The 72,089-nt window shown below is 39.8% G+C and overlaps 1 protein-coding gene across 1 annotated transcript; it reads left to right on the top strand.

Annotated features, from left to right (window-relative positions):
* SMC3 (structural maintenance of chromosomes 3) lies at window positions 26,655–65,133 on the top strand. The gene is made up of 29 exons (XM_018041507.1): window positions 26,655–26,810; window positions 27,789–27,864; window positions 34,608–34,646; window positions 36,115–36,182; window positions 40,259–40,330; window positions 41,207–41,286; window positions 41,552–41,630; window positions 42,769–42,886; window positions 43,883–44,058; window positions 44,580–44,660; window positions 44,886–45,050; window positions 45,389–45,510; window positions 46,592–46,805; window positions 52,174–52,277; window positions 52,458–52,557; window positions 53,179–53,339; window positions 53,668–53,809; window positions 55,683–55,833; window positions 57,584–57,736; window positions 58,984–59,135; window positions 59,909–60,067; window positions 60,680–60,787; window positions 61,298–61,406; window positions 62,033–62,280; window positions 62,370–62,582; window positions 62,862–63,053; window positions 63,200–63,377; window positions 63,982–64,088; window positions 64,725–65,133. The coding sequence occupies exons 1-29, from the start codon at window positions 26,796–26,798 to the stop codon at window positions 64,794–64,796; spliced, it is 3,654 nt and encodes a 1,217-aa protein (XP_017896996.1). The 5' UTR covers window positions 26,655–26,795; the 3' UTR covers window positions 64,797–65,133.

Below are 72,089 nucleotides of genomic sequence, written 5' to 3'. Positions count from 1 at the left end.
CTGGGAGTCAGGGCACTCCATACTCACTCCAGCTCTGTGGCGACAGCTTAGTTCATGTCCCAGGGCTTGGAGTTTCTCAATACCTAAGGGAAGGGGGTTGAATTAGATCAGCTTGAAGGCTCCTTCAAGTATCAACATCCTGTGAGTCTATGACTTTGTGGCCTTGCTGATAGAGAGCTAATAATTACCTAAACTGGCAGGACATCTAAGATTTATTTACTTTAATAATATTTATCAAAACCCAGAGCTTAACCGCTCACTTTATACTCATATATCTTCTGTGGCTTCCTATTTATCCCAAAGGTTATCTTTTCATACTGCCCTTTGGGCTTATGAAATCTCCACTGTGTTCACTACATATTATTAAGTGAACAAAAATCAGGTTATACAACTGTATGTATATCATTTCCTTTTTAAAGTATGTTCATACTTGTATATATAATATCTATGGTATATAATAAAGTATATAAGTATGATTTATATAAATATTATATGTGCTTATATTTATAAGTCACATTTATGTAATCTGAACAGATATGCATCAAAACATTAGAATGACTTTTTCTGGATGGTGAAATAACCAGTGATTTTCATATTCTTTTTTCTTGATATATTTTTGTCCTTTTTCAATTTCTGTCCAATGGAATTGCTTATATTTTTAATTCTTACTGCTTACAAACACAGTAGTTCACAAACCAATAAGTTATATCTCTTTTGGACTCAGAATCCCTTGCTCCTTTAACTGTCTCTGTTTTCTCCCAGGTTTGCTGTATGTCTTTCTGTTTTAAATAATGAGAAAGGAAGGGTACATTTAAATAATGAGGAGGAGGGTACATGACATATGAGAGCAAGTCATCTAACATCTGGGGAATTAGCCATTTCCAGCCCCAGATTTTGGCTCTCCTCACTCATCCCCAATGCCCAGTCACTCTCTCTCCTTTTGTGTCAATATGTTGGGGACTGACATGTTCCTCAACAGGTCTTCCATTTTAGTTTCTCCCTCTACAATCACTCTTGAGCACTTCCAGCACTAATTTGCTCACTCACTCATTCATTCATTCACTCATCATAAATCATGCATGAATCAGAAAAACCGAATAAGCATGTGGTTTAGAGTTGAGGGCTGGGGTCTGAGTCTGAACCTGCCCGAGATAAACCAGGATCATGTGAAAAGCAGTTGGACAGCTGTAAAGACTGGACCAGTGGGAACTGTTATCACTCAGGCCCTGTGCTGACCCCCACAGGGAAAATGAAGGGGAGCGTCTGTCCTCAAGAAGCTAAGAGTTGTCTGAGAGAGTCCAGGTGTAAACGCAAAGGGGAGGGGAGGGCAAGTAGGGATGCAGAGATCATGTCCATAGACATGGCAATGAATGACTGGATTCTGCAGAGCAGGAAGAAGCATGAGTCAAGAATCACCATGGGGCTTGGGGATGGTGTGACTGAGAAAACAGTGTGCCATTAACGTATTTATCAATCCATCTACTCATTCATTCCACAAATACACGCTGAGCATCTGACAGCACCCTGGTACTGTCATAGCCGCTAGAAATGAAAGAGCAAACAAAATAGATAACAAGCCCCCAACCACTCCATTCTGCTTATATTCCATGAACAGCAGAGAAGGAGGAAGAAAACAAGTACATAAACAAGATCATTTTCAAAGGTGATAAGTGTTATGAAGAAAATAACACTCGGTGGTGCCTGGAGAATCCCAGGGACGAGGGAGCCTAGTGGGCTGCCGTCTATGGGGTCGCACAGAGTCGGACACGACTGAAGCGACTTAGCAGCAGCAGCGGCAGTGTATCAGAGAGCAACCAGGGGAGGTGACATTTTTCTTGTGTGTCATCAGCTGAAATAGAATTTGGGGTCTGGACTGAGGAGGGAGATGGTGAATTTCATGGTGGGGCTGCTGACTCAGAGATGCTAAGATTCACCTCCTGGTGAAAATGTTTTACCTCTTATTCAGCTTTGCATTTTATTATCCTCTGGCTCAGAAACTCAGTGGGTTCCGACTGTACTCTGGATAAAATTCTAATTCTTCAGCTGGACATTCAAGGGCCTTCACAGTCTCCCCCAGCCTGCCTGTCTGCCTGCCCACATCCTCTTATAAACCTTGCATTTGGCTTCAATGGGCTCTTCACTATCTCCACTTAGGCTGGGTCCCTTTGTAGCTCCGTACTTGGATCCTGGCAGTCTCCCAAGTTCTCTAGGCCACTACTATCCTGCTCTTCTTGGGGATCTGAGCTTTTCTCTGCCTCCCTGCTCTATGAGATTGTTAAATGTCTCATAAACGAAGACCCTACTCTCCTGTAAGAATGCAGTCTCCTTAAGAGCGGGGCTGGCCCCTTCATGACCCTCTCTCCATTGGATTTGCTGTGTACATCTGCTCAGAAACACATTAAGCAGCATTACAGATCAATTATCTTCCTGTATAAAATAAGAAAAGACAGAATGAGAAGAGTCCAGAAAACCAAAGAGTTTCCCACCCAAATTCACAGAGCCAGGAGATGACAGAATTTGGCCATGGTCAAGGGTTCAGAAGCAATCAACAAAGAAATGATTCAGTTTGCTAGAAGAATCAGAAGTGGGAATTGTGTATCTAGGGATGGACCTGCTCGGCGTTGCATGCTCTGAGCCAGAGAGCTCTGGGATTCCTCTCATTCCTTGAGGGGCAGTCCACACAAGGGGCAGAATCTGGATTCAGGTCCAGAGGAATCCATAGCCCCTCTCTCCAAGGAAATCAATCCTGAATATTCATTGGAAGGACTGATGCTGTAGCTGAAGCTCCAATACTTTGGTCACCTGATGCGAAGAGCCGACTCATTAGAAAAGCCTCTGATGCTGGGAAGGATTAAAGGCAGGAGGAGAAGGGAGTGAGAGAGGACGAGACGGTTGGATGGCATCACTAACTCAATGGACATGCGTTTGAGCAAGCCCCGGGAGATGGGAAGGACAGGGAAGCTTGGCATGCTGCAGTCCATGTGGTCGCAAAGAGTCAGACACGACTGATCCACTGAACAACAGCAGCCAAGGCTTCCTTCCTCAGTTTCCTTGGCTTCATCATAATTTCCTCCGTTTAAGCTGGGGTGGGAGGCGGAATGGAGCAGTCAGTTTACCTATCTGAAATGCAGCGTCATGGGGGATGAGCTGCCTCTGCCCTTCCTACCTCCCCTTCAGCATCATTTGATACTGATGCCCAACTTCTCTGCTTTGAGGCTGTGACGTCAGGGTGTTGGAAGTTTAGGAGAGAGACACATGATTGTCATGACGGATGTTTGGGATGAAAGTCAATACCATAAACACAGATTCATCGTGACACTCCTTCTGGTGCATCTTTCATCTGGGGAATCTCAAAGCCCTGGATAAATGGTAATTAATATTCACAGCAGCTTCCAGGGGAGGATGTGGTCTGTCTGCTAAACGCCAGAGGGCCATTATTTCCGTACCCCTCCCCAACCCTCCCAGCTTGCTCCCAGCTGCTGCCTGCCCCAAGGTGACAGTGCCAGGTGGATAGGATGCCCAAGTCTTAGACCCCTTCGGGGCATTTCTCTGCCTAGAAGGCTCCAGGGGCAGAAAGAGAGTCCCAACTCACCTCCTGCCCTCACCCCTACCCTGCTTTCCCAGAGGATGACTAAGCGTAAACCAGGGCAGGAGTGGGAGCATTTCCTGCCTCCACTGGCAGGCTGGGGCCAAACAACTAGTTAGTTGACTCAGCAGGAACCACATGGCTCCAAAAATACAACCACCTCTGTGTAGATACGCCTCACGCGCCCTTGGCCCTTTGGACACCATCACCTGCTCATCCTTCCTCCTCCCCCTACCCCAGGGGAGCTACTCCAAGTGGTGTTTGCCTTCCCTCTGATTCTAGAGGAACCATATGCTCATCACAGAACACCTGGAAAACATAGAAAAATATAATAGGGAGAATTATTTTAGTCATCCCACAATTCCTCAGCTCCCCAAATAACCGCAGTTGAAGTCATATGTTTCCTTTCTGTTTTTTCTACATTTGGCGGGGGTGGGTATTTAAAAATTAATACATGATCATGGCAAATATGTATATAATATTATATGCTGCATATATATTACTTTACACATGTAAAATAAGACAGAATGTTATAAAGTGAAAAGTCCTCTCCAACTTTCTCTTCCTACCCAAGGGGAAAACACTGTTAAGAGTTTCTTGGGTATCATTCCAGAAATTGCTATTGCACGTCCCAGCATGCATCTGCACACTCATTTTACATGGCTGAGGTCATACAGTATGAATAATTTAGCCTTATATGCACTTCACATGAACATGTGAGCATTTTCTATCCTGTTAAAAATTAACGGTTAAACGACTTTTTATTGATTGCCTGACATTTTATCTTTCTAGTGTTCCATAGTTTATTTAACCTTTTTCCTATCATTGGGCATGTACTCAGGTGAGGGACAGCGGGGGAAGGAAATGAGCCAGAATGAAATATTGCGAGAAGAAAGCAAATTTGGAGAGTCTGAGGGCCTACTATGTGTCACCCACTTTTCCTATCTGCCCAATCACTCAGTGTGAGAGTTTAAGCACTGTTTCTGTCCTGCAGGTGAGGGGCCTCCCTGATAGCTCAGTTGGTAAAGAATTCACCTGCAATGCAGGAGACCTCGGTTCGATTCCTGCATTGGGAAGATCCCCTATATGCTACCCACTCCAATATTCTTGGACTTCTCTGGTAGCTCAAATGGTGAGAATGTGCCTGCAATGCAGGAGACCTGGGTTTAATTCTTGGGTTGAGAAGATCCCTGGAGGAGAGCATGGCAACCCACTCCAGTATTCCTGCCTGGAGAATCCTCATGAACAGAGGAGCCTGGTGGGCCCCAGTCCATGGGGTCCCAAAGAGTCAAACATGACTGAGCGACAAAGAACAGCACACATCCTGCAGATGAGGAAGCTGAGGTTCAGAGCAGTTAAAAAAGAATCTTTTTATATGTAGGAGGACCAGGTTTTGATGTTTTGTTCTTTTGGCCACACTGAATGGCATGTAGGATCCTAGTTCCCCGACCAGGGATTGAACCTAATCCTCTGCATTGGAAGGACAGAGTCTTAACTACTGGCCTGCCAGGGAAGTCCCAAGAGTCTTGTTTTGAAACAAAATTTGTCAGCTCCAAAGTCCATGGCTGTTCTATCTCACCAAGATGCCTTGGAAAAGTCCAGGGTTTAAGATTTCCCACCACTTAGCATGAGAATGGGGAAAGCCATTCATGCACTTATTTTCTCATTCACTCCAACAACAGTGATGCACCAGGCGAGAGGAATTCAGTGTGGGAAAGACTCTGTCCCTGCCCTCTAGAAGTCCACACTTGCATGGGGGTGGACGTGTAAACAAGTTATCAACCTGGCGTGGGAGAGGAGGATGTAAGGTGCCATGAGAGTCAAACTCCTCTCCCACCAAAGGTCAAAGGAGGCCTCCAGGCTGAGGACACTGGATGCTGAGTCAGTCCTCCGGCACTGGCCAGGAAGTGCCAGTGAGGCCTGAGACGCCTCTGCTTCCTCTCCTGCCCAGGCCCACGCACCCTAGTCACTGGAACCTGGAGTTGGCTCCACTCTTTTGTATCAGGCTTCCTGCCCTTTAGTTGATCAGCTTGCCAGGCTCCCAGGGCAATAGAGTGGGCGGGGGGCTGCCAATTGCTGAGAAAAACTTCAAGCTGGTGTTTCCGGTTTGTTTTCTAGGAGTTCAGGAAATGTTTATCACACTCTAGGGAAGCTTGGAGTATTAGTGACAAAAGGTTTGGTTAAGGGCTTGGGCTCTGGATGAACAGGTCAGGATTGGGGTCCTGCTTCCATCATTTGCTCTGAGACTGCAGGAAAATCACCAAAACCAGTCAGAACTCTTAGTAACAAGCCACAGAGATGGACCCAATGATCTTAAAAAATAAAAGAAAAAAGGAATCCAATGCAGTAGAATGGGCAGGGATTCAAAAGGGGCAGACTTGGGAAAGGAGCAGAAATTAAGGGCACTTTCAAGGCCCGGAGCAGCAGAAGGCACAAAATCACCCCTTGGCCCGGAAGTACTTAGTCAGGACACTGATGCCATTGCAGCCAGCTATCACAGCAGAGTTCTAACACTCTAGCGCTCTGGGTCCAGGGCCCAAGCCTCAGGTCACATGCCCACACCCGTTACCAGAAAACTGGAAGCAGGAGGATTTGCTCTTGGACCTCAGTGATAGGAGGTTCCTTCCTCCAAGTTAACATATAAAGGCAAGTCCTGCACACAGACCAGGGGGGCTTTGGAGACTGGATTGCCCAAAACTCAACATTGTGGACATGCCCTAACATCTCAGAGCTTTTGTAAAATAGACACATTAATAATGTTCACCTCACAGGATTGTTATGAGGATTTTTTAAAAAAACAGGTGAAGTACTTGCTTAATCCAGATACCCAGTAAATGCTCGGTAGATGTTTGTTTACTATTATTGCTGTTGCTATTGTTTATTATTATTACTATTATAATCCACTTTCTCTCTTTTAAAGTAAAACATGGACAGTTTTCACTATAAAGTAATATATGCCATAGATAGAAAGATTAAAAAATACTGAAAAGTTGAAAGAAGAAAATGAAATTAGCCACCACCCACGGAAAACCACCGTCCATAATTTGGTGTTTCCTGCCACCCTGTTTTCTGCGTATTGGTTTGGGTTCTTTCTTCCCTATTTTCCTTTCGAACGCTGTGATCACCCTGTAGGTATAGTTGTGTATCCTACTTTATAGCCTCTGCATTTCCTTATGTTATTATAGACTCTTTGCAATCATCATTCTTAGGAGCTGTGAAATATCCTGTGGAGTGGATAGGCTCATTCCCCAAGTATTGTTTCCATTTTTTAGAGGGGTGGAGGGGACATGCATTTACAAATTATGAGTGCTTTTTTCAGAAACTGTTTCTAATTCTGGAATGCTTCTTTGGAGTATCAACTGATACTTAATTGACATCAATTAAGCAATTTGTCCCAAGAAACTTTCAAGACACCATTTCCTAAAATTCCCACACATCTGATGCAGGTCACCGGACAAAACCCTACAGGACCTGTACCACCTCACTGAATTTTGACAGGGCATTTTCACTGCCACCAAGAGTATGAGCACCACAACCCCACAGTCACCTGGAAAGGGGTTGGCCTGCCCACTGCTTTCTCACGTTCCCAATATGCTCAACCACTGATTAGACTGGGGTGGTTCATCCTGCCTGTGAAATTACCTGCCATTAGTGCAGTGGGAAGTGCCTCCACTCCGCCTTTTGGCAGCTTGGGACTCACGGCGATTTTCTTACATCTTCTGGAAAAAAGATAATTCTAGATAAGTTCAGTTAGACCGTGTTTATTCTCTTTTCCTGGAGACTTTCCTATTCTCGTCTTCACCTTACATTCCCCACCTACACACACACCCCAACTCTGCCCAGCCCCCACCAGTCTCCAGGCACCTGTGGGTCCCATGCTGGGTTCCAGGAAGTGGCTCTCATCTAAGGAGGGCAAGGGGATCACACGAACGACCCAGTTCTCCAACCAGGGGTGACTAAAATGCCAGAGACGCTGATTGTTTGAACTTCCTGGGCAGGGCCCGGCATCTGCCGGTAGTGGGGCTTTGGAAGCAACAATAATTAATATTTTGCCGAGTGTGATTCTGATCGTCCGGCCAAGGAGAGTGTCCCACCCAGAGCTGAGAGCCCCGTGGGAACTGCCCCAGCTGCATTCCTGGGCAGTGATTGCGCAAATGGGCACCCTCGCCCCACCTGGGAGGGCTCCGAGGGTGCGGCGGCGGGCAGAGGATGCGCCCCAACCTACCCTGGCTCTGCCCTGGCCACCGGTGTGGGAGTGAAGTGACTAGAAAGGGTGACTGAGGAGGGCAAAGGGAAATGAAATCGTCCTTTCCCCTCCCAGCTACACCTCCTGCCCTTCTGAAATACCATTAGAACCTAGAAGTAGCAGGGGGCTCAGAGGTCTCCTTTCCCAACTTCCTCCTGTCACGTGGCTGGGAGCTGAGGTCCAAGCAGAAGTGAAGTGCTAGCTCTACTTGAATTGTCTGTGAGAAATGGCTGAATGAGAGTGGCAGGAGATTTCAGAAACACTATCCGTGACATTGTTTATTGCATGCGATTTCAGTGACTCAGAAAGGCTCTCAGGCCCCCTAAACTCTCCTCCTACTCCCTCCCCAGCACCTGAAATGCCCCATCACTTCGTCTACTTTCAGACTTTGATGCCAATTAAAAGTTAAGCTTCCCCTAGTGGGGGTCCCTTCCCATGTCAGTAAGTGGTACTTTCTATTCCCTTTCTGAGAGCAGGTGATGGAGGGAGGGTAGGAGGGCATAAAACCTCACTGTGGCAGAAGTCCTCAGATCACTTTCCAAATGTGGTGTTTTTTCAGTTTTTAATTCACTCGAGATGGGGCAATTTCTGGTCACCTTCGCAACCATGCTGTGAGATGGGAGAACAGTTAACTGTTACTTCCACTCATCAGATGAGGAAATGGAGGTTCTAAGAGGTCCAGTAACTTGCCCAAGGACATGTAGTTAGTAAGTACCCAAGCAGGGTTGAAATCTTGACACTTAGCTGCTCCCCAAAGCCAGGATAAAGGTGTGATGTTAGTGTTTTTGTTGACTGGTTTGTAGAAAAGTGTGAAACAAGTCATAGGGCTCAAGATTTGAGAGGGCTTGAAGTAATACAATGGAGAATGCCTGCCTTCTCTCATTTGAGTCTTATGACAGCCCCAGGCAAGCATCATCCCATTTTCCAGAGGAAAAACCGGAGGCTCAGAGATTTAATATTAATAAATTAATTCAGCTGTAAGTACCTCCAGGGAAATGAACTGGGTCACATCCCCCTTTTTAGGTCTGAGCTTTATCAATGAATGTTTGTTGAGTGTTTGCAGAAGGAATCCTAACACAGCCTATATATTTTACGGATGAGAAAACAGATCTGCAGCATAAAGGAATATGCCTGGGTCACATAGTGAGTGGCAGAGCCTGGACCTCTGAGCTTTCGATCCCCGCTCCAGTGTCCTTTCTACTTCGTCCATCCATTCATCCATTCATACATCCAACTGTGAAAAATGAGCCGACGCACCCCCAGGAACTGTGCTGGGCTCTGAGGATACTAACAAACAGGACAGGGAACAGTGCGAGGAGAGCTGTGTACTTGCTTTGAGTCCTAAAACCTAAGGGAAGGGTGGAGTGCCAAAAAGATAATATTTTAATGCAATGTTTTTCAAAAATCACATGCTAAACTATGGCCCATAGGCCTGCAGTCTATTTTTGTGAATCAAGTTTTGTTAAGATTAAATCTCAGCCTCTGTTTTGAGGAGCCCACAGTTTGATCAGAGGAGAGTAGCCCACATGAAGTATTTATTTAATTCTCTGTGAGTGTCCTCAGAAAGCCAGCCAGGGGGTGTGGGGGAGAGTCGGGCAGGAAAGGAAATGTGCAGAGGTGCAGCTGAATGAGAGCTGGGGTTATGGAGGGAGACGAAGCAGGGTTCTCCGGTGCAGGAGAGACAGGTTGAGGAGGCAGGGAAGGAGTGGTGGGTGAGCAGGTCTCAGAGATTAGGGAGAGGAGAGAGCAATGCAGGGTGCACTGGGCTGAGAAGGGTCCTCAAAGGATCCGAGGCTGGAGAACTACCCTCAGGCTGACACGAGAACACGAGAGTAAGACCCAAACCAGAGCGGGCAGCATGCCTGGGTGCTAAGTCGCTTCAGTGGTGTCTGACTCTGTTGCGACCCCATGGACTGCAGCCTGCCGGGCTCCTCTGTCCGTAGGATTCTCCAGGCAAGAATACTAGAGTGGGTTGCCACGCCCTGTACCAGAGGACCTTCCAGACCCAAGGATCGAACCCATGTCTCTCATGTCTAACCTGCATTGGCAGGCAGGTTCTTTACCACTAGCGCCTCCTGGGAAATCCAGAGGGGTCAGATCTTCCCTCAGAAATACGTCACAACACAATGAATGTGTTTGGCCAGTTGTCCCTGGATGTGCCTAGGATATTTGCCCCCCTCTATTCTGGGTCCCCCACCCTGGGACTCTCCCAAGGGCGGAAGACGCCCACAAGCTGCTGCTGCCTCAGGAGAGCTTCTCAGAGCCAAGGAACACCTTGGAAGAAAGGGAACTTCCGAGGAATTCTTCTCGTTTGCTGAGAATGTTATAAATGCACACCTAAAGACATTCCATGTGGGAACCTCCCTGGGGGTCCACTGGTTAAGACTTCATCTTCCAATGCAGAGAGTGTGGGTTCCATCCCTTGTCTGGGAGCTGAGATCCCACATGCTTTGCAGCAAAAAAAAACAAAACAGAAAACAGAAGCAATATTGTAACAAATTCAATAAAGACTTTTAAAATGGTGCACATCCTAAAAGATATTCCATGTGAATCAATCAGAAGAGAGTCTGGCATAAAATAAATACTCAAAAAAGTGATGGCTACTACTTTATGTTTAAGAGTATTTAAAATAGTTTTTAAAGTTACAATTTGTAAGACCCATGGTTGAAGGACATTGTCCTTCATATGCTTGTCCTTTTGTATATGTTTACATTGGTTGTTGATGATTGCAAGATGTATCTGCTAAATCAGACTGTCAGCTAATAGTTGAGAGGGCAAGGTTTTTTGGGAAGGAGTAGAATCCTGGGGAAGATTTAATCAAAGATGACTTCCTGGAGGAGGTGCTGAGCAAAGAGTTTTAAAGGAATTGATGAGAGGATGGATGGAAGCATGATAAATGACATGGAATCTGAAAGCTGGAACAATTTTGCCTACCTTCTCTGAGACTTAATTGATATCATATACATTAAATGAATGGCATGTAACAGGAACCCAGTTACTGGTAGATGATGAAGAAGAAGGGATGCAGGGGGCAGGGGGCAAGAGAGAAAGAGGGAAAGGGGCCAAGAAGCAGGAGACCTCGGTTCCAGACATAGGTGTGCCTCTGGTTAGCAATGTGAGACTTTGGAAACATCACTACCTTCTTAATACCTCAGATTTCTTTTCTTCCAAATGGATTATTCAAGTTAAGATGTCCACTTCTAGAAGTCCCTGATTATAATAAATACAAAATTAGAATAGCTATTGTTTATTACTGCCTACCATATACCAATCACTTTTTAAAATAATAAACATAACATCTTATTTGATTTTCACAACAAAGCTGTTCAGTTCAGTCGCTCGGTCGTGTCCAACTCTTTGTGACCCCACGGACTGCAGCACACCAGGCCTCCCTGTCCATCACCAACTCCCGGAGTTTACACAAACTCATGTCTATTGAGTTGGTGATGCCATCCAACCATCTCATCCTCTGTCGTCCCCTTCTCCTCCTGCCTTCAATCTTTCCCAGCATCAGGGTCTTTTCAAATGAGTCAGTTCTGCGCATCAGGTGGCCAAAGTATTAGAGCTTCAGTTTCAGCATCAGTCCTTCCAATAAATATTCAGGACTGATCTCCTTTAGAATGGACTGGTTGGATCTCCTTGCAGTCCAAGGACAAAGCTGTTAGTGGTAACAAGTAGCAAAGCTTAGTGGACTCCATTAGTATTCCCATTATTTTGTTAAGGAAATGGAGGCTCAGAGAAGTCAAGTAACCTGTACCAATGGTAGCTTTAGTAAATAGGGTCTCTGACTCCAGGAAGGCAGAGAGATGCTGCCTCCTGGAAGCCATCCCCTCTACAGAGAAACTTTTCCCCACATGGCGGGGATTGGTGCTGGCTGGCTCACTGGAGATGACAATGCTACAGGAAGGAGCCTGCTGTCCTACCAGGTTTCACCGCCCGGTTTCTGTGGCAGCCCCAGCCCATACCTTGAACCCCCACCCCCACCCACCCACACCCCCACCTCAGCACAGTGACTTTCCCCCAAAGCTGTGTCACTCCCAACAGACGACAGTCAGGAAAAAGCTCCGTGGTTGAATCACAGTGACCACTTCCTGTTTCATTCAGGGTCCTCTGTGCTCCAGAGCCCTCACTCTGCCATGCCCTGTTTAGTAATAAGAGCCACGGTATGCATGACCACTCCCCCCTCCCCGCTGCTAGGGAGACTTAGTCAGCTTTCCTGTGCCCTTAGCCTACCAGGCTGAGGGGCGCAAGCTCTCAGCTTCAGCCCTGTTCCACACCCCTGCTGCGGAGAGCCCAGTGGGACCCTGGTTGTCCTGGGGCTGGGTAAGGAGGCAAACCAGGACCCCATCCCTCCAGACGGGTGATGTAAGACTGACGGGGACAGGTGGGTGGATGTTCAAGCCTCAGCCATGAAGTAAGGAGTAGTCACTGACCCCGTGGGCACCTCGTGGGCACCCACTCAAGGCATACTGCTGTCTCTAAGCACAGGGTTCAGGACTCTGTGTGGAAAGACAAACACAGATGGGGTTGTGTGTCTCGGGGGAAACCCCAGTCCTCTCCCAGTTGCTCAGAACAGGCTTCCTGGAGGTTGACAAACTGCAAGGAAGGTTGAGTGTGAGAGCGGAAGAAGTCATCAGATATTTGAGAGGCTGACTGGTGGGGGACACTTCCTCTGGGTAAAGGAATCCAGGAACATTGTTTAAGATCTTTTGAAGTCGTAAGCCTCTAAAGGTGTTTCTTGCCCACCCTCCCCTCAAAGGTAATACAAAATTAAGCATCTAATTCCTAAAAACAAGTATAAAGAAGTCCAATAAAGTTCTGAGTTTTCTCATGAACCACTTTAGTGCTTTTTTTCCTTCTCTTTTTAAAAATAGTTATCACATATCAGTGTCCCTTGAAATTGTTTTTATGCTTTCAGATGCCTCCACCTTGCTGTTCCAACAGCCCTGATGGTCAGCCTGTTGGATAATCCTGCCCTGGGGACAGTGGATGGGTGTCACTGGGCCATGCGTGCTGTCTAGTAGAGGGAAGAGCTTTCTCACCGTGTGTGTTGTATGACCACTGAGTGGGCTGCCCAGGAAAGGAGTGCCTGGTCCTTGGTGTGTTCCCACCCACACGAGGTCAGAAGTCCCCATGACGAGGATGGGTTGTGTGGGAGAGGGAGTCTGGAAGGGGTACTCTAAGCTCCCTCCCAGTCCAGTGATGCTAGGGCGGGAATTCCAAGCACCTTGGAAAGAAAGCATTCATGAGACTTGCTCCAGGCTAGTGGTCAACCCAAATGTGGGTTGGCCTCTGGGGTTCTATTGGGGACTTTGAGGAGAAGAATTTCTCTTCCCACAAGGAAGGCAAGCTTAAACTTGCCTTGGAAGTTTTGGCACCAACCCTGCAGGAGCATCTGGAAAACCAACCACTGCCACAGATGGTGCTAGTGGTGGGTGTGCCAGGACCAAATGGGCGGGACTATGGGGCATCTGGGCCACCAATCCAAGCTCTCTCTATTTAATGCTTTTTAGGCAAATGCTGCCCCGAGTCCTTCTGATTCATAAGAACTCCTTGAAAGTCACAGCTGCTTTATTGGGTCCTTGTACGCCTGGCACCAAGGCTTCCCTGGTGGCTCAGATGGTAAAGAATCTGCCTGCAACGGGGGAGACCCGCCTTCGAGCTCTGGGTCAGGAAATTCCCCTGGAGAAGGGCAACCCACTCCAGTATTCTTGCCTGGAGAATCCCATGGACAGAGGAGTCCGGCCGGCTGCAGTCCATAGGGTGGCAAAGAGTTGGACACAACTGAACAACTTTCACTTTCACTACACGCCTGGTACCAGCTTCCAGTTAAATTAATTGAATGACTAGAGTCAGGAGAAATGGGATGGCATAGTTCTTTTAGACTGTACATAAATGCACATTCTACAGACAATAAATAAAATGCCTCCTGATTGTTTAGTGACTTTGCAAAAGATACTCAGAAAACTTGTCATGGCATTTGTCCCTGGAAGGGGAGTCCAAGGGATGAGGTCTGGGGGTGGGAGGGAGACTCTTGGTCACTTAATATTTTTATTTTTCTCATGTACAATTACTAGTAACATAAACTAACAAAAAACGCTGGCTTAAAAATTTTCCAAAGTGCTTTCAGCAGCCACAGCAGGTGGTTTAAGAGGTGGAAAGAGGTACTAGATGTTGTAGGTGTGAGACCCTCCCTAGAAGGGGCTCTTGACCTTTTACTCAACTTTATTGACTTTCAATTTATAATTTTCACAACACTGAAATGTTTCTTGTCCAGGATAGAGCTCATTAAACACACTGGGTTAAAAGTGGGTAGGGCACTTTTGTGGTGAGGGCAGCCCACAGAACAAGGGTACCTCAGTCAACAGCCACCAAAATGACCAGGAGTTACTGGCAAAAGATTACATTGTAGTAAAAAAAAATTGGGGGCCACATCCCATGGCATGTGGGACCTTAGTTCCCCAACCAGTAATGGAACCTACCCGCTGCAGTGGAAGCACTGAGTCTTAACCGCTGAACTGCCAGGTAAGTCCCTGTAGTCTCTGTTTAAAGTGACTCATAATACTTCCTTGTTAAAATCAGTTATTCCAGACAAGCTGTGCCTTGAGAGTAAACTGGTGAACCCAGCTAAATTCTAAATTCTCAGAAGGCTTTCTTAAAGTCTACAGAGTTTATTTCACTGCACCAAGAAGTTTTCACTGACACTGTCCATGAAAAAGAGGGGATTTCCACCTCAAGGACCAATGCTGGCCACAGAGCCCTTCCTTGACCTCCAGCTTACTTCAAGGTGAAAATCTGCATTTCCTTCTATCATCTGTGTAAATAAGCACTGGACACCTTGACCTTGGAGAATTGCTCAAACTCTCTGGGACGTAGTTGTATGACATCCAATTAGAAATTAAAATTCCTACACTACATTCTGTGTTCTTATTGTGATGCTATCAGCATGGATCTATATGTTTTTAAAATGCATAGAACTGTGTACTAGCAGAATCTACTGTACAATAATTTTAAAACAAATAAGAAAACTTAATCCTATGCTTTAAGTAAGACACTCCTTATATGGCATTCTTTTTATCTGTTTATTCCTGGCAAGGTCTAGTTGTTATTTGTCGAATGAATGAATATTGGAAAGAGTAGAATATTGATGGCAGGCAGGCACTCAATAGTTGTCTGTTCCCGTCACCTTCCCTTAAGCCATTTCAGATAACAGGACACAGTGCAGGTCTCCAGAAAATACTAATGCCTTGAACGTTTCTCAGCCACTTGGGCAATGTTTGACCCAAGAGGAGAGGAGAGGCAGCTGCTAGCACAGAGAGTGACCTGGGTGGTTCCCTGTGGCCATGGGTACATTCTCTATCGACAAAGTGACTTCTTCCTGCCAAGCATGTGGCAGAATAGAATAGAATTCAAAATAGAATCAGTTTAGGCACATCCCTTTCCTTGAGCTACTTACATGATGGAAACTGAGTATTTATCTCAATGCCCTGGGTTAACACATGCTGGGGAGTTGCCCAGTTAAGAACTTCACTTACTTTACATGGTTTCAACCTCACAACATCTTCCGAGTGAGGAAGTGAGAGCTCAGACACAAAGATAATGTCTAAAGTTGCACAGCTACTACAGGGTCCAGCCTGAGTTCCAACTGAGGCTTGTCTGATTCTTAATCCAGGCTCTTACCCACACGCTATACTGCCTCCAGCAGTTGCAGACAGCCTTTGGAATGAGAACATTCTATGCCCCTACATAATCGAAACAAGCCTAAGGTAGGCGTAGGGTGAGTTCCTTAATGTGTGGGCCCCTCTTCCTTTGGATTTCAAAGGCTCACTTCAGTGAAGTTCTGTTAAAGTCAAAAGGTGACATCCTGTATGGCAAAACCAATACAGTATTGTAAAGTAAAATAAAGTAAAAATAAAAATTAAAAAAAAAAAAGGTGACATCCTTCCACGGACAGTTGGCCAAGTCTGAGTCCAGCTCTGGCACCTCAAGGGCTTGTTGTTAAGGCAGCTCTGGATCACTCTGTGGTTCTATAGTTATCCCCTCTTTGTCTTTCTTGTTCTTCCGCCTTTTCAAAACAATATTTGAGAAATGGCAGCTCTAAGTGGCCCACTTGTTACTGACTGAAGTAGATGCTGACCTGAAATAAAAACAGTTCCCAGGACCTTCAAGGCCCCAAATAGAAAGAGCTATATTCGCTAAACACTTTGATTGCAGAAGCTGATTCACAGCTGTACCCAGAGCCTTACGGTGCCAGGAACAAGGTGGTACTCAGCAAATGTTGAAGGAACTAATAAGGAAAAGTGAAAGTGAAAGTTGCTCAGTCGTGTTCAACTCTTTGCAACCCCATGGACTGTATAGTCCATGGAATTCTCCAGGCCAGAATACTGGAGTGGTAGCCTTTCCCTTCTCCATGGGATCTTCCAAACCCGGGGATTGAACCTAGGTCTCCCACGTTGCAGGCAGATTCTTTACCAGGTGAGCCACAAAGGAAGCCCAATTATCAAAAGAATTCCCTAAAGAAGTCAGCTAGAAAACTGGGATAGAAAGATGGGCCAAGATTTGTAGTGACGATTGGAATAAAAGTACAGGAGTGTATACCCATATACCTCAAAGCAACGGTTCAGCAACCCCTGTGATGAGGGGAGACACCGCCGTGTCTGTCCACTTCTCCTCCACATCTTGTGAACTAGAGCTGTCAGTGTAGACACTTCTGGCCCACACAGGCTTCTGACCTGAGGAATGAATCAAACTCTCTCTCTCTCGGTAAAATACACATAGTATAAAACAACATACGACATCTTCCAATCTGTCCCTTTAGCCTTGAGTTGTCCCATTTTTACCTACTATCTTGGGTTTTGGGCTTCCCTGGTAGCTCAGCTGGTAAAGAATCCACCTGCAATGCAGGAGACCCCGGTTCAATTCCTGGGTCGGGAAGTTCCCCTGGAGAAGGGATAGGCTACCCACTCCAGTATTCTTGGGCTTCCCTGGTGGCCTAGATGGTAAAGAATCTGCCTGCAATGTGGGAGACTTGGGTTCAATCCCTGGGTTGGGAAGATCCTTAGAGTAGGGCATGGCAACCCACTCCAGTATTCTTACCTGGAGAATCCCCACAGACTGAGGAGCCTGGAGGGTTACAGTCGATGGGGTCACAAAGAGTTGGACATGACTGAGCAGCTAAGCACACACACACGTATCTTGGGTTTTAGCTATAAATACAAAGACACTGGGCTTCAAACTCTTCATTAAGTCTTACTGTGGTATAGTACAGTATTGGTACCAATAAATGTTCTCTGGGTAATTGATCTTGCTCTGCTTTATTTTTTTGCTATACTTCAGTCTTGTAGTTTAAGAGCAATTTTGGCTTTTTGACACACCCACTTCCCCGGTGGCTCAGATGGTAAAAGCATCTGCTTACAATGCGGGAGACCTGGGTTCGATCCCTGGGTTGGAAAGATCCACTGGAGAAGGAAATGGCAACCCACTCCAGTATCCTTGCCTGGAAAATCCCATGGACAGAGGAGCCTGGCAGGCTACAGTCCACGGGGTCGTGAAGAGTCGGACATGACTAAGCGACTTCACTTCACTTCACTTCAACAATTATATGCTAAATGCCGGTCTGGATGAAGCACAAGCTGGAATCAAGATTGCTGGGAGGTTATCTCAATAACCTCAGATATGCAGATGACACCACCTTTATGGCAGAAAGCTAAAAAGAATTAAAGAGCCTCTTGATGAAAGTGAAAGAGGAGAGTGAAAAAGTTGGCTTAAAACTCAACATTCAAAAAACTAAGATCATGGCATCTGGTTGCGTCACTTCATGGCAAATAGATGCGGAAACAATGGAAACAGTGACAGACTTTATTTTCTTGGGCTCCAAAATCACTGCAGATGGTGACTGCAGCCATGAAATTAAAAGATGCTTGCTCCTTGGAAGAAAAGCTATGACTAACCTAGACAGCATATTAAAAAGCAGAGACATTACTTTGCTAACAAAGGTCCACCTAGTCAAAGCTATGGTTTTTCCTGTAGTCATGTATGGATGTGAGAGTTGGACCATAAAGAAAGCTGAGCACTGAAGAATTGATGCTTTTGAACTGTGATGTTGGAGAAGACTCTTGCGAGTCCCTTGGACTGCAAGGAGATCCAACTAGTCCATCCTAAAGGAAATCGGTCCTGAACATTCATTGGAAGGACTGATACTGAAGCTGAAGCGCCAATACTTTGGCCACCTGATGCAAAGAACTGACTCCTTAGAAAAGACCCTGACGCTGGGCAAGATTGAAGGCAAGAGAAGGGGATGACAGAGGATGAGATGGTTGGATGGCATCACCAACTCGATGAACAGAAGTTTGAGTAAGCTCCAGGAGTTGGTGATGGACAGGGAAGCCTGGCTGTGCTGCAGTCCATGGGGTCTCAAAAGAGTTGGACACAACTGAGTTACAGAACTGAACTGAATAATTATAAGTACTTCTTGTCTGCCCTCTAGTGGGAATGGTGAAGAAGTGAAGCTCAGAACAATGTACATCTTTCCTGCTGGAAAAAAGTGGTCCTTCTTTTCCCTAACTCACTGGACTTCACATTACTCAGATTGTAATCAATCCTACACACCACCAAATGTGTAAAAGAGATAAACAACAAGGATTTAGATAAGCACAGGGAACTATATTCAATATCTTGTACAGCCAATAATGGAAAAGAATCTGAAAAAAATATATGTATATATTTATAACTGACCGATCCCTGGGTCAGGAAGATCCTCTGGAGTAGGAGATGGCAATCTGCTCCATGTTTTCATGGACAGAGGAGTCTGGCAGGCTATAGTTCTGGCTGAGAAACCAAGCATGTAACTGAATCACTTTGCTGTATGTCTGAGACTAACTCAATACTGTAAATCACCAATACTTTGGTAAAAAAAAAATAATAGTGGGATGAATGATTCTGACTCGGCCAAAGTCCTGCATCTTGATGGCATCAGTAGTAATCAAATCAAAGATGAGCTCATGGACTGACATAGTCCAATCAGAGTGGACCCCAGAATGTTTTCTGGAAATGCTAGGATAAAGATGCTCACTATCTTTCACTGAATTTCAGCATAGAGAGATGCTACTCCAGGAGCTGATGACATCATCTTTCAAGCCTAAAAAGGGAACTGCCAAGAATGGAGACAACGTCAAGGCAACACAGCTGAGAAATGTAAAGAGAAAACTAAATTTTGGAAACATGGTTTGGGCCCTGAGTCAAGTCATATCTGAAGCTGATGTCTTTGAATTGCTTGATTTACAAGAGCCAATAAATACTTTTCCATGCTTAAGCCAAAAAAGAAAAACAAAATTGTGATCTATCCAAAGTTAGTAGTTTATCCTCATGTTATATATGAATTTGATACGTAGAATGGTGCTTCTCAAACCAAATGTGGTGAAGGGCCAGTTTTTATATTTTCTTGATGTGTTGAGAATCATTCCATTTGTAAAATTCAATAAAAATGAACTGCTAAATAAATCACATTAAAAACCAAAGACATACAAAATAACAACCTAATTGTTGTTATTGGTTTCAATAGACAATATTATATTTCAATAAACATAACCAGAACAAACATAACATAGGGAAAAAGTAAAATAATTGCAAAATCTGTGTGTGTTGTTCATTGAATGTACATGTTATAAGTGATGAATAGAGAAGACTGCTTTTATACTAATAATATTTTTGTCATTCTTCAGTCATAACTAAACAAAAATTATAAGTAAAATATAATGTTATTTTACTTACAAAATTATAAGTAAAACATAAATGAATATTATTCATATCAATATTGTTTTTAGTGGACAAATATGCTTATAAGGGCTTGTTAAGTCTAGCTAAGCAGGCAGAATGGAATATAATGCTACTCACAAGATATAATGACTGTTGAAACTGTTTTTATGTTTCATTTTAATGAAAGCTCTAGTGGAGAAACCAGTGTTACAGAGGTTTGTTAACAGGGATAGAAGAAGAAATTTTAAAGCCATTCCAGGAAGCTCAAGATTTTCATCTTTCACTTTTACCCAAAATAAAGCAAGTGATTCTGATGTTCAAAATCTGCAATCCATTGGCATTTCCACCAATTTATTCTTTAAGTTTATAAAGTTGAAAAGTTACCTTTCAAGGAAAGCAATGGTTTCTGGACCTGTAAATTTCCCATGCATGGATCTTCTTTTGATGGATATAAAATGTAAACAATTCTGTCAAATCTGTAAGGCATTTGGCCATAACGCTTCCCAGATCACCTACTTTACTGATAATTTTGTTAAATTAAGGAGCATGTTATATACTCTATGGAAACCCTCTTTTTCCAAGATTCTTGCTTTCACTTTTGCTCTTTGATCCTATCTGCCATTTTAATCATATCACAGTCTTTCCTTGCTTAGAAGTAGCAAGATCATAAAAAATGCTCAAAATATCACAAATAAACAACTCTGTCATCCAAACCACATTTTTAAAAGGTGGAGACCTTATAAAAGTGTTTTTCACTTTCTAGGAACACTGCAAATGTGTTTCACATGTAGACATTGCTAACAGAACGTTCCACTTCAGTTACCGCTTCAGTCAGCGTGGGATCTCATGCCTCCTACCATATGCAACAATAGGTGTTTCCATGTTATCACATAATAGAGAGAAAAATCTCAAACCTAATACAGTGGTTTTTGCATAATTTGCAATTTTTTTACTGAGTAACTTAACACCCTTTAGTTCAGCTAAAAGTTTTTCAGTGCAAAGATATCTCGATGAAGGAAGCTGTATGTTGATTTATACACTCATGTAAGCTCTTTAATTTGGATAATGACTTCAGAATGTTTTTCTGTCAACGCAGCTGCACCATTAGAACATATTCCTATACTAAATGTAAACCACATTCCTTAAGAGTGTAATCCTTCATAGTTTTATGCAATTCAGATTTAGTCGTGTGTGTCATCAATGAAGCTGAAAAAAATTCTTCCTCGTATCTCTACTGTGTTCAAATTGCATATGCATGCGTGCTAAGTTGCTTCAGTTGTGTCTGACTCTTTGTGACCTATGGACTGTAGCCCACCAGGCTCCTCTGTCTATGGGATCCTCCAGGCAAGAGTACTGGAGTGGATTGCCATGCCTTCCTCCAGGAGATTTTCACCTAGGGATTAAACCCTAGTCTTCTGCACTGGCAGGCATATTCTTTACCACTACCGCCACCTGGGAAGCCCCAAATTGCATATACATATTTCAAATTACGGAGAAGGCAGCGGCACCCCACTCCAGTACTCTTGCCTGGAAAATCCCATGGATGGAGGAGCCTGGTGGGCTGCAGTCCATGGGGTCGCTAAGAGTCGGACACGACTCAGTGACTTCACTTTCACTTTTCACTTTTATGCACTGGAGAAGGAAATGGCAACCCACTCCAGTGTTCTTGCCTGGAGAATCCCAGGGACGGGGGGCCTGGTGGGCTGCCGTCTATTGCATGTTAGCAGTATGTGTGCATTCAACAATTTGAAATGAAGAAAAAACAAAAATACCTTGCTACCTGTATTTTTTTGTGTGAGTTAATCTGTCACCGTCTTGAGCTAGTTGCTGAATTCGTCCAACTATGAAAAATGATATTTGAAATACCTACTTAGACATGATTTACCCATAATTTCTAAGATTCTTGAGAGTTTTGCACTATTTTTTAAATCTTAGCATCCCTACTTTATTAGGCACAAGGGACAATGCTTATATGGGACATTTTCAACCTCCATGTCTATCAATTTTTTAAAATTCAATAATCTTTCTGAGTGCTCTTTAAATTTTGAACTTATTCTTCTATCTTCTTTGTAAATGCTACCTAAATTTGATGTTTATTTATTTATACAATTTTTACAGGCTACACTTCACTTCTATTACTACAAAACACTAGCTACATTCCCCATATTGTACAATATATCTTGCAGCCTATTTTACACACTGTACCTTCTACTACCCCACCTTCATATTGCCCTTTCCTCATTTCCTCGACAGCAAACTCTAGTTTGTCCTCTTCATCTGAGTGAGTCTGTTTCATTTTTGTTGCATTCACTAGTTTGTTGTAGTTTTTAGGTCTCACACATAAGTTACACATTGTCTTTGTCTGTCTAACGTTTCACTTAGCGTGTTGTGTGTGTCGTGTGTGTGTTTAGTTGTTAAGTCCTGACTCTTCTGAGACGCTATGGACCGTAGCCTGCCGGCTCCTCTGTCCATGGGATTTCCCAGGCAAGCACACTGGAGTGGTTTGCAGTTTCCTCCTCCAGGGGATCTTCCCAAACAAACCTACATCTTCTGTACGGGCAGGCAATAACGTCCTCTATGTCCATGCACATTGCAGCATATGGCAAAGTTTCATTCTTTTTTTATGGCTGAGTAGTATTCCATTGTGTATCTGTGTGTACACACATATACATATATATATACACACCACATCTTTAGCTGTTCTTTTATTGTTGGACTCTTAGGTTGCTTATAATGATGCTATGAACAGTGTTGTGCCATGTATTTTTGATTTGGTGTTTTTGGTGGGATTTTTTTTACATACATCTATACAACCAGGAGTGGAGTTTCTGGGTCATACAGTAGTTCCAATTTTAGTATTTTGAGAAACCTTCATACTTTTTCCCACAGTGGCCGCACCAATTTACATTCCTACCAAACAGTGTTGGAGGGTTCTCTTTTCTCTGCATCCTTGCCAACATTTGTTCTTTGTGTTCTTTTTGATGATAGCCATTCTGACAGGTGTGATGTGGTTTTTGATTTGCATTTCCCTGATGATTTAATGATGTTGAGCATCTTTTCATGTCCCTGTTGGCCACCTGTATTTCTTCTTTGGAAAAATGTCAATTCAGTTCTTCTGCTCAGTTTTTAATCAAGTTGTTTGTATCTTGATATTGCATTGCAAGAGCTGTTTACATATGTTGGATAATAATTCCTTATTAGTCATACCATTTGCAAATATTTTCTCCCATTCAGTATGCTTTTTGTTTTGTTGATGGTTTCCTTCCTTGTGCGAAAACTTTAAAGTTTTTTAGGTCCTATTTGTGGTTTTTTTTGCTTTTATTTCCTTTACTTTACGAGACAGATCAAAAAAAGAAAAAAACTTTCCTCAAATCTTCTTCCCAATCTTCCCACCCAATCTGTAACCCCAGGCAACTACTAATCTATTTTATGTGTCTATGAATTTGTCTGTTTTGGACATTTCATATAAATGGAATCATACAATATGTGCTTTTTTGTGACTAGATTCTTTCACTTAGCTTACATTTGAAAGATTCATCCATTTTTTTCCCCTTGGCTACACTGCATGAGTTCCCCGACCAGGGCTTGAACCCAGGCCACAGCAGGGAAAGCCCAGAATCCTAACCACTAGGCCACCAGGGAACTCCTTTGGTATTCTTTTTTTTTTTTTTTCCTTTGGTATTCTTAAGTGTATGTGTCAGTACAATCTTCAGTGTGTATCAGTATTACTTTTTATTGCTGAATCATAAGGAATGATGCTAAAGCTGAAACTCCAGTACTTTGGCCACCTCGTGCGAAGAGTTGACTCATTGGAAAAGACTCTGATGCTGGGAGGGATTGGGGGCAGGAGGAGAAGGGGACGACAGAGGATGAAATGGCTGGATGGCATCACTGACTCGATGGATGTGAGTCTGAGTGAACTCTGGGAGTTGGTGATGGACAGGGAGGCCTGACGTGCTGCGAATCATGGGGTCGCAAAGAGTCGGACACGACTGAGCGACTGAACTGAACTGAACTTTATTGTATGGATTGAGCACATTTTACTCATCTATCAGTTGATGGACATTTAAGTTATTTCTACCTTTTAGCTGTTAAGAATAATGCTGCTACGGACATTCATATACACATTTTTGTGCGGAAGTTTTCATTTCTCTTGCATATATACCTAGAAATGAAACTGTGAGTCATGTGGTAATTCTATATCTAACTTTTCGAGGAACAAAGTGGCTGCACCATTTGACACTCCCAGCAGCAGTAAGACAGTTCCAATTTCTCCATATCCAAGCTAACACCTGTCATTGTCTGTCTTTTTTATTCTAGCTATCCTAGTGCGTATGAAGTGGTAGCTGACTGTGGCTAATGATGGTGAGCATCTTTTCATAAGTTTACTGACCACTTGGGAAAACTTGTATTCAAATCTTTTACCCATTTTTAAATCAAGTTGTCTTTTTGTTGTTATTGCAAGAGTTCTTATATATTTCAGAAACAAGTCCCTTTTCAAACATATCAATAAAATTCACAAATATTTTCTTCTTGTTTTATTTGTTTAGATGCACAAAAGTTTTGTTTTGTTTTGTTTTCCAGCTGTGCTGAGTCTTTGCTGCTGTGCACAGCTTTCATGCTTTTCTCTCCAGCTGCAGAGGGTGGTGGTGTGGGTGGCGGGGGGAAGTCGCTACTCTTCCTTGCACTATGAGGGCTTCTCATTGTGGTGGCTTCTTTTGTTGAGAAGCACAGGCCCTAGAGTGCGCAGGTTTCAGTAGCTATGGCTTGCAGGCTCTAAAGTACAGGTTCAGTAGTTGTGGCATATGGGCTTAATTGCTCCACGGCACATGGGATCTTCCCAGACCAGAAATCGAACTGGTGTCCCTTGCATTGGCAGGCAGATTCTTAACCACTGGACCACCAGGGAAGTCCCTGCACAAAAGTTTTCATAGAGTATAAATTATGTTTCTTTCATCGCTTGTGCTTTTAGTGTCATGTTTAAGAAACCATTGCCTGATTTATAGTCACAAAGATTTACTCCTATATTATCATCTACGATTTTCTATTTTTAGCCCTTACATTTAAGGAGTCTATGGTTACAGCTAAGACCACGTTGTTCCTAGGAGTGAAATAGGCAGCCAGTTGTGGTAGAGGTTCATTTACATACTATATTAGATTAGGTTTAGGTGAGTGGAGGCTGATGTCAGTCACCACAGCAGAAAAATCACAACCTTTCACCCAGTTTATAGACTTTAGCCAGATCCCACACCACAGCCCATAAACCGAACAGAAGGCTGGGTCCTGAGCAAGGTGTATTCCTCCTGCAAATGTATTCAGTATATTTATTCCTCCAATCTGACCCTGAAAGTTATCAGAGTAACTGACCCATCGGAGAAAGGGAGCAGTTAGATTTTTGAGTGTTACTGAATCCAGGCAGGACCCTGGGGGCCCTGCCTCATACCAAAAACCTTTCTGTGTCTCCTATTTCTTGTTTGTAAGAAAAAGGCTTCAGCCTCCTAGATTTTCCCTGAATTCCAAAGGGGATACTCAAAGTTACTAACTAGGGGAGTGAAGGAATGTAGAAAGACATTAAAAGGAGGCAAGAAACAATAGAGCAGTGATGGGGAGGGGTCCTGGTTCTTTTTCAAGGTACACATACTACAATCTGGTACACATCTCTTGAGTTCTTCTACAGGCACTAAGTCCCCCAGGCAGATCAAGAACGGTAAATGAAGGCTGAGCGGCAAGCATGTGGACCCCCGACTGGCTGGAAAAAGAGGGCTAATTGAGAGTCCTGGAATATTACCGTTACTATACCAGAAGGTCACACACCTCTGCAGCCCTTCCTCCAAATTTTACTTATAAAAACTCTTCCCAGAAAACCATTGGGTAGTTTGTGCTTTTTGAACATAAGCTGCCCCATTCTCCTCGCAATGAATCTTTCTCTGCTCCAAACTAAAACTTTTCAGTTTGTTTGGTCTCATCATGGAAGTAATACTCAAAGTGGCAAAAACCAGCGACTTCCATCTCTTCTCCTAAGGGCCGGTTTGACTTTCCTAAAAGTGGTTATGTTTTCCCTGAAGTGCTCTTTTTCTCTCCCTTGCCTCCTCTAATAAGTCATTTGTTTTCCCTGAAGTGTCCCTGTCCTCTTCGTCTATTAAAAAGGTACATAAAGTCTTCTTCCAGCACCAAGAGGCGTTGACAGGGACGAAGTTAGTCATTTGAAATAGTTCAATGTAGAAATAATCAGCGCTAGAACTGCCCGCCGTAGCGGGACGGGTGGCGAGGACCGACCAACTTGAGTGCTGAGTGGCAGGTAATTTTACAGCGGCCCAGAGATCCGAGTTTTTCTCCTGCGATTGGTGCAGATCAGATACGCCCAGGGTTGCCACTAGCACCTCCAAGCTTTTAGGCTGTTAGGAAAAAAAGGGGGGGAGGGGTTTTAATTTTAAATAAATCTTTGCGTTGCAGTTGTCCAATCTGCCTAGATTTATACCAATTGGCAGAGCAGTAACAGCTCTGGGATATTAATAACTATGACATTATTAAAATTAATTTTCTAGCGTCAAGTCCATTTGGGGCTGTCCTGAGAGTGGGGAGTCCAGAGTCAGCGGGGGCCATTCTAAGTTATACAAGAGAGAGAATAATAGAGGACCAGGGGTTCTGCCCCCCGAGTTTCCCCCCAGGTCGTGTACTCTACAGGTTCGGAGAGGCGCGCCGCCCGCCCCAGCTCGGTATTTCCAAACAGCGCGAGAGCACGGGGCCGTCAACTCGCACGGCTACTGGCGCTTGGACACCCTCTCTCAGCTTTGGCGCCGAACCTTTCGCCACCTTGTGGCCGCAACCATTGGCTGCGCGCTCGGAGGGTATACAGGTCAATCTCACGACCAAGGCTTTTCCGAATGAAGTTTCCGACTACTTCTCAGGGAAAATTCATTTAAAAATTGAGGAGTCACATGAAATTCAGTTAGCGACATCGCAGAAGGCTCTTTTGCTAAAAAGACAGAGCAGATCTGACTCTGATTCCCCCCACGTTCCGAGGGAAGCTGCGAGGGTGGTTCCGTCCGAGGCGGGGACTCCGCCTCCATGGGCGCCGCCATTTTGTTTGGCTCGAGGGGTGCAAGCGGCGCCTTGGGGGGTGGGGTCTTTTAGGCGCCTCACCTAACCCCGCTGCCGAGTTGTTGCTGCTCGCCGGGAGCCCTTCTCCCCGGCCAGGGGCGCGGAACCATGTACATAAAGCAGGTGAGGCCTGTGCGTCCCTCCCGCCCCTCAGGGGCTCGTGAGGACAGCTCCTGTCGGGGGTGTTGCTTCTTGCAGGGTGGCGCGGGGCTGGACAGGGACTGTGGGGGAGGGGCGCAGCTCGGGGCGCCCCTTTGCAGCCCGAGCCTCTCCGCAGGGCGCTTGTCTGAGGGAGGCGGGCTCTAGCGGAGAGAGCTGGAGGGGCTGGCGAAGTGGGCCTTTTGGAGGGAACCGGGCCCTCCCGGGTGGACGAGAAGCAGCTTGGTCCTGTGGGGCTAGGCAGCCCCGTCGCGAGCCGTTTGCGTGGCGTGTGTGAAGAGAGGGTGTCCCCGGCCTCGGGACGCCTGTGGGGTCCAAGCTGGGTGTCAGCTTAGCCAGGGGCCTCGCTCCTCCGCGAGTTACCGGAGACGTGAAAGGGTCCCTCCTTCCTGCAGAATGTGTAGCGCCTCCTCATTCCGTTGTTTACTTTCTGTCAAAATGGTCTTGCCGCGCTGGAGGCCACCCCGAAAATGAGCCCATTCACACTCCTTAAGAGAAGTTTCTCGGCTGGATGTGTTGGACTCTGAGCAGTCCTGTCCTGGATGGGCGGCTCTTTTTTGGTCAGAGTGTGACTGAAAGGGGCGCCCAGGACCGCTGAGCCCCCCTGCATACTAGATAAGACTTTCATCCGGCCCTCTGATGGTTAGTGCTCCAGCCAGCCTTACCCAGTGTGTTTGATTTTGAGCGCTCCCTAACAGGTAACTAATTATAACTTCTCCTAAGCAACACTGGCAGTGGTTACTGATATATGGGCAGTTTTAAGAAGATTTTTAAATCATTTTCCAAGATAAATTTTTCTTCTCTGACATGGAAATTTTTCTATTTGGCATTAAATGGGAAACCAGAAAGGGAAGGAGGGCAAACGGAAAATACTAGCTTAGAGGTTATTTCTTTTGGGGCGTGTTATTTCTTTCTGAAAAAAATCTCTCTTCTGTTTGTTAGGTTATTATCCAGGGTTTTCGAAGTTATAGAGATCAAACAATTGTAGACCCGTTCAGTTCAAAACATAATGTTATTGGTAAGTGTTCATGGTTCACTCTTGTCAGTTTTCTGTCTACATAGTCGTTTAAATTTGCCTACATTTGCCTACATTATGCTTAAGGAGACAGGAATTGTCTTAATATTACATAAATTTTTTTTTTCTTTCTGTGTGAATACTTTTATCTGCACTGATGAAATTGCTTCCTTTTTACGTTTAAAAATACTTGGATAAGAGAGTATTCATTTTTATTTGGCAGCCTTGTGTGTATATGTTTTAATAGATTTAAGTTCATAGTGAATGGCACTAAATTTAGCATTTCAGCTATTCTTGGTATGTCATTTCCTACTTTAAAAATGGTCACTATTGCCTTATTTCAAAGATGACCATTCTTTATTCACAAATTAGGTTGTTCTAAGATATTTTTTTTTTTCCTATTACAATGTCCAAGGACAGACCATGCAGCTTGATAGGAAAAGCATAAACTTTGGATCATGGCAGAATGGGATTCAAATCCCCGTTCTGCTATGTATTCTTCAGACTTCCTGATGCTTCGGTTTTCTCACCTGGAAAGTGGAAATAATGATACATGTTTCTTAGGGCTGTTGGGAACATTAAATGAGAAAGCAATAATGTGAGGATAAGGGGGCTAATGGTGATTGTCCTTCAATATAATAGTTAATATATAGGTTCTACAGATGATAATGATACAGACAGCAAGTGTTTTCTGACCATCTGCCGAGTTTTTAAAGAACAGATTAAATGAGTGCTTCTAGACACCAGAAAGAAGGCAATGGCACCCCACTCCAGAACTCTCGCCTGGAAAATCCCACGGACAGAGGAGCCTGGTAGGCTGCAGTCCACGGGGTGGCTAAGAGTCGGACACGACTGAGCGACTTCATTTTCAGTTTTCACTTTCATGCGTTGGAGAAGGAAATGGCAACCCATTCCAGTATTCTTGCCTGGAGAATCCCAGGGACAGGGGAGCCTGGTGGGCTGCCGTCTGTGGGGTCTCACAGAGTCGGACACGCCTGAAGCGACTTAGCAGCAGCAGCAGCAGACACCAGAAAAGTATAGAATCGCTATCAACATAGATTTCAGCTATACAGTGTCCTAGTTGGCTTGGTCTGCCACAACAAAATATCATAGACTAGATGGCTTAAACAACAGGGATTTATTTTTTCACTGCTCTGGAGAACCTTTGTTTGAACCTCTCCCTCTTGAAAGAGCAATAGTCCTACCATAAAGGCCTCACTCCTAACCTCATGTAAATTGCCTCCCAAAGACCCCTTATCTCCAAAAAGCTTCACATAGTAGGGTTAGGGCTTTAACATATGAATTGGGGGTCAAGGAGAGTATGTACCATGGAGTCCATAGCTTGAGGTAAGATTCATACTGTTGACTAAAAAAAATGCATGAGGTGGGAATTAAGTTTTATTTGGGGCAAAATGAGGACTGCAGCCCAGGAGATAAGCACCTCAGATAACTCTGTGAGACTGCTCCAAAGAGGCAGTGGGGGAAGGTCAGTCTCTAAGATTTTGGTGAAGGGGAAGTTCAGTGCATTCAAGCCTTTTGGTGGTTATTCAGTCGCTAAATTGTGTCTGACTCTTTGTGACCCCATGGAGTGCAGCATGCCAGCCTTCCCTGTCCTTTACCATCTCCTGGAATTTACTCCGACTCATGTCCATCGAGTTAGTGATGCGATCCAACCATTTCATTTCTGTCACCCCATTCTCCTCCTGCCTTCAATCTTTCCCGGCATCAGGGTCTTTTCTAATAAGTTGGCCGTTCTCATCAGGTGGCCAAAGTATTGGAGCTTCAGCTTCAACATCAGTCCTTACAGTAAGTATTCAGAATTGATTTTCTTTAGGATTGACTGGTTTGATCTCCTTGCAGTACAAGGGACTCCCAAGAGTCTTCTCCAACACCACAGTTCAAAAGCATCAATTCTTGGTGCTCAGCCTTCCTTATGGTCCAACTCTCAAATCCATACACGACTACTGGAAAAACCATAGCTTTGACTAGGCAGACCTTTGTAGGCAAAGTAATGTCTTCTTTTTAATATGCTGTCTAGGTTAGTCATAGCTTTTCTTCCAAGAAGCAAGCGTCTTTTAATTTCATGGCTGCAGTCACCATCTGCAGTGATTTTGGAGCCCTGAAAAATAAAGTCTCACTGTTTCCATTGTTTCCTCATCTATTTGCCATGAAAAGATGGGACCGGATGCCATGGTTGTCGTTTTTTGAATGTTGAGTATTAAGCCAGCTTTTTCACTCTCCTCTTTCACCTTCAGCAAGAGGCTCTTCAGTTCCTCTTCGCTTTCTGCCATAAGGGTGGTATATCATCTGCATATCTGAGGTGATTGATATTTCTCCCGGCGATCTTGATTCCAGCCTGTGCTTCATCCAGCCCAGCATTTCTCATGATGTACTCTGCATATAAGTTAAATAAGCAGGGTGAAAATATACAGCCTTGATGCATTCCTTTCCCTCTTTTGAACCAGTCCATTGTTCCATGTTGAGTTCTAACTGTACTAACAGGTTTCTCTGGAGGCACGTAACATGGTCTGGTAGTCTCATCTCTTGAAGAATTTTCCACAGTTTGTTGTGATGCACACACTCAAAGGCTTTAGCGTAGTCAGTGAAGCAGAGGTGGATATTTTTTTGGAACTCTCTTGCTTTTCTTTGATCCAGTGGACGTTGGCAATTTGATCTCTGGTTCTTCTGCCTTTTCTAAATCCAGCTTGAACATCTGGGAGTTCTCTGTTTAGGAGAACTGAAGCCTTGCTTGGAGAATTTTGAACATTACTTTGCAAGCGCTTATTTGACACAAAGTTTTCTGCTAGTCAAGAGGAAAGAATGTCATCATGAGGGATTTAGTTATTTTCTAGATCTGAAGAGATGCAGGGATTGGGATCATGAAATCAGTTCCTGAAAATATCTATCTGAAGACCTGTTGCACCAGTTTCCCCGGTGGGAAAGTGAGAGTGAGCACAGTGCCTGACTCTCCACCCTAAATTCAGCTCGGGGGGTGCTGAAGGCCAGCAGCTGCAGCAGCACAGGGTTCAATCTCTGCAGAGGCAAATGGCAAACGCCCTTGTTGTTCTGTTGCTGGCACATGCTCTTGGCAAGTGCCAGTTTAGTTGACAATACAGAAATAAGGGTGAACAGTGAATACTAATGTTCCCAGATAAACTTTTGAGAATCATACTTTATTTTGAAATAAATAATAAAATTTAAAAGTTGAGGGCACGAAAAAGCCTGCCTTTGAAACATCAGTTGCAGCTTTGTAGTTGGTAATAAAAACATACTTTTCCTTCTGCCTTAACCTACTGAAAAATCATTAATTAGTGTGCTATAAGAATAGATTGATTGTACTAGAGTTTTACTTACATTTTGATTATAAGCATCTTCTGATTTTCATCAATCAGAAAATCTTTAGAAATGGAGAAACGTGAATAATTACTAGATTTAGATTATTTCCTTAACTCATGAATTAGAAGTGGTTAAATATCTTAATATCAGTTTTATACAGTTATAGTTTCTCTTTGGTATCTTGGATGTGACTAAAACTTGTTATAAAATCTTGGTCTTTTTGCATATAACCTAAGCATATCCCTAGATTACTTGTAATACAGTGTAAATGCTATGTAAATAGCTGAAAATACAATGTACATCATGTGTAAATAGTTGCCAGCTTGTGGCAAATTCTGGTTTGTTTTTGGAACTTTCTGAAAACCCCCAGTCTATGGTTGATTAAATCCTTGGGTCTGGAACCCAGTGGAGGACTAATTTTATCCCTGGTGGCTTACAGGGTAAAGCGTCTGACTGCAATGAGGGAGACCCGGGTTCGATCCCTGGAGAAGGAAATGGCAATCCACTCCAGTACTCTTGCCTGGAAAATCCCATGGACCAGGGAGCCTGGTCAGCTACAGTCCATGGGATCACAAAGAGTCGGACAGGACTGAGCTACGACATGTTTGGTTGGTTGGTTGGTTGTTCTTGACATTTCAGTTGTTTTGGTTTTGTAAGATGATGGCCATCATTACCTAGAATGATTAAATTATATCTGTAGGGCCTCTTCAGTTTAGTTCAGTTCAGTCACTCAGTTGTGTCCGACTCTGCGAGCTCATGAATCACAGCACGCCAGGCCTCCCTGTCCATCACCAACTCCCGGAGTTCACTCAGACTCGCGTCCATTGAGTCAGTGATGCCATCCAGCCATCTCATCCTCTGTTGTCCCCTTCTCCTCCTGCCCCCAATCCCTCCCAGCATCAGAGTCTTTTCCCATGAGTCAACTCTTCGCATGAGGTGGCCAAAGTACTGGAGTTTCAGCTTTAGCATCATTCCCTCCAAAGAAATCCCAGGGCTGATCTCCTTCAGAATGGACTGGTTGGATCTCCCTGCAGTCCAAGGGACCCTCAAGAGTCTTCTCCCAACACCACAGTTCAAAAGCATCAATTCTTCTGGTAGGGCCCCTTACCAGGTAGCTATTTTACTACTTTGGTTGAAACATTAGGATTGTTAATAATCACAGTTACAAAGGAAATTATCTAAATGTTCTTTTGTTTAACTGAAAAAAAAATGATATTGTTTAATGTATTTTAAAAACAAGTCCGGACTTCCTGGCAGTCCAGTGGTTGAGACTTCACCTTCCAATACACAAGGTGCAGGTTCAATCCCTGGTCCAGGAGCAAAGATCCCCATGCCTTATGGCCACAAAAGCATAAAGCAGAAATAATATTGTAACAAATTTAATAAAGACTTTAAAAACAGTCCACATAAAAAAAAAATCTTAAAAAATAAAAACAAGTCCGTTAATCGTGTAAGAAAGACCAAAAGTAATATACACTGAGATTGATCCTAAACATAACTTTTGAAAGCATACCACTTTAATGATTTTCGACCCTTAGGAAAATAATGATTTGAAGGCAGGGAGAACCTCGTGTGCTGATACTTGTTTGATGTTTAAATGTAATAACCATAAACCTTTTTAAGGTTATCTTTATCCCTATCCTTCTAACAAAAGAAATATACGTGACTCTGTAGAACATAAAGAGCATAGAAGCTAAAAGGAAAAAGAATTAAACTGTAGTCCCTCTACCCAGAGATAGCTGTTTCCTGTTAATGATCTATACTTGTGTTAGTCCCCTGCTTTCCTGGAAAACAGAGCCCCAAGCCTGCTTAGCTGCTAGGGCCTTAATGGGAGAGTGCAGTTTGAGGGCAAGAGTGAGGGGAGAAGGTCATACCTTTACAAAGAAGATATATCTGGTTTGTGGTCACACTGGATCACTTCTAGACAGATTTTGTGAATCCATCTTATATAATCACAGTAGAGTTATCAATGTCAGTAAATTTAGCATCAATACAGTAATCATTTATTTTTATTTTCTATTTATGTTGACTGACCGAGAAATGTTCTTTATAACATTTCCCCCCACCCCAGTACCGGATTTAATTTAGGATCAGGCGTTGCATTTAGTTGTCACGTCTCTTTATTCTCATTTAATCTGGGTCATTTCCACAGCCTTTGTCTTTTACAATGTTGGTTTTGAGAAATATTATGTAAATGATGTGTCCTTTTCAGGGTACTCCATGTGGAGGCACACGATCTCCATCTGCTGCTTATTGACGATTATACTTTTGATCAGTAAAGAGTGTGTCATTTTTCCACTCTAGTAGTGTTTTTTCCTTTGCAACTGATAAATAATGTGGAGAGATTTGGGGACCATGCAAATACTGTGTTCCTTATCAAAATTCGCCCTTAGATTTAGTATTCATCAATAATTCTTGCCTTTATTCTGGTAGTTACAGGATGATGATATTCTATTTCCAGCACTCCTCTCACATTTACCCTTTGTTATTTTACTATAATCAAGCATCCTTTCTCCTTAGCTGTTTATTTTTTTTATTTTCAGTATGGACTCATGAATTATTCTCCTCCACTTCCACCTAAGCCCTAATTTATAATTCATCTAATTATTTTAGTGCTCAAATTATCCTGGATTTCCCTAGTAGAAGACCCCCTTCAAGTTGGCCTGTGTCTGTTGTATGCCTTTTTTTTTTTAAAGCACTTCATTATTTTCTGATCTCTGTAGAATTTACTTTGGATTAAAGATAATGACTTTGGGGCTAAATTGTTCAGGATATTGGTCAAGATTGAGAGAGAGTGACATAGTTATTCATGACTCTTAATGAAAATTCTGCTGAACAGAAAAGTTCAAATAAATTCATTATACCTGATGCATTTGATTTTCTTTTATGTATAGAATTGCTTATTTCTGAATTCAGGTAGTAAAACAAGTGCCTTATAGTTGTCTGTATTTTTGTGATTCTGAGAGACTATACTTGATGTATAGGGCTGATCAGAAAACAGTTTTAATATGGAAATGGTTTGAGAATTTTTAATGACTGTTTAAGTATTTTAAAATTTTAGCATGTGAATCTTTAAGTTGTTAGATGTATTATATATAATTAAAATAGAATTACATGTCCATTGTAATGACCAGGTAATATGTTTAGTTATTCCTGTTAATTTTAAACTATTGAGAAAGAGCAAAAAAGTAAACAATGAAATAAATTTCTTTAAGAAAAAAACTGAAGATGATACAAAAACTGTACTCATTTGGTAATTAAAGCTGTTTTATTATTTGCTGTTCACTGTCCTGTTGTATTTAAGTTTTAAGATGTTTTGTTAGAAAATAGGATTTTATATCTTTGAATACTTTCAGTTTAAAATTTTACTGTTTTTTATACAAAATAACATACTTTTTGAAATTTTACAGTGGGCAGAAATGGATCTGGAAAAAGTAACTTTTTTTATGGTAGGTATTATATTTTGAATTCTAAATATAATAAGACCTAGGTATCTTAAGGTAGTTTATCTGAGGTTATGTCTGCATGAAACAGAAGAAATACTTCTTCAAACACGATTGAAATTTAATGTAAAGGGTTTAGAGTGTAAGAATCTGAGCTCTGCGCTAGTGGCTAATTAGCCATGTGAGATTATGCAAAACAACTTCGCAAAGTAGTCTTTCACTTTAAAAACAGGTATTTACCCTGCCTACCTTCGATGAGTTGTGAGAATCAAATGAGATTTATGTATAGGAGTGCTTTCTAAACTTCAGTACCATATATAAATGTAAATGCAGAAAGAGAGAGAAAGAATATAAGTGCAGTAGAATAGTTAATATTGTTATGGGAAATAGCTTATCTGTTTCATCTAAATCAATTATTTTAATAAAAGATGGAGGAGTATAAAAAACTATAGACTCAACAAAGACAGTTGTCAGAAGGTAGTAAATAGAGCTTTGAAAACTAGCTCTTAAAATGCATTTAAGAATAGTAATGCCTGTGTTAAATTCTTTGGGGAGGAAAAATATTTTAACAGATTTGGACTATATAGAGTAGGTTGAAGAATTTTTGAATGTCTTAGTTGAGTGGTGCTTGAGGAAAAGGGAGCATTAGTAATAGTAGAGGTTCTGTCCCTTCTCTGCTCACAGCTCTAAAGGGCACTCTGAATCCCATCAGTAGTTGTAATTTGGGGATGGTGAGAAGAGTAGGATTGGAGTGGAAGTATTTCATAATCTCTAGGAGTTTGAATTTGTCTCCTCCAAGGTGATTATAAAAGAAAACCAATCCCCACCATCACCTCCAGCATACATATTCATATACACAAACTCAGTCTTCTAGAGTGTCAAAAGTCTCTCGGGTGGACTGGGAATACAAAAGTTGAGTAAAGAGTTACATTTCTAGGAGAGGGTTGTCCAGTTAGGCATTCTGAGGAAGTGGCATGAATGACACCTTCTTATTTATAGAAGACAAAGGGCATGTAAGTACTGCAGCAGAGAGTGGAAATCTGAAGCATTTCTCAGTATTTCCTGCTTGGTTCTGTTTCTTTAGACAAAGCATCCAATTAACGATACTATAGGAATATATCCTATTTTGTGAAATATTTTAATTTATATCATTTATATGTAGTGGATAAAAGCAAATATAGCATGAAACCTGAACATGTATACTCTGATCAAGTCACACCTTACTTCTACTTGTCTTTATTTTCTTACCTTAAATGTTTTAGTGAAAGCTTGTTAATATTTTTCTAATATCATCATTTCGTAGGTGATTAATCTGTACAGGCAAATTTTCTGCATTCCTTTTGTCTATATGAAACAGTTAATCTGTATTGTTCATTACCTGATAGAAACACTGTGTTCTCTGAAGGTACAGGAGATTATAACTAAAGCATAAATCTTTTTTAGATTGTACTAATAGTTGTTTTTATGTTTCTAGCAATTCAGTTTGTTCTCAGTGATGAGTTTAGTCATCTTCGTCCGGAACAGCGATTGGCTTTGTTACATGTGAGTGAGACTGCTTTAAAACATTACCGGTTTTAAGTACTTCTAAAAATACATTGTCAGTTCCGCTAAACAAAATTATTTTTTCAAGTTTCAGATCTTTTGTGAACATGACACAATATGTTTCTTATGTATATTGTTCTGTAATTGTGAAATTTAGTGTACTATATTAATGCAGGATAAAGGCTTAATTTATATATAATGGTTAAAAAAATTGTAGGAGTTCCCTATGGATGGATATATCTTCCATATAAATATAAATTATTTATTTAAAGAGTATGGCCTGGTAAGGGTCTGGAATCTGGTTTGCTGAGGAGAAAAACGAGTTAGGTTGGGGTTTAGAAAGTTTGAGACTCAGAATCAAGTTAATATGGAGCCACAGAAAAGCAACCATTACAAACTTAACCACATAAAATTACTTTCAGCCATATTTGTACTTAAATGGTAACATTATTTTCCAATAAGAAAGTATGTTTATAGTAATGAAAATTGTTAGAATGTTTTCATTAAATTATAAATAGTAAATACTTTTAAGGTAAGAAAATATAAAAGTCTATGATAAAATGGTGTACCTTATCTGTCTTATTTAAATATAGCTTATAATTACTTTTAAGACCAGAAAGCAGGATTCTTCAATGTATCTACACAGTATCTCTCAGACTTAAAGTTCTTTTCCAACCATTATCCTCCACTACCCCTGCCCACTTTTTTTTCTGGTTGTGCCATGTGCCTTGCGGGATCTTAATTCCTCAACCAGGGATTGAACCAAGGCCACGGCAGTGAAAACACCAAGTCCTAACCACAGGACTGGCAAGGAATTCCTTCCTCCCACTCTTAAATTTTAATTTTAATTTTTTTATTTGAATTTTTAGTCTGGTAATCAGGATTGATTCCCTATAAGCAAATCTCTGTTTAGGTTTCTCAGATTAGCATAAAAAGAATAGTTTCTTTAGGTGTTATTCTTTATTGTATTGAACTACTTCATAACAGTTTTCACAATCTAGAAATTATCTGGGCTTGGTAAGTATCTGGGTCACAAATTGATCAAAGTGTGATATGTTAAATGTGTATGTGTTCATAGCAGATTTAAAATTATACAGAATATCTCAAATGTTTAAAAAGACAGTTCCAGTAATTATATGCTTTGTTAGGGTTCCTTTCTAACATTAAGATGAATCTGTAAGAGAAAGGCTCAAAGTTTTATGTATTAGCAAATAGGTAAAATTGGGTGGCTATGGGGTCTTGTGCTCAAATGAAGTAGTATGTAGAATAAAACCTATTTACATCTAACTTTGACATCTTTTGCATAGTTCTCATTTTTAAAATTCACAGTCAAAGTCTATTTGGAGGAGAAAAAGAAAGCTCTGTGGTTGAGTATTGTCATCCTAATCCGATGTCTGCTGCTTTGGCAAGAGGATTTTCTCAGTACAGTTCAGTCGCTCAGTTGTGTCCAACTCTTTGCAGCCCCATGGAGTGCAACACGCCAGGCTTTCCTATCCATCATCAACTCCCGGAACTTGCTCAAACTCAAGTCCGTCGAGATCGTGATGCCATCCAACCATCTCAATCCTCTGTCATCCCCTTCTCCTGCCTTGTCTTGCCCAGCATCAGGGTCTTTTCTAAAGAGTCAGTTGTTCACATCTGGTGGCCAGAGTATTGGCGCTTCAGCTTCAGTATCAGTCCTTCCAATGAATATTCAGGACTGATTTCCTTTGGGATTGACTGGTTTGATATCCTTGCAGTCCAAGGGACTCTTGAGAGTCTTCTCCAATCCCACAGTTCAAAAGCATCAATTCTTCAGTGCTCAGCTTTCTTTACAGTCCAACTCTCATATCCATACATGACTACTGGAAAAACTATAGCTTTAACTAGATGGACCTTTGTTAGCAAAGTAATGTCTCTGCTTTTTAATATGCTGTCTAGGTTAGTCATAGCTTTTCTTCCAAGGAGTCTGTTAATTTCATGGCTGCAATCACCATCTGCAATGATTTTGGAGCCCAAGAAAATAGTCTGTCACTGTTTCCATTGTTTTCCCATCTGCTTGCCATGAAGTAATGGGACCGATGCCATGATCTTCGTTTTTTGAATGTTGACCTTTAAGCCAACTTTTTCACTCTCCTTGACTTTCATCAAGAGGCTCTTTAGCTCTTCTTCGCTTTCTGCCATAAGGGTGGTATCATCACGTATCTGAGGTTATTGATATTTCTCCCAGCAATCTTGATTCCAGGTTGTGCTTCATCCAGTCTGGCATTTTGCATGATGTACTCTGCACATAAGTTAAATAAGCAGGTTGACAATATATAGCCTTGACTTATTCCTTTCCCGATTTGGAACCAGTCTGTTGTTCCATGTCCGGTTCTAACTGTTGCTTCTGACATGCATACAGATTTCTCAGGAGGCAGGTCAGGTGGTCTGTTATTTCCCATCTGTTTAAGAATTTTCCACAGTTTGTTGTGATCCATGCAGTCAAAGGCTTTGGTGCAATGAATAAAGCAGAAGTAAGTGTTTTTCTGGAGCTCTCTTGCTTTTTCTATGATCCAGTGGACGTTGGCAGTATGATCTCTGATTCCTCTGCCTTTTCTAAATCCAGCTGGAACATCTGGAAGTTCTAGATTCATGTACTGTTGAAGCCTGGCTTGGGGAATTTTGAGCATTACTTTGCTAGCATGTGAGATGAATCCAATTGTGTAGTACTTTGAGCATTCTCTGGCATTGCCTTTCTTTGGGATTGAATGAAAACTGACCTTTTCCAGTCCTGTGGCCACTGCTGAGTTTTCCAAATTTGCTGATATATCCAGTGCAGCACTTTCACAGCCTCATCTTTTAGGATTTGAAATAGCTTAGCTGGAATTCTATCACCTCCACTAGCTTTGTTCATAGTGATGCTTCCTAAGGCCCACTTGAGTTCACACTCCAGGATGTCTGGCTCTCAGTAGGTGATGACACCATCATGGTTATCTGTATCATGAAAATCTTTTTTGTATAGTTCTTTTGTGTATTCTTGCCACCTCTTAATATCTTCTGCTTCTGTTAGATCCATACCATTTCTGTCCTTTATTGTGCCCATCTTTGCATGAAAAGTTCCCTTGGTATCTCTGATTTCCTTGAAGAGTTCTCTAGTCTTTCCCATTCTATTGTTTTCCTCTATTTCTTTGCATTGATCACTTAGGAAGACTTTTTTACCTCCTTGCTATTCTTTAGAACTCTGCATTCAGATGGGTATATCTTTCCTTTTCTCCTTTGCCTTGCGCTTCTCTTCTTTTCACAGCTATTTGTAAGGCCTCCTCAGACAACCATTTTGCCTTTTTGCATTTCTTCTTCTTGGGGATGGTCTTGATCATTGCCTCCTGTACAATGTCATGAACCTCCATCCATAGTTCTTAAGGCACTCTGTCTGTCAGATCTAATCCCTTAAATCTGTTTGTCACTTCCACTATATAATCGCAAGGGATTTGATTTAGGTCAGACCTGGATGGTCTGGTGGTTTTCCCTACTTTAGTCAATTTAAGTCTGAATTTTTAATAAGGAATTATGATCTGAGCCATGGTCAGCTCCCAGTCTTGTTTTTGCTGACTGTATAGAGTTTCTCCATCTTCTGTTGCAAAAAATATAATCCATCTGATTTCTGTATTGACCATCTGGTGATGTCCATGTGTAGAGTCTTCTCTTGTGTTGTTGGAAGAGGGTGTTTGCTATGACCAGTGTTAACTCTGGTAAAACTGTAAAACTCTGTTAGCCTTTGCCCAGCTTCATTTTGTACTCCCAAGGCCAAACTTGTCTGTTAGTTCAGGTATCTCTTGACTTCCTACTTTTGCATTCCAGTCCCCCATAATGAAAAGGACCTCATTTGGGGGGTGTTAGTTCTAGAAGGTCTTGTAGGTCTTCATAGAATCATGTAACTTCAGCTTCTTTGGCATTAGTGGTTGGGGCATAGACTGGATTGCTGTGATATTCTCGTCTGATAGAAATTTTCCTCCTTTGAATCAGGCTTGTTACCTGCACTAAACTTTAAAAGTATTTAGTATTTAAAGAATATGAAACTACCATTTAAATAACATTAATTTTTTCTTGTGTTTTAGGAGGGGACTGGTCCTCGTGTTATTTCTGCTTTTGTGGAGATTATTTTTGACAATTCAGACAACCGGTTACCGGTGAGTAACTGTTTCTTTCTTTTCAGTAATAATGTTGAGAATTTTATTGATGCAGCTGACTTTTTTCATGCTTTGAAACTTTTATTTATAGCTGTACTTAGGCTTTTATGATTTGTGTGTGTTAGTCACTCATTTGTGTCCAACTCCTTGTGAGTCCCTGGACTATAGCCTTCCAGGCTCCTCTGTCCATGGAATTCTCCAGACAAGAATATTGGAGTGGGTTGCCATGCCCTTCTCCAGGGGATCTTCCCAACACAGGGATCGAACCCAGGTTTCCTGCATTGAAGGCAGATTCTTTACTGATTTAGCTACCCAGGAAGGCTTTTATGATTTAGTTTATACTAAAATAGCTATAGCTTACATACTAACTTAAGTTTTGAATATTCTGGTAAACAAGTGGGAACGTGCAAGCTGTTGTAAAAAAAGGTCTTTGTCATGTAATTGAGTATTCATAGCATATCTTTCTTGGAGAAGGCAATGGCAACCTACTCCAGTACGCTTGCCTGGAAAATCCCATGGGCGGAGGAGCCTGGTAGGCTGTAGTCTATGAGGTCGCTAAGAGTTGGGCATGACTGAGTGACTTCACTTTCACTTTTCACTTTTCTGCATTGGAGAAGGAAATGGCAACCCACTCCAGTGTTCTTGCCTGGAGAATCCCAGGGATGGGGGAACCTGGTGGGCTGCTTTCTATGGCGTCTCACAGAGTCGGACACGACTGAAGTGACTTAGCAGCAGCAGCAGCATATCTTTAGTGAGATAATAGAAGTTTCAAAATAATTGCTATGGTGACGGACTCTAAAATGACCCTATTAACTGAAATGTTTCCAAAACATTTACTGTTAGATTTATGTTTGAGCATTTATGTTTTTTTCTTAGATCGACAAAGAGGAAGTTTCACTTCGGAGAGTTATCGGTGCCAAAAAGGATCAGTATTTCTTAGACAAGAAAATGGTCACGTAAGCATTTTTATGCTTATAATTTTTATACAAAAGAGCAAAAGTATTTTACTTGGCTCATATATGAGGTACTTTTGTCTCGTGTTCAGCAAATCATTATTTAGAGTTCAAGCATAAGACTCAGAAGATTCCCTGAGGCTGATGTGAATGATATTTAATGACTGTTCTGTAGTTCTTCATGCTCCTTAGCTCAAGGGTTAGTGTATTCTTTGCCTATTGTTAGATTGTTATATATTTGAAAAATTTTTTAATTGTTTATCAACAGGAAAAATGATGTGATGAATCTCCTTGAAAGTGCTGGTTTTTCTCGAAGCAATCCTTATTATATTGTTAAACAAGGAAAGGTAAAAAAATATGTATCTTTTTAAATGGAATTTGTTTTCTGATTATATTCATTGAATGATGAATTTGATTTCATTCTAGTGGTTAAATTCAGGTGAAAATGGACCTTACTATCTTCTGTTTTCATTGATTTATTTTGCCCTGGAGTTTGTATTAATAATACCTTTTTTGTGGCCATAAAGTGTAAAACAGATCCATTGCATAGTGGGATAAAAGTATTTCAGCAGAATTATTTAAGTGGATCATGTTTTCTTAGTGATCTGCAGATATTTTTGGTTTGTAAGTTAAGAGTATTGTAGAAACTTTATAAAAATTACATTTGAAAACAGTTACTTTCTGAAATTAATACTCTCTCTGTTAGTATAACACTAGAAAGCTTACATTACCAGAAACTTGCCATAATGCTACATGTTATTTTCCCTCAATCGAATTGTATTTTTTACAGTTTTTAGGAGTTATATACTTGAGCTGATTGTTCTACTATTTCCTCATATATTTTAACTATATATATCGAAAATAATTTATTTTTCTTAGAACGTACCCTGCAGTGTCCTAAGTTACCTGTTGTGCTGTTTTGGACTAGGGGAGAATCCTTTTACAATGTCCACTTCTTATTTCATGTTGGAGGTGTTTTTAGCTATGTGTTGGAAAGTTAGCATTCAGAAAAAGGGATTAGGAAGAAGTGTTTCACTTTCAAGAGCGAGATTTTTGAAGAGACTGTCTTTGTGAGAAATTTCTTTAAAAGGAGGCTGATTTGAAAGCAATTACCTGAGACTTCTGCATGCATGCAGCATAGGTCCCTTTGTATTGTTTCAGTTTCTGCTCAAGGTCATTTCATAGAAACCATCCATGTTGTCTGCATCTTTTATAAGAGCACTGCCGTCACCCTAACTCTTTATGCTACAATTTCTTATTTTGTTTTGTTTTTCCTCATGGCACTTATAGTGTAATGGTATGTATGCTTCCTGTTTTTTTTTTTCCCCCTAGAATGTAGGTTTCTTGAGGATAAGATCTTTTCTCTTCATTGCTGTTCTCCTATTGTGAACTGATACTTAAAACTTGGTGTGTGAATACCTTTCAAGGTAGAGTTCTTAAAGAGCAATCTAGCTCTGTAAATAATTATTTTTCTAAAATTTTTAGATTAACCAGATGGCAACAGCACCAGATTCTCAGAGACTAAAACTGTTAAGAGAAGTAGCTGGTACTAGAGTGTATGATGAACGAAAAGAAGAAAGCATATCTTTAATGAAGGAAACAGGTAAAATAAATGTTATTCTGCCTTATTTCTTCTATTCTGTGTATTGCTTTTTCATTGTGTTATGATACTTGAGAGAAGTTGTCTATTCTCAGGAGTATATTGTATAATAATTTGCCTGTAGACTGATTGGAAAGAAAATTAGTGTTAGGCAGTTTAAGGTTTGAGAATTCTAACAGTTTGTCTCTTTGAATAAAGAATTGTTACTGTGAGATAATAGTACCATTCTAAGTCAGCTGCTTTGTGCCTTTAAAGTCTTTCTCATTATTAGTGAGGATAACACATTTGGATGTGTTCTTCAGGAAAAAAAAATGCTGAAATATCAGTTGGCATTAGGTTTTAATTTATTCAGAAGCAAGTAAATGTAAAACTTAAACTTTGAACTTGGGCTCTTCCTTAGTACATTCATTATGGAAACTCAACTTTGCCTTTCAAGTGCTGTGCCCTTTCGTGGCTTAGAGTCAGAGACCCTTACGTTCAAAGTCTAGATAATAGTTGCCTGATATTCAGACTTTAGATTTGACCTCTCTGGTCCAAAGCTTTCCCATCTATGAAGTCCTTTTTAATAGTTTGTAGTGGCGAATAGAGGAGCAAAGTCACACCATGATTGGAATATAGTAACTGTTCAGTATATGGCAGCTATATAGATAATGCTGTTATAAGAATTGAGAATCAGTGACACCAGTGATATTAAGTAGGATTTTGTGGTTTTTTTCCCTAATGTCATGGGGAGGCACATTAACTTTTAAAGGAAGCATAAACAAAGGCCTGTAACATGTAATATAAGAATCAGTGTCACCATGTATAAGTTTATTCTCTCATACTTTCCATAATAAAGCGTTTAAATTGCTATTTTAGTATCTTAGATTTGGTTACCACCTAATGTCAAAGAAGTAATGCTAAAGTGCTTAAGATTAAGTTTTACACAGTATATTTGAGAATTGATACTGCCTAAAAGTTTTATTCAACTCCTTCATCCTTCTCCCATTTTTTTTTAAGAGGGAAAACGGGAAAAAATCAATGAGTTGTTAAAATACATTGAAGAGAGATTACATACCTTAGAGGAAGAAAAGGAAGAACTAGCTCAGTATCAAAAGTGGGATAAGATGAGACGAGCCCTGGAATATACCATTTACAATCAGGAACTTAATGAGACTCGTGCTAAACTTGATGAGGTAAAATACTTACCTTTGCCACTTGTTTAATTTTATTTTTATGAATATATTAAACTCATACTGTATTTATACTTTTCAATGATTTTTAAATACATACCTCAAAAATGTTAAAACTTCTTAGTGAATTTATTGCTCAGCACATTTACTCTTTGAGTCTACTCCAAGGAAAATGACTCACATGGTCCTTGCTGTAGTTGCATCTGAAATATAATTAGGTGGTGGTGTCAGGCAGACCAGGATGAGAAGAAAACAACTTTTAGGGTTTCACGAATTTCTTTCTTGGCTTTTTAAGGTGTACTTTGTAATCAGTATTGCTAACATTTTGTACAAAAACTTGTTTTAGGTAATGCTGAAAACTATAGGCATTTTCTATTTAAACCCAATACAGTTATTTTGGGGGAAATTTTTTTTTTTTAAGTGAATGCTTGTTTTAGCAGATACTTAAAGATTTTTACTAGATGTTATAAAATATTGAACAAATCCAAAATGGGTTGGAAATCATAGCTTGTTTTTTTTCCCAGCTTTCTGCTAAGCGAGAGACAAGTGGAGAAAAATCCAGACAATTAAGAGATGCTCAGCAGGATGCAAGAGATAAGATGGAGGTAAGGTTATAAACTAGACTTAGGTTAACTTCTAACTTAACCTTTCTGTACCAGAATTATGGAATGGTAACTTCAAGTAGTGGTGTCACTGGGATTGAGTATTGGAAAGAGAGTAGTATTGAAAGTTTAAATAAGAGAAAAAGAAGAGACAAACCAATGGTGTCCTGATTTTGCTTTTGTATTTCTAGTTGTCTAACTTGTTTCTATTTGATACTTTTTGAATAGGATATTGAGCGCCAAGTTAGAGAACTGAAAACAAAAATTTCAGCTATGAAAGAAGAAAAGGAACAGCTCAGTGCTGAAAGACAGGAACAAATTAAGCAGAGAACTAAATTGGAGCTTAAAGCCAAGGATTTACAAGATGAATTGGCAGGCAATAGTGAACAGAGGGTAAGTTAAAATGCTGAAAATGAAAGACATAAATGTTCAGGTGAGTGGGAACTGCAGAGGACAGTCCTTTCTGTGACAGGGGTGCATGCTTGAAGGACAGTCCTTTCTGTGACAGGGGTACATGCTTGAATTTTTGTAAAAAAATTGGCACAGTAAAATTAATTTGCATTCAAGTTGCAACTGAGTACTTTCAGTTACTTACATTTAAAAATTAGTTTTATGTTGCAGGATCAGTTTTCTCATAAATTCTTTTCATGAGAAAATATCCTATGCTAGATTTAAAAATAAGAAAAGTTTTTAAACAGATTACATTTTTACTTATCTTGCTTTATTTACAGAAACGCTTATTAAAAGAAAGGCAGAAGCTGCTTGAAAAAATAGAAGAAAAGCAGAAAGAACTGGCAGAAACAGAACCTAAATTCAACAGTGTAAAAGAAAAAGAAGAGCGAGGAATTGCTAGGTCTGGGACTTTTTTCACCAATTCTAATTTTCTACATGGTTCCTCCATAGAACCTTATTATATAAAGAATTATAGGTTAGGAAGTTAGTAATTAAGGGCAAAGTTAAATGCCCATTTCAAAGTAACAGCCAGTACTGTGGGCCAGTATTAGTGTATGCATAGTGCCTATTTAGAAGCCCTAGGTGATCCACAGTATCTTCACTATAAGTTTGACAAATTTAAGGCTCTGGGAAGTTCAGTAACTTGCCCATAATAATAGAGCTAAAATTTGGACTTTGTTTACCCAAATTGTATCCTGCTGTGTGTTCATTCTGCCACCTTCTTTTCATACTTGACATCTTTTAACATCTATACGTTTTAGTTTCTGTCTGTAGATTGGACTTGCCAGTGTTTGCCGACTTCACAATTCAGTACATTATCGTGTTTTTATGCCTCATATGTTCATTTTAATGAAATTCCTGTTTATATCCTTTGTCCATTTTTTTCCTGATTTTATTTTTTCTTACTGTTTGATAGTATTGTTTTATGTTATCTGGGGGTTAATATTTGTCCTGTATGTTGTATGTGTTTTCTCTTGCCTTTTAACTTTTATAATGTCTTTCATTGTAAGGTGTTGAAAATGTTTAAATAATTAAATATAGTTGGAGCATTTTTGAAAATCCTGAGGTAGGGTGCTAGATTTGTCTAGGTTTAGTGATTAACCCAGACCAGGAAGGACCTTAAATCCTTAGAGGATGGGCTGTTTTACCTGAATTTCACAGTGATTTTGAAGTTAAATTAATGTTAAATAGAGCTAGTCCTAGAAGCACTATTAGATAACAGTTGCTTTTTATACTTAATTCCTTTTTCTTTTCCCCATGTGGGTTGTGGGGTCTTAGTGCCCTGGCTGTCAAACCCAGGCCCTCGGCAGTGAGAGCACACAGTCCTAAACACTGGACCACCAGGGAATTCTCCTTCTTTCCTTCTTGTATGGAATTACAAAAATGGTTATTGTCTCTCTGTACTCTTGAGGTATTGATTGCAATTAAACTTGGTTATTTCCTGTTCTCCTTTTTAATCCTTTCTTTTCTATCTTGTGTAGATTGGCCCAAGCTACCCAGGAAAGAACCGACCTTTATGCAAAGCAGGGTCGAGGAAGCCAGTTTACATCAAAAGAAGAAAGGGATAAGTGGATTAAAAAGGAGCTCAAGTCTTTAGATCAAGCTATTAACGACAAGAAAAGACAGATTGCCGCTATACACAAGGATTTGGAGGACACTGAGGCAAATAAAGAGAAAAATCTGGAGCAGTATAATGTAAGAACTTCTGTAGCTGCTTTGTGAAATCTTTGAGTGTGAACATATGCAGGTTTATCTGTTTCTTTAAGTTTTATTTGTAAATAGTTTATCATAAAATACACAAGACAGATACTTAATTAGATAAGACCAGCACAGTTTAATATTATACATATGGTGGTTTTAAAGATTTTTTGCCATGTCAGTGAGTGTCATATAGATTAAATAAATTTAAAATATATTTTTTATGAGTCAGCAACATGTACTTGGACTGTACAGTTAACTTTAAGTGATATCATACAAATCTAAAAAGACTGTAGTAATTTAAAATATTTCCATTTTTATATAATAATGTAATATTATATCAATGTAATAACTTACTGCAGAATATATTTTGTTAACACATTGCTGATTTTATAACATTTTCTAAATGAATTAAACATTCACTCTGCATGTTTAGTTAGCATTTTCTTAAAAATTGAAATAGAAGATAAAACCATTACTTTGAATAAGAAAGATTGTAAATTATTTAAAAATAGAGAAAACTGCTATCTTAAGTGATACTTGCAGATATATATAGGTGATTGGAAGATGATCGAAGTGGTGAGAAGGGAGTGTGTAGGACAGGTGTAGGGTAAGAATATATGTATGTATTTATATACACATGCCTAGAAGGAACCTTTCTACCTTACAAGGTCTTTACTGTTGATATGGTCGGTTTATCAGAAAAGTCACTGAAAACATAAAATCTTAAATATGTATACTTATATGCATTTCATGTATAATATTTACATGTATTTATATGTAAATATTTAAAGATAAGTGTATGCTTATGTACCAGTCTTTATTTTTAGACATTTTTTAAAGAGCATCTTTGGGTTCACAGCAAAATTGAGAGGAAGGTATAGAGATTTCCCATATACTGCCTACCCCCTACACCTGAATAGCCTTCTTTATCAACATTCTTCACTAGAGTGTATACCAATCTTGATGTAGAACCCAAGATATTTCTTATGAATATGAGTAGTGATTGGCACTCCGAGGGGACTTTCGTGTTATGAGCTGCATGTGTAAATACAGTTCTCCGTAAAGTTGGGTGAAAACAATTCAGGATCCGGTATAAGGTCATATACTGCATTTAGTCGTCGTGCTTCTGTTACCTGCTTTAATCTGCATCAGCTCCTCGGTCTTTCCTTGGCTTTGTGACCTGACGTTGTGAGTTACTGTTACACGTGCATGTGTGCTCAGTCGTGTCCAACCCTGCGACCCCATGGACTGCGGCCCACCAGACTCCTCTGTTCGTGGGATTTTTCAGGCAAGAATGCTGGAGTCACTTGCCGTTTCCTCCTCCAGGGGATCTTCCCCACCCAGGGATCGAACCTGTGTCTCCTGCCTTAATAGGCAGATTCTTTACCACTGAGCCACCATTTCAGTTCAGTTCAGTCGCTCAGTCATGTCCAACTCTTTGTGACCCCATGGAGTGCAGCACGCCAGGCCTCCCTGTCCATTACCAACTCCTCAAACTCATGTCCATTGAGTCGGTGATGCCATCCAACCATCTCATCTTCTGTTGTCCCCTTCTCCTCCCACCTTTAGTAGTTCCCAGCATCAGGGTCTTTTCAAATGAGTCAGTTCTGTGCATCAGGTGGCCAAAGAGTTGGAGTTTCAGCTTCAGCATCAGTCCTTCCAATGAATATTCAGGACTGATTTCCTTTAGGATGAACTGGTTGGATTTCCTAGCTGTCCAAGGGACTCTGAAGAGTCTTCTCCAACACCACAGTTCCAAAGCATCAATTCTTCAGCACTTAGCTTTCCTCATAGTCCAACTCTCACATTCATACATGACTACTGGAAAAACCATAGCTTTGATTAGACGGACCTTTGTTAGCAAGGTAATGTTTCTGCTTTTTAATATGCTGTCTAGATTGGTCATAGCTTTTCTTCCAAGGAACAAGTATCTTTTAATTTATGGCTGCAGTCACCATCTGCAGTGATTTTTGGAGCCCCCCAAAATAAAGTCAGCCACTGTTTCCCCATCTGCCATGAAGTGATGAGACCAGATGCCATGATCTTAGTCTTCTGAATGTTGAGTTTTAAGCCAACTTTTTCACTCTCTTTCACTTTCATCAAGAGGCTCTTTAGTTCCTCTTCACTTTCTGCCATAAGAGTGGTGTCATCTGCATTTCTGAGGTTATTGATATTTCTCCCAGCAGTCTTGATTCCAGCTTGTGCTTCATCCAGTCCAGCGTTTCTTATGATGTACTCTGCATATAAGTTAAATAAGCAGGGTGACAGTATACAGCCTTGACATACTCATTTCCCATTTTGGAACCAGTCTGTTCCATGTCCAGTTCTAACTGTTGGCTTCTTGACCTGCGTACAGATTTCTTAGGAGGCAGGTCAAGTGGTCTGGTATTCCTATCTCTCTAAGAATTTTCCAGTTTGTTGTGATCCACACAGTCAAAGGCTTTGGCATAGTCAATAAAGCAGAAATATATGTTTTTCTGGAACTCTCTTGCTTTTTCAATGATCCAGTGGATGTTGGCAATTTGATCTCTGGTTCCTCTGCCTTTTCTAAATCCAGCTTGAACATCTGAAAGTTCATGGTTCACTTACTGTTAAAGCCTCACTTGGAGAATTTTGAGCATTACTTTGCCAGCATGTGAGATGAGTGCAATTGTTTGATAGTTTGAGCATTCTTTGGCATTGCCTTTCTTTGGGATTGGAATGAAAACTGACCTTTTCCAGTCCTATGGCCACTGGTGTTTTCCAAACTTGCTGGCATATCCAGTGCAGCACTTTCACAGCATCATCTTTTAGGATTTAAAACAGCTCAACTGGAATTCCATCACCTCCACTAGCTTTGTTCATAGTGATGCTTCCTAAGACCCACTTGAGTTCGCACTCCAGGATGTCTGGCTCTGGGTGAGTGATCACACCATTGTGATTATCTGGGTTGTAAAGACCTTTATTGTATAGTTCTGTGTATTCTTGCCACCTCATCTTAATATCTTTTGCTTCTGTTAGGTCCATACCATTTCTGTCCTTTACTGTGCCCACCTTGCATGAAAAGTTCCCTTGGTATCTCTAATTTTCTGGAAGAGATCTCCAGTCTTTCCCATTCTGTTGTTTTTCTCTATTTCTTTGCATTGATCACTGAGGATGTCTCTCGTATCTCTCCTTGGTCTTCTTTGGAACTCTGCCTTCAAATGGGTGTATCTTTCCTTTTCTCCTTTGCCTTTCACTTCTCTTCTTTTCACAGCTATTTGTAAGGCCTCCTCAGACAGCCATTTTGCCTTTTTTCATTTCTTTTTTTGGGGGGATGGTCTTGATCCCTGCCTCCTGTATAGTGTCATGAACCTCCATCCATAGTTCTTAAGGCACTCTATCAGATCTAATCCCTTGAATCTATTTGTCACTTCCAGTGTATAATCATAAGGGATTTGATTTAGGTTAGACCTGAATGGTCTAGTGGTTTTCCCTACTTTTTTCAATTTAAGTCTGAATTTGGCAATAAAGAGTTCCTGATCTGGCCACAGCTCCTGGTCTTGTTTTTGCTGACTGTATAGAGCTTCTCCATCTTTGGCTGCAAAGAATGTAACCTGATTTCTGTATTGACCATCTGGTGATGTCCATGTGTAGAGTCTTCTCTTGTATTGTTGCAAGAGGATGTTTGCTATGACCAGTGTGTTCTCTTGACAAAACTCTATTAGCCTCTGCCCTGCTTCATTCTGTACTCCAAGGCCAAATTTGCCTGTTATTCCAGGTATTTCTTGACTTCCTACTGTTACATTCTAGTCCCCAGTAATGAAAAGGACATCTTTTTTGGGTGTTAGTTCTAGAATGTCTTGTAGGTCTTCACAGAAACATTCAGCTTCAGTTTCAGCTTTTTCAGCATTACTGGTTGGGGCATAGACTTGGAATACTGTGATACTGAATGGACAGCCTTGGAAACGAACAGAGATCATTCTGTTTCTGAGATTGCATCCAAGTACTGCTTTTTGGACTCTTGTAGACTATGATGGCTACTCCATTTCTACTGAGCTACCTAGGAAGCCCATTATAAAGTACATATTATCTATTACCATATGCTGCTGCTGCTACTGCTAAGTCACTTCAGTCGTGTCTGACTCTGTGCGACCCCAGAGACAGCAGCCCACTAGGCTCCTCTGTCCCTGGGATTCTCCAGGCAAGAATACTGGAGTGGGTTGCCATTTCCTTCTCCAGTGAATGAAAGTGAAAAGTGAAAGTGAAGTCACTCAGTCATGTCCCACTCTTACCGACGCCATGCACTGCAGCCTACCAAGCTCCTCTGTCCATGGGATTTTTCAGGCAAGAGTACTAGAGTGGGTTGCCATTGCCTTTTCCTTACCATATGCACTTTTGTATTATATATTAGAGGTTTTTGCCCATTCAGTTCAATTTTCAGTGACTCGTTTTTGAGTGTGTTCAGAACTAAATCAGTTTTTTAAAAGAACAACTTTTCCTAGTACTCATATCATCAGTTTATCTAATGTTTAATGTAATCAGTCACCTAAAAACAAAAACATACCAGGGAGCAAACAGAACTGATTCTGTAACCATAAACAGCTCAGCTGGTAGGACAAGTGACCAGGAGTAATATACTACTGGCCAGTGTGCTTTGGACTTTGGTCAGGAATGGAAAACAGATTGATTGAGGTAGTCAGTTATTTGGGAGTTTGTTAGTATAGTTTCAGTTGAGATAGCTACAGTCCTGCCTTGAAATAAAAGGCATTTTTATCTTGAGTTCATGGAAATATCAACCTCAACAGATGCCCGTTTTGAAAAAGCTTGGTGCTAAAACAGGACTTTGCAGGGAGAGGTTTTATTCATTCTTTTTCAAGTTTGAAATTATTTTTCAATATTTCAGTCACATTTAAGTGTATCAAAATGACCACTTGTGAGGGTGAACTCTTCTTTATATTGGATAGAGATGATTTTACAGTGCTTATTATATTGTGCAAAAGAGCCTTTTGCTTCTTAGTATGTTCCTAAATCTCTTGTGTTCTTATGTGTGTGTGTGTGTGTGTAGAGGGGCCATGTGAAAAGTATACACTGCAGTGTTTTGAGAATTTATTAATAAATTTTTTTCTTCTAAAATTCTAGAGTATATATTATAGAAGTAGTAAGGTCACTAATGAACAAATTAATTGTTTTGATACATGTATGTGCTTGTTAAACCATCACCACAGTTAAGATAACAAGCCTATTGATCACCCCAAAATGTTTCCCATATCCCTTGGTAATTCCTCCCTCTCTCCTTTCCTGGCCTCTTCCATCCTCTGGTAACAACCGAACTGCTTTCTGTTACTAGGGATTAGTTTGTATGAAATTAGATTTTAAATTTGAATTATTTTTATTTCCATAGAAACTGGATCAGGATCTTAATGAAGTCAAAGCTCGAGTTGAAGAACTGGACAGAAAATACTATGAAGTAAAAAATAAGAAAGATGAATTACAAAGTGAAAGAAAGTTAGTATAGACTAAAGTATGCCTTAATATTGTTGAGTAATGCTAGTTACTGGCTGTTAAATGGTCTTTAAATTATAAATTAACTATAGAAGTTTAATTTCAGTCTTCCCTCAAAATTGTATACTGTTAGCATATTGTCTTAATTTTAAAATTGAAGACAGTCTATTTTTTATTGATTAGTTACTTGTGGAGAGAAGAGAATGCAGAACAGCAGGCACTTGCTGCTAAAAGAGAAGATCTTGAAAAGAAACAGCAACTTCTTAGAGCTGCAACAGGAAAGGTGGGTAGGTTCTTTCATTACCTCAGTTGGCATTGAGTCAGTTATTACTGCATAAGAATTTATTAGCTTTCAAGAGAAGAATGCAAATTAATTTCTTATAAACGTGAAATACTGGATATCATTTAAGCACCCATGCTATTAAAAATAGCACTTTTGATTTCTAGATGAAGGGTCCATTTTTAATGCTAATCTCATGGAACAGAATCCATAATACAAGGTGTTGCACATAGTTGGCATATTTCAAGGGAGTTGACCTATTGTTGGAGAAGGTATTTAATCTGTGGTATATTTTTTTATTTTTTAAAATTTTTATTGGAATATAGTTGATTTACAGAGTTGTATTTGTTTCAGGTGTTCAGCAAAGTGAATCAGTTATACCTATAAGTTATCCACTATTTTTTTTAGATTCTTTTTTCAAACAGGGCATTACTGAGTATTGAGTAGAGTTCCTTGTGCTGTACAGTAGGTTCTTAATTAGTAGTCTGTTTTATATGTAGTTGTGTATATGACAATCCCGATCTCCCAATTTGGTATATTTTTTTAATGTATAGAGTAATGGAGGCATTTTATATCAGCATGGGTGCCATTAGCAATATTTTACAATTTTTTGTTTCTGAATAGGCCATTTTAAATGGAATAGATAGCATAAATAAAGTGCTAGACCACTTCCGTCGAAAAGGAATAAACCAGCATGTTCAAAATGGCTATCATGGTATTGTGATGAATAACTTTGAATGTGAGCCTGCTTTCTACACGTGTGTGGAAGTCACTGCTGGAAACAGGTGAGATTTGTTTTTTTGCTTGATGTTTTGAGTTTTTAAAGAAAAGAGGAACTAAGAATAACCTAAGAAACACCCTTTTGTAGTTTAAATATATCCTCTTATTTAATATTCCAATCCTCTTTTGTTTAATATTGCAATTAAATACATTGATGCTCAGTGTTTGTTCCTAGTTGTAGAAACTAGAACTTCTGCTTTTTGTACTTTCTCTCCCTCCATTGGAATTTTCTGAGTAGCCCTCCCCATACAAATTGGATTGCATAGAAAAAAGTAACTTGTTTGCTTAAATGTTTAAAGCACTTTGGACCTATCTCATTCTCTTTACATGTAGGTTATTTTATCACATTGTTGATTCAGATGAAGTCAGCACGAAGATTTTGATGGAGTTTAATAAAATGAATCTTCCTGGAGAGGTTACTTTCCTGCCTCTTAACAAGTTAGATGTAAGGGATACTGCCTATCCTGAAACCAATGTGAGTTGATGTGTGTTAAAGTCTGTCTTTCAATAAGTGTTTTTCTTGGTTTAGCACATGTTAGTGCACAACAAGCACTATACACTGTGGTTCACATGGTCTGTGAAGTAAACATTCCTTTCTTACCGTAGAGGATACTTAATGCTAGATGAGGAAAGGAAGGAAGACAGGTCACAGCCGTGACATAAACTGTTGCAAAATGTGCCAAGTGTTAAAATACATCAGTACAGGATATTCTGAGAGTGTAACTCAAGGAGACGAAATTAAGATTTAATAATTGGAGAATTCCCTGAGGAAGTATCATTTAAAGTAAATAAGACTTCTGAATGTTCTTTTTTTTAAACAGCTTATAAATTAGATTTAAAATATGTAGCAAGATGATAGGCTCTGAAAGCATAACGTTGCTCTTGTTATTAGCTGGTATGCTTTTTAACAGATTGAGAATGTTACCTAGACATCATCCTTGATAAAAATGTAATTGCTTTGAGATGTTTGGCTTCAGAATGTTGATGGTAGTAGCAGTTATTTCACTGTTATTTAAGGTTAAAGCTAAAACCCTGGGAGAATGAGCTGCAGGTGAAGAGGAACAGTGAGAATCTTATGAGCTATTTAAGTGGTCTAGCTTTTTCTTTTAAATCTACAAACTATCTCTGAAATTTTGAGGAGGAGAAATTGAGTCCTAAATGTGATATGTAAGTGAAGCAAGTCACGAAAGAATGCATATAGTGCTGTTCCCTTTACAATACCTGAACAAAAGTAATCTTAGATGATAGGACTACAAGTGCAAGGAAGTGATCACCACAAAATTACAGGAGTGGCCATCACCAGCAGGTAACCGTTGGAGATAACCACTGTGATTAGAAGAGGGCTACACTCATCACTTCTGGGCTTTATAGTAGTGTTTTGTTTCTTGTCCTACATGGTGGTTATATTGGTGTTTGCTTTGTAATTATTAATTTAAGCTTAACATATTTATTCGGAGAAGGCAATGGCAACCCACTCTAGTACTCTTGCCTGGAAAATCCCATGGACGGAGGAGCCTGGTAGGCTACAGTCCATGGGTTCGCGGAGAGTCGCACACGACTGAGTGACTTCACTTTCACGCATTGGAGAAGGAAATGGCAACCCACTCCAGTGTTCTTGCCTGGAGGATCCCAGGGACGGGGGAGCCTGGTGGGCTGCCGTCTCTGGGGTCGCACAGAGTCGGACACGACTGAAGCGACTTGGCGGCAGCAGCAACGTATTTATTGCTTTTTTCTATATGTAGGATGTATTTCCTAATGTAAAAATTCGATTCAGCTAGTTGAGAGAGAAAAAAGGAAAAATAAATTCTGAAAAAATATTTTTCTGAGTATCTAAGGTTATATGTGTGTAGATTATTAGATGAAAATAAAATGAAAATATTTTGAGAATATACTACTAGTTTATATTTGTCCCTTCTGTGTGACAGATGCTACCCTAAATGTTTCGCATTTATAACTCGCCTACTCTTAACAACTTCGTGAGGAAGCTACTGTCGTTATTGTAGTTCTGTAGATGAGTACAGAAGTTAAGCAACTTGTCCAGAGCACACATCTGAGAAGCAGAACTGAGATTTGAACTTGAGCAGTCTGGCTCCAGAGCCACTGAGCTCTTTATCACTGTACTCTGAAAACCTCTATACTATTGAAAACCTGGATGACTTACATGAGTACAATTTCCAGGATATTTCAGTAGAATTATTTTTCTCACTTGTTCAGTATAAAAATCAACAGTTTTGAAATGTAAAGGCATTTTGTTTATTTGTATTTCAGAAAAATGTAATTTACAATTCTGATAACACATTTGAACTAATTGTGATTTCTTTGCTTGCTAACAACATACTTGTTTTTAGGATGCTATTCCTATGATAAGTAAATTGAGGTACAATCCCAGATTTGACAAAGCTTTCAAACATGTATTTGGAAAAACACTTATTTGTCGTAGTATGGAAGTTTCAACCCAGTTGGCCCGTGCTTTCACTATGGACTGCATTACCTTGGAAGGTTCGTAATAGTAATTACTAGCTTTGAACAAATAAATTCCTTTAAAAGTGTTCGAAAATTCATGTCCAGTTACTTCCCATTTTTAAATCCTGTTGGTTTATTCAAGTCAGAATTTAAACAAGGTCAACACTTTATGTTTAATTGATGTCTCATAAGTATAATCATTTAATGCATAGTAGAATTTCTTAACCTTTTTGACACCATGGACTTGGTTTGGTGAAGCCTCTGGCACCTTTTCTCAAAAATTTTTTAAATGTATTAAACAAAATACTTCGGATCACCAAAGAAACCAGTTGGCATGGTTATCACAGTATTTCTTTGACATAGAATGTATTCTTTAAGATATTAAAAACGAGATTTAGCAGTGGACCTCCTGAATTTTATTTTGAGTGAAGGTTAAGAACCTCTGGTATATAGGTTCACTTGTCCTCATTTTCTGTTTTTTTTTTTTTTCCCCTGTGTGTTTACAGGGAAGCATAAACAGTTTCAGTATAGCACAGTTCTCCTGTTTTCCTCCCACCCCCAGAAATTCTTGCGTTTTTTTTTTTTTTTTTTCGTTCTTCTTTCTATTCTGTTTGCAGCAGTGATTTCCAGCATCCTGTCCTCCAGGTCACTTATCCATTCTTCTGCATCAGTTATTCTGCTGCTGACTCCTTCTAGTGTATTGTTCATCTCATTTGTTCTTTAGTTCTTCTAGGTCTCTGATAAACATTTCTGCATCTTCTCAATCTCTGTTCTGTTTCTGAGATTCTGGATCATCTTCGCTATCCTTCTGAGTTCTTCTGGAAGATGGCCTCTCTCCACTTCATTCGGTTGTTTTTCTGGGATTTTATCTTGCCACTTCATCTGGGACAAAAACCCTCTGCTTTTCTCATCCTGGTTAACTTTCTGTGATGTAGTTTTCGTTTTAGCCACTGTGGGACTGTGGTTCTTCTTGCTGCTTCTGTCTGCCCTCTCAGAAATCTTTTGTGTTGTCGATTTGTCTTACTGCTTCCTCTTTATTAGGTTAGGTTAGGCATTCTTGGCATGAGTGATGTGTACTTCTACTGCGTGTCCCACTGTTAGTGATACCAGGTTTGACCTCTAGCAGATCTTGGTTGTAAAGGTACCTTTTCCCCTTTGTAAGTAATAAATGATATGTGGGATTATCCTTTAAGGACACGTGAATATCAGGTTCCCCCAAAAGTTTTTTTGCTAAGGGCTTAGCATCCTTTGGTGACCCTTGCCTGACTTGGTTAATACATTGAGGGTTTCAAAATGATCATTCTAAAATTCTGTGATTGCTTCTATATTTATTAGCTGTCACTTTTCTGTAAAGAAAAGCCCCTTCCTGTTTTCCTTTTTATGTATTGCTGTGATTCATGGATTTTTTAAATTATTCAATGTGTTACCAAATTGCCATTATTATTTTTGATTTTCATATTTCCAGTTATGGCCATTGGGAATTTCAAGCTAGGTTCTGTGTCTTGTTGACATGTTCCTGTTAGTCTTTAACACTTCTTTCTGGCAAATGTTCAGGTTTACCTTATATTTTATTAACACTTGCACTTATGTTGACACTTACATTTTTTAAGTGTAGGTGTTAATATTGTAAAACAACATTTTTTCCGGGGTGGCTTAAACTCTTTTAAGTTCTTATTAAATAGGTAAAACCTTCAGATTAATCTAGTTGTTTAATTATTAATCAATTTATTGTTGAATAAAGAAGTTGTTATACAGAATTACTAATTTCCTTATGTTTTATTAATAGGTGACCAAGTTAGTCATCGAGGTGCTTTGACTGGAGGCTATTATGATACAAGGAAGTCTAGACTTGAATTACAAAAAGATGTTAGAAAAGCGGAAGAAGAACTTGGTGAGCTTGAAGCAAAGCTCAATGAAAATCTGCGCAGAAATATTGAAAATATCTTTTTGTCTTGTGTTGCTGTAGAGAAGGAAGTGTGTTTTGGTTGGAATATAGAATCTTTTGAGTGTTAGATGTATTTTCACATATACAGTGGGGGGAAATATCCCATGTGTTTTATTTTGACTTTTATCTAAGCTTGTGTAGTATGTCCGTTTAACTTCCAAAAACAGGGAGAAAACTAAAAGCCATTGTAATATCCTTTGCTTAAACTGTTACATAGTTAATGGCAATGAGTGTATTTCTGAGAGAAAAGAACCCTAGGAACACAGAAATTTAAGATTGTAAAGGGAGCTGAGGAGGACTTGTCAGACAATTATAGGAAGAAAACCAGGATAGAGTTTCAATGGAAGAAGAGTGGGCAGTATCAGGAATGCCACATACTACACAGAAGTTAAATACATAAGGATTGAAAAATGTTAGTATTAGGGGTTATTATATTGAGTTTCAGATTTAGTATTAGTGGAGGAAATGTCCATCAAAATGCAAGTCTTAGTAACCATGGTTCTTTCCATTCTTTCAGATAAAAATGGTTTTCTGTGAAAAGTGACTAGTTGGGCTCGCAACAAAACAGTTGTGCATGTCCATTTTCTTAAAATAACCATGGTGTAAGGCAAAAGTGCTTTGTGTATATACCTTGCATTATGTCACACAATATTCAATACAGGTACTCAAGCAGTGAAAATAATTATTTTTACTGCTTCATTAGGATATTTTTATTGAGGCTGGCATTTAAAAAATTGTGAGTGTATAGCTTCTTTGTCATCAGTTGGAAGCAAGAGCACAGAGAAGAAGGTAAATAAGCGTCTTAGCTTTGACTATGCATACTTTGAGATCTGCCCAAATTTGGTGAGCTTTGAGCACAGAGCCTGGGAAAATACGTGAATACTCCTCTTCACATCTGACTCTCTTATGTAGTGCTTTAGGCATAATGGCTTATATAGTAAATACTTGAATGAAAAATATATAAATTTTAAAATGTGTATCATTTAGCTTCCTTTAGGACTTTCCCATGGTTTTTTTTTTTTTTTTTTGTACAGCAGTTGGTAAAATTGTATGTTATTTTGAGAGAGAAGTGGGTTAAAATGTTTAAAGCTTCTTTTATGACTGAACAGACTTGACATAGTATTTAATTCTGTGTTGTTATGGTACTTAAATTTGGGGAAATAGCTTAATCTAGGGATAAAGAAAAGGAAGGGGATACAAGTTAATGGACACTGAAGTGAATTTTCCTTAGCCTTGTATATGGATTAATAATGAAATTGATCAGCTGATGAACCAAATGCAGCAAATAGAGACTCAGCAAAGGAAATTTAAAGCATCTAGAGATAGCATATTATCAGAAATGAAGATGTTAAAAGAGAAGAGGCAGCAGTCAGAGAAAACCTTTATGCCCAAGGTTTGTAAATACGCTTTTTAAGAATATATTTAGTTATATAGATTTGGGGTAGACTATATATTGTGTAGGTTATATAACATACACGTTTGTTCCATTTTCATTTAGGCCCATACTTTGGTATCTGCATGTATCTTTATCACACTTCTACTCATGAGTACTCAGGAATCTACTTTTGTAGGCCAAATTCATATTTTCCAACTTCATTAAGCAAGTAGGCATTTTGAGCCATGGCATAAAAGTATTGTCCGATAGTCAGCCAGGTACCATTTGTGTCTATAAATGCTATTTATGGATTTATTTGACTGTATTTTGTCCAAATTATATTAAAATGAGTTAGAAAGTGAGCTGTTACTGCTATTACAAATGATAATATCCATTGGTCTCATAAACATGAGTAGTTTTGACAGAAACAACTAATTTTGTACATCAATTATACTAAAACAACAAAGTTAAAAATGTAGTGTATATACCCACAATTAGACCACCTTAACATTCTAGCAACTTCTTTCTGTTCTTATGAATATGCATAATTTTTATATAGTTTGACCATGGAATATGATGTATTTATTCCACACGTCCTGCATAACGTTGCATCATAAACATTTTTCTTGTTGCTGCATAGTTCTAATTATCAAATGTAATGGGTATCTAATATTTAATTGAGATATTTAAGCTCACTTTAATATCAAATATAGATGGTCTTCAGTATTTCACTACTGTAAGTGATACACTGACTAATACCATTACTAATAAATGGAAAATCTGTCATATAGCAACGTAGCTTACAAAGTTTGGAGGCAAGTTTGCATGCTATGGAGTCCACCAGAGAATCACTGAAAGCAGAACTGGGAACTGATTTGCTTTCTCAACTTAGTCTTGAAGATCAGAAGAGAGTAGATGCACTGAATGATGAAATTCGTCAGCTTCAGCAGGCAAGTACAGTTGACAGAAAAAAAAAAAATTTGTTGGTAATCAACTTGTGAAAAGTGTCTTTCTTGCTAGTAAAAGAGTGTGAAAAAGATATTGAGAAAATATAAGATTGAGACTTCAGTATCCGTTAAAGTAAATGAGGTTTTAGTAAGTTTTTCTAAACCCTATGATAGGATTGTATAAGAAATCTTCATTTTCTTTCATCTTACTTAATGCATGTTTGTCATTAGTAAAATCGAGCTTGTTAGCTTTGCTATATTTATTGATCTGACCACCTTTACATATTTTAAAATAGTTTTGATTAAACATTTTAATAACATTTGATTCTTAAATATAGATGTAAATAATTAACACTAAATTCAGAAAGTGAAAAGCAGGAAAAGAAAAATATTTTTGGTAGTATGCCTTATAAAAAGAACCAGGCACAAAAATAGCCTTCTGGATAGATAAGAGCGTAGATGAAGAAAATAAAGGTCTTTTTGGAAAGGTATAAAACTCTTGTTTCAGCTCATTTGAACACAAGTAATGGAGACAACAACAGATTAACAGCATTCCTGTATGTGAAATGTGCATGCCTATGTAGACAGACAATTTGTTTTTCTTTTTTCTTCTAGGAAAACAGACAACTACTGAATGAAAGAATTAAATTAGAAGGTATTATTACTCGAGTAGAGACTTACCTCAATGAGAATTTGAGAAAACGCTTGGACCAAGTAGAACAGGTGCGTTCTCTTTGGGTGGTTTCTTGATGAGCATAATCTTTTGAATAAGCTTACGTGAGAGGCTCTGATTTAGAGTATGGACTCTGGGGACAGAAAGACTAGCAGTCTGACTACCTGCCCTGACTTGGAGCTCTCACACTGCCACCTAGTGTCCTGTGTTGGTCAAGTCATTTGATATTTCTAAGCTCCAGTTTCCTCTTGTGTAAAAGAAGCATAGCAGTATGTTTTGTGTGATGATCTGGCACATTCTAGGTACTCAGTAAATATTAGTTACAAATATTTTCTCAGTAGTGGTCAGATGCTAAGAAATATTTTAGTCATTAATCATTTTTTTCCTGCTTAACGGATAACTTAAGTATTTACAACTATTTGAAGTATGTTTTTTGGTTTCCTTAAGTGTTTATTCAAACATACCAACAGCTATATCAACATTGGCAGTCATAACATTTTGAAACTAACAAAGTTTATATTTTTATGGCTTAATGCTCCTGTGTTCCTTTTGTGTTATAGGAACTCAATGAACTGAGAGAGACAGAAGGGGGTACTGTTCTCACTGCTACAACCTCAGAACTTGAAGCCATCAATAAAAGGGTGAAAGATACCATGGCAAGATCAGAAGGTGAATTTTTATTTTGTAAAAATGTTTTTGATATCTATTTAAGTTTAGCTTATTCGTTTTATAAGACTGTGTATTACAAAGTGACATACCCAAATAGGCAAAAGCATGTACCAGAAGTTTTTGTCATAAATAGTTTCTAGTGAACAGAGTTTAGGGTGTTGATTATAGTCACCTTCATTTTATTGAAATGTTTGTGGTAGTTTTTAAGAGACCATACATTATTAGTTTCTTGACAAAAGCATGGAATAGCTGGATCAAGTTTGTTGACACTTAATTGCTGAGAAGAAAATTATTTTAGGTTTTTATAAACATTGAATAATAAAAACTTTATATATGAATGGCTTGTGTACACTCCCAATTTTATTCTGAATTCTTTCATAAATTTTCACAGGAAAATTTAAACCTATTTATTTTGATAGATTTGACCATTAAAATCTTTGGTCAGATAACACCTTAAAATAGGTGTTATGGGGAATTCCCTGGCGATCCGGTGGTTAGGACTCCCTGCTTTCATGCCAAGGATCTAGGTTCAGTCTCTGGTTGGGGAACTAAGATCCTGCAAGCCGCATGGCTCAGCCAAAATACAGTAAGTGTTATGGCCTAACTTGGTTTTCCCCCCATTTTAGATTTGGACAATTCCATCGATAAAACAGAAGCTGGAATTAAGGAGCTGCAGAAGAGTATGGAACGCTGGAAAAATATGGAAAAAGAACACATGGATGCTATAAACCATGATACTAAAGAACTAGAAAAGATGACAAATAGACAAGGCATGCTGCTGAAGAAGAAAGAGGAGTGTATGAAGAAAATCCGAGAACTTGGGTCACTTCCTCAGGAAGCATTTGAAAAATACCAGACACTGAGCCTCAAACAGGTAAATCTAGTTTGTTTTAAATATGAAATCTCATTACAAATTTTCCTACATGTGAGTTTATTTATATGTTTTTCTTTTCCTCTTAATAGTTGTTTCGAAAACTTGAACAGTGCAACACAGAATTGAAAAAGTACAGCCATGTTAACAAAAAAGCTTTAGATCAGTTTGTAAATTTCTCGGAGCAGAAAGAAAAGTTAATAAAGCGACAAGAAGAGTTAGACAGGGGGTACAAATCAATCATGGAACTGATGAACGTACTTGAACTTCGAAAATACGAAGCTATTCAGTTAACTTTCAAACAGGTATGTTTCTGTTTGTAGTTAATACACAAGCTAAAATCTTCAGATACCTAGTTTATCATTCAATTTGTAAAGATTTTAAAGCTTTTTTTTCCACTGATAATTGTTCTGATACTTAAAGACATCCAGTATATACACAACTCTTACAAGGATTCAATCTGTTATTCTTGTTCTTAAGATTAAAAAATAAAAATTTTTTTTATTGCTTTTAAATAATTTTTGTCTTTGTTTTAAAAAGTACATATTCCATTTGACACCTATTTATATATTATTCATTTTAAGGTATCCAAAAACTTTAGTGAAGTATTCCAGAAGTTGGTCCCTGGTGGCAAAGCTACTTTGGTGATGAAGAAAGGAGATGTGGAAGGCAGTCAGTCTCAAGATGAAGGAGAAGGGAGTGGTGAAAGTGAGAGGGGCTCTGGATCACAAAGCAGTGTTCCATCAGTTGACCAGTTCACTGGAGTTGGAATTAGGGTAAAATAACTTTATATTCAATTTTCCTGAGAGCATTATCATAGTGGAACATTCTGCAAATCTTAATTGGTACACTGTATGCAACTTAAGAGATGATGGAGATTTTACCCCTTTGAAATATTAACTCTAATTAAATATTTTCTTAGGTGTCATTTACAGGAAAACAAGGTGAAATGAGAGAAATGCAACAGCTTTCGGGTGGACAGAAATCCTTGGTAGCTCTTGCTTTGATTTTTGCCATTCAGAAATGTGACCCTGCTCCTTTTTACTTGTTTGATGAGATTGACCAGGCTCTGGATGCTCAGCACAGAAAGGCTGTGTCAGGTACAGTTTTGGTTTCATAGCTTCATAGTAACTTACTAGAAATGATAGCTTGCCTCTTTTATCATATATTTCTTGCTGCCTGAGGTATCTGGGGGAGACTAGACAGGGTATTATTCAATAAAATAATTTCTCTTTTAACAAAGTTTTTAAAATTTAATATTAGACTACAAAGTATAGTTCTATCAGAAACATGAAACAATTGAAAATCCAACCCCAGTTAAGCTTTTATACAAACATCTCTCCTTTTAAAACTTGTTTTTCATAAACAGATTTGATTCTGTTTTTAAATAATCTATACCTGATCTTTAGTAAGTTCAAAAGATTTTGGGGGAGTGGGTAGCAGGAAAAGGTTGCTCTGGATGAGAAAAATTTACATTGCTCTGATACTGTTTCTAATCCTATGTTAGAAATGCTGCTTTTATATTCTGTAACTAAGATATCGGTGTTAAAGGTTTATGCCTAGCTTAAGAAACAAATTGATGCTTTCTGTAGATGTATGCAATCAGGCAGTTTTAAATTTTAGGTAGGATTAAAGATCGTTGCTTTTTAAATTTTTAGTTCTACTGAGAAAATGGTTTTATTAAATTACTCTTTCTTTTTACAGATATGATTATGGAGCTTGCTGTACATGCTCAATTCATTACAACTACTTTTAGGCCTGAACTGCTTGAGTCAGCTGACAAATTCTATGGTGTGAAGTTCAGAAATAAGGTAAAATTTTTTTACATGAAGTTTAAGTTCATATGGTATTTAATCCATTGTATCTGTTCAACTCTTTTTTTGTTACTTAAGTCATGAGAAAAAATTCAGAAACTTGTTGCTTATTGGATGATGATATCTTTGTGAAAAACACTTAAAAATGTTTATGAAGCTTATCAGGGTTTTTTTTGGCATTCATTGCATAGTTTTATTTTCATTGGCATTAAGAGACATTATCCTCCTCTCTAGTCTATTTAATGCTTATTTAATGCACAGTCTTTAACATTTACATACATTGATTTATATTTGGTTAGACCACATGGCTCTTCCAGGTGTTTTCAGCCTTAAAATTCTTTGAAATAGCAAAGTAATAAAAACTGAACAAAAATGTGGTTCAGATATTTAGACATGAGTACTTATCTGTATCTTCCAGAGCACTAAAATGCAGACTATTTTTTAAACTCCTGTGTTGAACAAACAGCATTAAAATAAGGGTTTTATCAGTCAATGTTTTAGAGTCAGTTGACTTGAAATACGCAATTTATATAGGTAATTGGCTGTATTTTTAAAATATTACCATATCCAGTGGGAACACTGGTAAGTTTCTTTACCATCTAACAGATGCTGTTTTTAATGCTTATGCTTCAGGTTAGTCACATTGATGTGATCACAGCAGAGATGGCCAAAGACTTCGTAGAAGACGATACCACTCACGGTTAGTTGGGAAACACTGCCCGTTGGTCTGGAAGATGTGTAAAGTAATGTGATCCTTTTACCCAGGAACTGTAAATTTAAACCTCAATATCTGGTCATTATTAATAGTTTTCAGCTTAGAGTATACATAGTCCTTTTATATTTCTGTCATTGTATTTTATAACATACTCTGTAATGTTACGTTTCTATTCATAGTTTAAGGATTTTATTTCCCACACAACTTTTTGTAAAGTGTTCTCCTGTTTTAAATCTTTTAAAATGTGCTAAATATTGTTTCCTAATTATTTTATCAAGTGTATTGCCTCTTTTATAGCTTCAATTAAATAATTGGTTTTATGACTAACTGTTTTATGTGGCTTTTTATTTATAGTTGTATGATTGGAAACAAATTTTTCTTAAATATCTGCTTTTTGTTTTGCTTAAGAAAAGGTCTGCCTTCACCTAAAAGAAGATTTTTAAAATATGGTTTAATATTCTGTTGAATTGCAATATGATTCCCAATCCTGACTGCTTGTTTAAATCCATGGGAGGGAGCTTTTAAAAATGTATCACCGCTTGAGTCTTTCCCTAGACCATTTGAATCCAAATCTCTAAGGAATAGAGTCTTGGTCAATGTTAATTCTAAAGTTCCGTAAGGTGATCCTGACCCTCAGTGAGGATTAGAAACCCTGCTATAACTCATTGTAACTGTCCTTTAGAAAGTATTTTTAATTTAAAATGGCAGTGTGTTTAATAGAAGTTAGGAAGAGTATCCAAGAAATTGAGCTGTAAAAGTTATTCCTCCAGATAAGTAAATAGTTTGGAAAACCTTGTTATTGGAACATTGGTCTTTTCCCAAAGGAGAGCTTTGTAGTTTATTGTGGTTTTAAATTGCTTATTGAGGTAATTCATACACCGTGACATTCACCCTTCAAAACAGTATAGCACAGTTCAGTGCTTTTTAGTTTATTCACAGAGCTGTGCACCCATCTATATAGTCAAATTTTAGAGCATTTCGGTCACCCCAAAAGCAACACTGTACCAGTCAGCAGCCACGCTCCATCTCCCTTTCCTCTTACTAGTCCCCTGGCAACCACAAATTTATATGGATTTGCCTATTCTGGACATTTCAAGTAAACAGAATTATACAATATAGGACCTTTTGTGACTGGCTTCCTTTATTTAGCACGTTTTCAAGGTTCATTTATAGTGTAGCACATACCAGTATTTGATTCCATTTTATTGCTGAATAATATCCCATTGTATGATCATACAGTTTGACTCATAAAGAACATTTGTTTGAACTGGTCAGGTCCATTTATACTTGGATATTTTTTTCAATATAGTTACCTGTTCTTTCATTTTATGGATCATTTCCTTTGTTTTTGAGGCAGAAATAGCATTACTTGAATTTCCAGCTCTAAGGGGAAGTCAGCACCCCTAACCTTTCTGTTGTTCAAAGGTCAACTGTATACTGTGTTGTTTAATCATTCATTCATTAGTTGGACATTTGGGTTGTTTCTACCTTTTGGCTATTATAAATAATGCCTCTGTGAACATCTATGAACAAGGTTTTGTGTGTTTTCGTTTTTCTTGGGTATTTACCTAGGATTGGAATTGTTGGGTCATGTGGTATGTTTAATATTTTGAGGAATTGCCAAACTTTTCCAAAGGAACTGTACCATTTTATATTTCTACCAGTAATTTGTGAGGGTTCTGGTTTTTCCATATCCTCACCAACACTTAATCTCTCTTTTTGCTATAGCTGTTCTTATGTGAAGTGGTATCTCATTGTGGTTTTAATTTGCATTTTCCTGATGACTAATGATATTAAGCACCTTTTTATATACTTACTGGTCATTTATGTGTCATCTTTGGTGAAATGTCTGTTCACATGTTTTGCCCATGTTTAAATTCTGTTAACTCATGTTCTTATTATAGAATCATAGTTTATATTATTATAGGATACTAATAACAGAAGTGGGAGTTTTTTATATATTATGGATACAAAAGTCCGTTGTCAGGTTTGTGACTTGTAGATATTTTCTCCCAGTCCTTGTCTTTTTACTTTCTTATGATAAGAAGAAGCATAACATTTAAAAGAAATAAACTCATTTGTCCAGATTTCCACTTGAGGAAATTTCCTCCTAAGGCCTCCAGTCAGATTGGACTAGGGCCCACTCTTTCCAGGCTTACTGTAACTTGATCACCTCTTTAAAAGTCCTGTCTCCGAAACAGTAGTGATATTTGGAGGTAGTGGGGTTGGAACTTAAATGTGTGCATTTGCTCATGGGGGTTAGGGGGATACAATACATTGTGTGCAAGAGACACAGGTTTGATACCTGGGTCAGGAAAATCCCTTGGAGTAGAAAATGGCAACCCCTCCAGTATTCTTGCCTGGAAAATCTCCATGGACAGAGGCGCCTGGTGGGCTACAGTCAATGAGCCCACAAAGAGTTGGACACAACTGAGAGACTGAGCGCACACAGGTACAGTAGATTGTTTATAGTTTTACTATAAACAATAACTGATAAACTATAACTGATTTTCCTAAGAGAGAATTTGGTTCAAGAAATAGAATTCAAAGGGTTATGTGAGCACAGTATCCTTCTAACATTCCTAAAATGTTTCTTAAGCATGTCCCCAGGAATATTCATTATAATCACTGCAGATGGTGACTGCAGCCATGAAATTAAAAGACACTTCTTGGAAAAAAAGTTATGACCAACCTAGATAGCATATTGAAAAGCAGAGACATTACTTTGCTGATTAAGGTCCATCTAGTCAAGGCTATGGTTTTTCCAGTGGTCATGTATGGATGTGAGAGTTGGACTGTGAAGAAAGCTGAGCACTGAAGAATTGATGCTTTTGAACTGTGGTGCTGGAGAAGACTCTTGAGAGTCCCTTGGACTGCAGGGACATCCAGCCAGTCCATTCTAAAGGAGATCAGCCCTGGGATTTCTTTGGAAGGAATGATGCTAAAGCTGAAACTCCAGTACTTTGGCCACTTCATGCAAAGAGTTGACTCATTGGAAAAGACTCTGATTCTGACAGGGATTGGGGGCAGGAGGAGAAGGGGACGACAAAGGATGAGATGGTTGGATGGCATCACCGACTCGATGGACATGAGTCTGAGTGAACTCCGGGAGTTGGTGATGGACAGGGAGGCCTGGCGTGCTGTGATTCATGGGATCACAGAGTCGGACACGACTGAGTGACTGAACTGAACTGAATGGACATTGAAGAACCGACTCATTGGACAAGTCCAAGCATCAGGGAAAGGTTGAGTGCAGGAGGAGGAGGGGGCAACAAAAGTTGAAATGGTTGGATGGCATCACCGACTCAATGGATATGAGTTTGAGCAAAATCGGGAGATAGTGAAGGACAGGGAACCCTGGCGAGCTGCAGTTCATTGGGTTGCAAAGGGTCGGACTTGACTGAGAGACTAAACAGCAACAAATGGAGACTGAGTGGTATATAGTTGATGATCTATAACTTGGCCCTGATATAATCAAGCCTCCATAGTCAAGAATTTGGCAGGGATGTTACAGGCATGGCATCATTCTAGAACTTGCTCATCTTAAGCATCTCCCCAAGAGTGTAAATGAGACTTAAGTGAGTTTATAACAGTAAGCACCTAAACAGTGAAACAATATAAATGTAAAACCCATTTTCCTTTCTATATCTCATCATTTTTATATTATGTAATTTTTTGGTCTCTCTCTACACACCTTATAGGATCTTAGTTCCCTGACCAAGGATTGAACCTGGGCCCCTGACAGTAGAAGGATGGAGTCCTAACCTAGTGGACCACTAGGGAGTTCCTCATAAATTATTCTTAATAAACAGAAAAATGTGAAAATCCTGGAATATTTGGCTAACCCAGAGACTCAGAGGAAGGACAGAAATTCACCAAAGGAATTAGCCAGTGATTCATAAATCTAAAAAGGGTTTCTCTCTGTTCTGACTTTTCCACTCTGAGATTTTACTATTATTTACAAAGTACTAATAGATTGGAAGAGTGTGTATGTTACATGTAGTTTTGAAGAATATGGCATTTTTAGGTCACCTTACCAGCCAGACTTCCACAATTAACATTTTTGGGCATTTCCTTCAAATTTTCATGCAAATTTTACAGTTAGGTTTATACTGGGTATATAATTTTATATCCTGAAGTTTTCAGTTAGTAATACAATATGAAACATTCCTCTTTAATCTCTTCAGAAACAAAATTTAATAGCCACAAAATTCTGTCAGAAGTAGCCTAATTTACTTAAATATCTCCTGTTGGATGCTTAGATTGTTTCAGCAACAGTGCCAAAAACGAAACCCCCAAAATGAGCATTTTTACCCAGAACCCTGGAAATTAATTTTCTCAGGATAGAAAACTGTTTAATTTTTTGCACCTTTTTTTAAACACATGAAATATGGAATGATTAGCTCTTTGTCCTCCCTGGTTAACTGAAAATAGGGGAGCTGTTCTGTACAGTGTTGATTGGTTCTCCATGTTACACCCAGTAACGGATTTCAAAGGGTGAGTCACCACCATCTTCTGTTTGATCAAAACCTTTCCCTCCCTACCCTTGTCCCCTCACCTATTTGGGTGCACTCTGATCTCTTGTCTCCCTGAACATCCTAGGGGGCTGGGTTACTCCTGGCTGCCAGTCTTCTCTGCATGAAAGATGCCAGTGTTGCTCCATAAATCTGCCACCTTGTGGCACTTGGTCTCCCCTTCCTAGAGACAGAGAGTCTCCTGGGTGTAAGAGCCCTTGTAGCAGCCAATAACTGCACAGGGATATGAGGCAGCATAGAGATTAGGGTTTCAAGGGAAACGTGGATATATTTACTCCCCCAAGCCATCACATTGGCTGGTATAAGTCTGTTAGCATTTGAATGTTATCTTTTATGGATTCTGTGTGGTTCAGACCAGTGCCTGGCATGTTGCCTGGCTCCGGGAGTTGGTGATGGACAAAGAGGCCTGGTGTGCTACCGTTCATGGGGTTGCAAAGAGTGGGACACGACTGAGCGACTGAACTGAACTGCAACTGAACTGAAGGCCACAGAAGTGGTTATTGTGTAACATAGGGAAGGGATCATGTTGCTTCTAAGGCAGAAACCTGCTAGGAGAGGTTTTCTTTTTAAAATAGGAATCTGTCATGCCACCTCAGAATTAGAAATAGATTGCGTAAGATTTTTGGTAAGTTAGAGGTTTGCTGCAGCTGTGCTTTGCTCCTGATATTCTAAATCCCAAATTAGTTCATTTATTTCCAGAACCACTAGAGGGGGCCCTTCCCACATGCCAACCCATCCTTTTTTCAGTCTATAGTTTTCAAACTAGTTTCCTCTTTAGTTCCTTATTACTCGAGTTTCAGGAGCAATGAGAAGGTTGGGGTGTGCTATTTTTGAGATTTCCCTGTTGCAGAAGTTCGAGCTAAGTGTTAACTGCTTGCAGTTCAGTGATAAACTGGATGCCTTCAGCCAAAGGGGCTAGTGCTTGCAATAGGTTGTATTGTTGCTATTTAGAAAGCTATGCTGCAGATATTTAACAGAATCTTGTTAACAAAATGGCAACCCCTTCTTGCAATAGCCCTACTTGTTTCTCCTCAGAGCAGATTTTTTTTTTCTGTTTGTGACTTCTGAATCCTGTAGACCCAGAAGAGACTGTCTTCATTTCCCCCGTTTTCTGCTGCTGACTTTCACCTTGCATCCCTTAATGTAAACAGCTTCACTTATGACATTGCATTTCAGTCTACCATTTCATCATCATCCCTCCAACACAACTCTGAGTCAGAATCAGGGTCTCTTACATTATCTCACAGAATGATGACAATACTTGCTGGTTGGTTTTCTAAGAAACCTTCTTAGCACTCCAGTAGCCTTGGAGAAAGTACTATTATCCCTCTTACGGATTTTCCCAGAAGTCCAGTTTCCATACTGCTGAAGAATAAAGTGTTCATCCTCTTGGGAAGCAGGTGTGAAGGAGCATGTGTGCCTGCTTGTGCACACGCACGACCCTGCCTTCTGTTCCTCAGCTGGAGTCAAACAGTGACCTTAACCTTGGCCCCCCCTAAAGCTACATCTGTGACTCTAATGCAAATAACTGGCGCTAGCGTGGCCTTACAGTAGCCTGGAGTTTTTAAGGTACAAGTAGAGAAATAAGCAACATGGTCTTTTACTTCTGAGGTAAGAATGTCTTGTCCTTCATCTCAAGTGTGAGATTAAAGCTCTGGAACCTTCAAGAAAGAGAAACAACTGAAGCTGCATGCCAACGAGGTCTTCCCAGTGACGTTTTGCTTTCTTTCTTTTGTGGACATAATCCTGGAGTGTCTGCTGTCTAACTTCTGTCCTTGGCTGGATATTAAAAAGAAATGTTTGGGGACTTACCAGGCGGTCCAATAGTTAGGACTCAGTACTTTCACTGCCGGGGCCCTGGGTTCGATATCTGGTCAGGGAACTAAGATCCTGCAAGCAACACAGTGGGGGGAAAAAAAAGTTTGATTTCAGGTGGTCATCTTGATCCCTTGGGACAGAAGCATCTTTGCCATGAATTGAATTTATACAGTTTAACTTCGTGTGAGTTAATAGTAACTAATTACCTACTATACTAGACAGGGGTTTCCCTGGTGGCTCAGTGGTAAATAATTCACCTGCCAATGCAGGAGACATGGGTTTGATTCCTGGGTCTGGAAGATCCCCGGGAGGAAGAAATACAAGAATACCCCAGTATTCTTGCCTGGGAAGTCACTTGGACAGAGGAGCCTGGTGGGCTACAGTAGTTCATGAGGTCACAAAAAAGAGGCAGACTCCACTTAGCGACTAAACAACAACAAATACCAGACAGACCCTTTTATCATCTCACTTAAGGGCAATAAATTTGAGGTGGGTGGTGGTAACTAGTCTGCACAAAAGGAAGCTTCCATGAGGGTGAAGTAACTTGCTGAAAAATTCCTGTTAGAGGTGGGGGGAGTCCCCTGGTGGTCTAGTGGCCAAGACTGTGCTTCCAAAGCAGGGGGCCTGGGTTCAGTCTGTGGTCAGGGAACTAGATTCCACGTGCCACAAAATTAAAGAGTTTGCATGCTGCAACTAAGACGTGACGCAGCCAAATAAATATTTAAAAAAAGAAAAGAGAAAGAAAGTGGTGGGGCTGAGTAGAGAGCCCTGCTCTCTCCTATTTCGCTAGATCTCTTCTCTCTGACTCCCTTTTAAAAACTCAAAGTTGGTACCGACACGGGCAGAATGGCCTCCCACAAAGCAGGGTGAAAGCACCTCTGGGCTAGGTGGTTTCCAAGCTGTCTACAAATCTGAGGTGTATTCACAGAG

This window comes from Capra hircus, chromosome 26 (assembly GCF_001704415.2).
Source record: "Capra hircus breed San Clemente chromosome 26, ASM170441v1, whole genome shotgun sequence".
In the NCBI taxonomy this organism is placed as follows: Eukaryota; Metazoa; Chordata; class Mammalia; order Artiodactyla; family Bovidae; genus Capra; species Capra hircus.
This window is presented reverse-complemented; position numbering and strand designations above follow the sequence as displayed.

Coding starts and splice junctions, on each gene's coding strand:
- SMC3 (XM_018041507.1), top strand. Junction 36,183..40,258: donor AGCGATTGGCTTTGTTACAT/GTGAGTGAGACT, acceptor CTTGTGTTTTAG/GAGGGGACTGGTCCTCGTGT. Junction 62,281..62,369: donor AGACACTGAGCCTCAAACAG/GTAAATCTAGTT, acceptor TCCTCTTAATAG/TTGTTTCGAAAACTTGAACA.